The sequence below is a fragment of the Bidens hawaiensis genome, unplaced genomic scaffold, assembly GCF_021521415.1.
Source record: "Bidens hawaiensis isolate Kalapana, Puna unplaced genomic scaffold, B.hawaiensis_p1.1 tig00027096_1, whole genome shotgun sequence".
Taxonomy (NCBI): domain Eukaryota; kingdom Viridiplantae; phylum Streptophyta; class Magnoliopsida; order Asterales; family Asteraceae; genus Bidens; species Bidens hawaiensis.
In genome coordinates, this window is record NW_027494373.1 from 34 (window position 1) to 72,122 (window position 72,089).

The window sequence follows — 72,089 nt, forward strand, 5'->3', positions numbered from 1 at the left end:
TGATGGCGCACTTCACACGCTCGCATCGCCGTGAGCCGCATAAGGGCCGCTTTAGTATTTTTGGAAATGGAAGTAAGATCAAGAAATGACAAGTTATCAAAGATGAGGGACCAAAAGTTGAAAATCGGATTTCAGGACCCATCGCGCTACGCGATGAGCCCAGAAAGATCACCAACGCGCTACGCGATGGAGTTGCATGAGTCACCAGACACGTGTCGCAACGGGGGACACGTGGCAGACACAAGGGCTGAGTCAGCATGCCACACGTCAAAACCTGACATCGCGCTACACGATGCCCCAGTAGAAAGGACCATCGCGCTACACGATGGTTCCCAAAATCGGCTATAAAGGGGGAGGCTCACGACACTTCCATTCTCACACCAAAACACCACCACTCACACACACTTAGCATCGAGAAGCGTGCCGATCTCGTAGTGCGTTCCAAGCCCCGAAGTTCCGACGATTTGAGCCTCGATACGCGATAGAAGTAGAAGCGCTGCCCGTACAAACTTAGGCATATAAACTCCAAATACCGCATAAGGTATGGGTTCTGCCTAAATATTATTTTATTATTATATATATGGCTTAGACCATAGTCATGGGTATAGCCCAAAACCTTGATCATGATTATGTTTATAATAGCTTTATACATGCAAAGGTTATAGTTAAAATAATGTTTCTTCATGATTAAGAAACATAAGCTTTTACATACAAGCAGATATAGTTGTTTCTTCACAACTAAGAAATGTAAGATTTTACATACCAGGGTTATAGTCAATTCAATGTTTCTTCTTGACGAAGAAACCTATCAATTGATGTTTCTTCATGAAGAATAAACTCAACACATGATTTGTAAACAAATGAAAAGATTATGAGTCTAAATAATTTATTCAAACAAATGATTAGTCAAGGTTTAAAGCTATCAAAACCAGACTAAAGGTCTGTAGCTAGATCAAGAGACGATCCGAGTATTTATATAAACTTATGTTATTACATAGATCAATCATTCATTCACAAGGGTTTTCAAACGAGATCACCACATCATTCAGAAAAGACAATCACAATCACAGGTGAATACGTTAAACCTTTTACAGTCAGATAAACGGTTGTTTATCTTAAACAGTCAGTCAAATATGAGATTACGTGATCTCTACATTTTAAGGGATTACGTGATCCCTAAGTTACAAGGTAGATAATAAAAGCAACTCAGACCGAGTACACATGTGTCTGGATCCAAACATATCTGTTAACCTATCAATCAAGGCTACGTGGCCGCAGGCTAACAGACATAACGAAAGTTCTCCAATGAGCATCAGTTTATTGGAGAACCATAATTGTGGGTGTATGGCAGTTGGCGCAAGTTCCCAGAAATAAGAGACGTTTATGCTGAGTTTGTTCCAAAACTATCTTGTCAGTTAAATGTTTTCAGAGTCAACGATTCACCAGCATATGGCTGACGTATTTTTTTCCCTCATTACAGGAAAGCAAGTTCACTCTTGGAGATAGATGCTCGCAGATAGAGATGGCTCAGTTTTTAATAAATAAAATATTGTAAACAAGAATAAACAAAGGTTTGTAAATCAAATACTTGAATATTTATTATTCAAGAGATTTTCAAAATAAATTAATATTTTATTATAACCAAAGACTTCCGCTAATAACCTGCAACTCTGATATATTTTCAAAATAGGTACCAACTACAGGTGTCACGCCTAGGCCCTAAGTCGGGGTGTGACAAGAACTAAGCCTTCTTTATAAGGAGGTGGATACATTCCCCATCATAACGCATTTTGGGCGCTTAATGGTAGTGGATGAGAGGAGAACTCCACAGTGAAGCGTGCTTTGGTGGAAGTAGTATCAGGATGGTTGACCTCCTGGGAAGTCTTCACCTGCGCAACCAAAAGCAAATCCGTGAGGCGATGGTGGTACGTCCCGGCCAAAGCGGACAATATTATGGTGCGGCTTGTAGTTGGGCTGTTACAAGTCAACATGTCAAAACGGCTAGAGAGATTACATATGCTAACTTAAAACGGGTCTAAATGGGTTACGTCACGGGTTCGGTTTTGGGGTTGTACGGTCATGCAATGGCATGATGCCCAAAACTTTAAAGGGGCTCAAAAGGTTTTAATATTTTTGTTATAGATATGCAAGGAAAAAATTATGAAAACTATGCAAACGATAATTCAATCATCGATTATAGATCAGACAAGGGTCAAGGGGTTTAGCGATTAGAGATAATCACTAGGCCACCGAATCGATAGCATGATTTCTATTCATTTGTGTCAGTCGATGAGTTTGACCAAATTTTATGCTTGCAAAATCGAATATGGATTTTAGACATTGTTTTAGTCGAACTCGAAGGTATGATTTCAATGCTTGCAAAATCGTTTATGTTATACATTTGACACAAAAGTATGATTTACATCTAATTTCTTCTTTAACTTTAGAATAAAATGGGTTTTTGGGGATGAAAATTCTGACACTCGTTGAGTTGGATTTCTTCCAAATTTAAACTGACCAATTCTTTGTAGATTTTTATTATTACTTTTTTTGTTTATAAACTTTTTTTTTGAGGGAAAGTGAGTTGTGTTTGCCTAAGAGGAATTTGTCTATAGCAATATTAGCTTTTGTTTAACCTATCAAATTTTCTAATTTCATATAAAGTGCTTTTGACAATTCCAGTAACGGAGGCATCGACATAATGAAGCTTTCAAAATTGAAGTTGTCGAAGACTTATTTTAATCAAAAATGCTCCAAGAAAGACTTAACGAATTGGCAATGATATCTATTGAAAACAAAATATTAGAAGGTAAGGATTGTAAAGACTTGATCAATAGCTTTGCTTCCCAAAACGCTAGGAGAGCCTCAAAGTTCGGTTAAGTAAGTTCGATCATTTTGATACACTACTTTTGTTTTGGTTATTTTACAACAAAATTGCATTCGTACTATGGTTTTTTGATCAATAACTGATGAGTTTATATTGTGAGGAGGCCCAAAATTTGTCTCGCACGAGCCCTAATTTTTTTTATCATTCTCGGAGACAAGGTTAGCAAGTGTTTACAACATATATATCACGGATGAACAATCAAAATAAGATCATTTTTCACGTCTACACAACTTAAAAATTAAATACTTTTAGTGATTATTATTTTACACAAAGTAGTGAAAGTGTGTTATATTTGAACTATAGGACGATAACAACGTAGTTGAGCAATTATTGATAAAATGCTACAACATAAAGTGAAACTCATCAATGAAAGATCACCACATTGCTATTTTTTGAAATGTAAACACTTGTTCAAACCTCTTTAACTCCAACATCTTTAGCAACATTCACACCTCCAAAATCTTTCTCCACATCATCAATTTCAAAAGCAGACACCGGAAAAGATCTACCTATGCCAGAACTATGCTTAAAAGTGATTTTTCCAGTAGACGGATTGTCAACACTAACCCCGCTTATTGGAATCCACATCATTAGCTCCTTACCTTTAACACCCATTAGTTTCTTGATCTGGAACTTTTCTATGAAACAAGTTACTTCGGTTGCATTCAATGCAAGTTTTCCAATCTTCTCATTTAAGCTTTTGTTCGGTTTCTTTTGCCTAAGCCACACAAAACCAGTGTCTTTGACGTACCCAAATTCCACAATGTCTTTTAAAGTGAGGAGACCTATGGGCAGTCCCATTTCTCTTAGAAGAAGCTTGGATTTTTCTTGACAAATTGCATCACCATGGTAAATGTGTGTTGCACTTGCCCTAACTTCTTGTGTCACAAGAGACATTTTGACTTTGGTTTTAATAGCTAATAATGGCTTCTAATTATGGACAATTGGGTGCTTATATAATTTAGTAGATACGTAATTGGTTTTCTTTCTTGTGATAATTACCTAAATGCCATTTCCAACTTCTTGTAGCTTCCATTTATAGACGATTAAATAAAAAGCACATCATTTAAGACTTTGAAGACTTAAGACTATCTGTTGTGGTCAGCGAACAAGGGTGCTAGCGGCTAGTCCTTGTCACACTTATCTTGTACACCACAATGTCAAGTAAGGAGTTGGGGCACGAACGATGAAACTTGAGGGGGCTAGCGACCGCGACTGGAGGAGATGATAGTTGGACTCAAATTTATTTATTTTTTTTTAGAACAACAAGAATGGGTGTTTGGGATTAGATGTACACTGTCGTGCCTTCGGGCAAGTGTTTATGGGCGTTGGTCTTAGATGATGGTTTTTCTCGGATCAAAAGACGAGTGTATTATGATGTGATGAATTTAGTTAGTAGTCCATTTGGATAATTAGTTGGCCGTTCAAAAAAAATGCGGAGAAGAAGGGGTCCGGCTGTAACTTAACTTAATTTTTTGTGGGCTTTTTTGTTTGGAAGGGGGTGTGAAGAAGAAGAAGGCTTTTTAGCATGCTGGACTTTAGGTTTGGGCTTTATTAGTTTTTTCTTCTTTTTATTTTTTTTTCATATATAATGTTTATTATAATTTATATTATTTGGGTTGTTGTTTTATAAAACTAGTAAATAACTTTTTATCTTTTATTATAAAATTTATCTTTTAGTTATGTTATTATTTTACATTTTCAAAACCAAAAAAAGTAAAATAAAAAAAAACTCGTAGAAGCCTCCTCATCTGAACCACAACAGGCTTAAAAGGCTTTAGCATGGGCTTTATCCAGTAACTAGTTCTTGCACCATGTGACACAATATTAGAGGATGAATTCGAGGCTGAGCTTCAAACTACAACACATAGTATAAGAGTTTTACGGGATTCAGTTTATTGATGCTGTTATCGACTTACCAGCCAAAAGAAGTATATGCCAACCTAAATTCTTCATTAATTGGTTGCTTTGAGTTTCATGTAGTTAATATGAAATGTCAATTGCTAAATCAAAGCGTTTATGGTGTATTAGAATTAACTAAAATTTTTTTACAGAAGATGATCTCACATGTAAACACATCTTTTTGGGGGCTATGTTCAAGCTTCTCGATCGCCGTGATACCGTACCCCCTAATGCATGAGAACAGGATGGAATCCGTAAACCCTCGCCCCATACCGGGTTTGAACTTGGGTTCAAAGCCCTGATTCGTGCATTCACCCATATGCCCATAGAAATGGCTTGTTTGAGAATCGAACATGCGTCTCCACTGAGCAACTAACCATTGGACCAAATTCTCAGGACTGTATTAGAATTAATTAAGCAACTCAATTTATTTTTTGGTAATAACTTGTGCTCTTTAATTTTTTTTTAAAAAAAAAGAAGTATGATTACACAGTATTTCTTGTTTTCGTATACAGCTTTAAACCATTTCATAATTCTTCTGGTCTTGTATGCGGCTTTAAACCAATAGAGTTGTAGCGCTTTATCTTAATTTTTATTGTCGTTATAATTATATTTTAGTATATAATGTTTTTAATTATTAATAAAAATCCTATATTTCAGTTACATTTATTAGTATTATTTTTTATAAAGTATGAATTTTGTTAAGAAAAATATTGACGTAACAATTTTTACACCAGTAGAAAGTGAAACCACGGTTTACGTCCCCATATGTAGTTAGGTGTGAAAGCAATATGAAAATTATGTGATGCCTATGTAGTAGTTTTCACGTGTGAACCCCATCCCATGATCTTGGGGTGTCATCGTTCTTAAAATTGAGATGCATGATACACCTAATGTATATATTGATTGTGCTTACCGTCTTAGTGTATAAGTTTATAGGTGCGAAGTTAATTTGTTATAGCTAAAAATCATGGCATCTTTATTTTCGTAAATAAAACATTATGTATTTGTGATTAGGATTTTTTATGATTGTCGACGCCAACAATTATCTAACTTATCCTTATTGTAGGTAAGTCTATTCAGAGTTTCGACTGTTACAAATCATCTAACTACTATATTAAAGTAATATATGGTTTTCACATGACCTTTAATTAAGCTATCAACATAGGATTCCACCTTAACAATTTTTAAAATTATAATTTACACCCAATAAGCTATTTAATTTAATCTACTTATTTAAACTATTAAAACAAAATCATTCTTTCATGAGGTATGTTATTATGGATCCATAAGATAAAAATATGTTTTATTAAACATATTTTTAGATATATAAATATATTTTAATATGCTTTTAAGACGGCAAGGTATGCTATTACGTATATTATTAAATTTTAACTTTTTTGTTATATTTTTTTAACCACCCGTATATTACACGGGCTATATCCTAGTTGTGCTAATAACTTTTCCCATATCACTTGATGCCCTCTAGATGCCTAATTAAATGCATCTAACATGACCTCATTTACGATTTTGATGTTCACTCAACCGATTCAGGATATTAAGCAAATTTATAAACGATATTCTTATTAGTTAAAGAAATCGGTTTAATGGGCCGGCAATGACGGCCCATGATTCCCTTTCTTTGTATGTGGATACGCCCATGGGGGCCCGAATATTAAGGAAACAAAAGTCATGAAACATTAAACCAAACCCAATGCAATGCATTTAGCATGCACTTGTGACATCGATGGTGAGTTAGAGGAGAGAGACAAGAGAAAGAGTGTTGAAAAATCCTTGGCTAAGTGCATGCATTTGGGATGTTGTGAGAGATAATGAGAGAAAAAGTGATGAAAGAGAATGTGTGGAAGGAAAGAGAAATAGTATAGTAGATGAGGTGCCATGCATTTGCATATTCTGCATGGATGATGGTCTTAGATCTTTAATTATTGTCTTATTGATAATTAAGATACGATGGTACAACATCATAAAATGAAAGTGATGATTAAATAGTACTTCCTTGCCATATATTAATTATATAAAAACTTCATTACATGCTCAAACCTCCTTCACTTGGGCACCCTCCTCTACTTCTTTTGCATCCTTAGTCACACTCACACCTCCAACATCTTCTTCGCATCATCAAGTTGAAAAGCTGACACCGGAAAGGTCCTGTACAGGCCAGAAGTGGCCTTGAAATTGATCTTTCCGGTGCATGGATTGTCAACAGTGATCTCACTCAGTGTGATCCACATCAAAAGCTCCTTAGACTTCACACCCGTGAGTTTCTTGATCTTGAACTTCTCTATGACCGCGGTTACCTCCGTTGCATACGATGTAAGCTTCCCGATCTTCTCAAACTTATGCTTCCTTTCTTTCTTTTGTATAAGCCACACAAAACCGGTGTCTTGGACATAACCACATTCCACAATGTCTTCTAAAGGCAAAAGACCATTGGGTAGTCCCATTTCTGTTAATAAAGTCTTTGTTTTTTCTTGACAAATTGCATCACCATGGTAAATTTCTGATGCACTTTCCCTGATTGCTTGTGTCACAAGCGACATTTTTTTTTTTGGGTTTGATTTGAGTATGGATTTTGTATTGTTCTTGTGGATTGGATGAATGGTTGATGTTGAGGGAGTTAAGCCGTTAGGCTACTTATATAGTATGTTAGATATATATTTGGTCTTGACTCATGTGAAAATTACTAATATGCCATTTTCTGGTTTTCTATTTTTAGGATTATCTAAAATATATATGTTGGTGTAAAAAAATTTAATGTATATCTCATGAAAGACTTTAATGTCATCATTATATGGCACGTCCAGAAGAAACACACCAATAAATATTTTCTAACTGCAAATGTCCAGACACCCAAATTATCCTAGTAAATAAATCATCATTATTTATGAAAAATAGAACGCGATGACTCGGTCCACCTACCTAGAAAAAAACCAGAGTTGAATTAATTCGGGAACCCACAACCTCCTAAAACGGAAGTAATAGTTTTTCAAATAATGATACATTAAAAAATCTCATCCTCAAGAGTCAAGATTCATGTGAATATTGGCATAGGTAGATGTGCCGATACCTCTTTACTAGTGTAATGAAGGGTTATAAAATTGGAGGGATTCTTGACACGTGACGTCACACCAGCAGATAGACTATTTTCATTTTAGGGATGTAGTGGTGTTTCACATCAAAAATCGCCCCCCCCCCTCCCCCCAACGGTCTTATTATTATTAAATTATTTTTTAACTCAAACCCCACGATAAATCTATATGGCCACCCCCCCCACTCATCGCCCATGGGGCGGTGTTTTCCACATCAAAATCGCCAAAAAAACTATTATTTTGTCTCCCACTATACAGTCTTAAAATAAGACAAGAACTTTATTAGCAAAACAAATTATGTTCTAGATTAAAGCAAAGTAGTAACATTATTTAGTAACATTAAATTCAATAACTTATATCCCCATGAAACATCACAATATGATTAATACAAATAACACATCTTTACGGATTTACCCAACTCTACTGAGCTCTGACTATTGTTTAATGTGTGTGTAAAATTGGCTAAGAAAGGGTAAATGTGTAAACAAATCACAAAATATTGGTGGGGAAATGAAGTCATAAATTTAAGGAGTTAGGGCAAGTAGGTACAAAAGACAACTAACAACTGTCCCTATCATTCAATGTATCTTGGAATGCCAACATTTTTATGGTTTTTATCATTTTAGTTACTTTTTTTTAGTTTTAAAATGGTTTAAACATATATGTCCATCCAAAAAGTTTTATAATTTAAGAAAAAACAGAAAAAAAGAGTTATCCTAATACCTAATGAGGTGATATTTAAAGATTGTATATGTTTGAAAATACGTTTAATTGTTTAAATGTATCGTTTCTTTGTTAACCACGCATATCGGGAGTTAAACCCACTCCCCTAAGCTAGAGTTCATGTGGGACAAAACCAGTAACCCATTACCATAAACGAGAATGATTAATGTGGACCAATCTCTAACTTCCTAAGTAAAATGAAGTAATTTGCGGGAAAAGAGAGATTAACGACAATCTTGATTGTATTATGTTAAACAAGATAATGGTACTCCACTACTCATCAATTGGGTTATACCCAACCTTTCCAACGTTGATAGGGAAAAGACTATTTTCTTGAGAGTGGTATAAGAGTGGATTCGAGCCTTCGAGTAGTTTTGAAAGTTAAAATCACAATAGTGTTGGGGAAGACCAACTAAAAGGCTAATGACATTAAGTTTAACTTGTATGGGATCCGTGTTTCCAAGAGTGTCACATGACATGAATCCGCTCGAGTTTTAGTTATGATGAAAAATGGATTACACGAAAAAGGTAATGGACCAACCCAATTGTGGGATCGTGTTCGAATGTGGTTGTCAACAAGAGTTCCATGGTCGAAAAGAGTTTCACATGATGTATCTACTTAGAAAAAATGTGTTTTACCGTGTGGGTATTTAATCAATCACGTGCATCCTTTGGGAGCGCTTAGTTACTAATACCATAACCGTTTACATTTCTCGTATCTCATTGGTCAAGAGTTGAGATAAAAGTATAATAAGATAGGTGTCGTTACCTACAAGTTATTCTTTCTAAACAAGGGCGGATCTTTGTGTGGGCCTGACCGAGCCACAGTCCACCCAACCTTTTGCTTAGTAGTGTAATTTTCTAAAAAAATAAAAAAATATATTTATATGTATTAAGTCTAGCACATCCAAATTATTGTTTAAGCTCTTTCGGTCCACCCATATTATGTGTTCAAGATCCGTCAGCATTTTTTAAAGATATATCCTTTTAACCACGTGACTCTCAACATAAATAGATTTTTCATTAAATAAACAGATTTCTACCGTGCAACGAATGGTATACTGAGTTACTAACACAATTCTTTAAGGTGTATTAAAATAGAAAATAGTTATCATTCAGTCAGTAAACTAATATTTGTATAGAAGCATAAATAGTAGTTGTGTGCTTAAGTTAGGTCAACATCCAAAACAACTTAAGAGTCTAAATAAAAGGTTAACGAGAAACAAACCATCCATCTATCTTTCTTTCATTAAATAATAAATCTAATAAATAAAAACGGGTGGCATATCTCATTAATGATTTCAGATTTTCAATAACCTTGGTGAATAATATGATTAGCACATAAGTTCTTTAATTTTTTTTTTATAAAACATTTTTAAAAATATATGAAATGTTATTTAAAATAAATATTTTAAAAAAATATTTAAAAATTTTGCTATATAACATATGTAATAAACAGTTTTTAATCTAGTACCAAATATATAACTAAGTATACATTGTCACGTGCCATAATTCTAATAGCTCTATCTACCTTTTTGTTTATCTTATTTCACATTTCATGCATTCGTAATATACAAATTTACAACTTTCAAAATAAAAAAAAATCATTTATTTGATATTTTATATATTCAATTTGCGTAATACATAGTGTTTCTAGCATGATACTTATATATATTACATAATATTCACTTTCATTAAAAACAATAATGTTTATCATGAATGCTACTTTTAAAGGACTTGGTATATATCATTTTCATCACTATGGTATACGTCTCTTTCTTCAATTTTACTCGTTAAAAATGTCTCGGTGTATATCTTTTCCGTCACTTTGGCAAACATCGGTTTCGTCACTTTGGCATATTGGTATGTTTTTAGCATTACCCAACCAGCTAGGCTAATTGGATTAATAACCGTTACCATAAGCAGTTCGAATAACTATCGGTCATGAACTAGATTAGAATCCGGTTTTATGATTAGACCGGATCAGGATGGAATATGCTTTGCTTGAGCTTTAAATTTGTAGGAAAGTATACCATGAGTCTCATCTTATGCACAAACATAACAAACTAACATGGATACCTGATAACCAATGGGTATCGGGTCGGGTATGAGACTAGGATTACCAACACTTGATTCAAACTCATCCACCATCCTTAGCAACCACGCCGTCTCTTAAAAACAGTTGGTCTTGTAGGGAAGAATGGATGAGGCAGCCGGATGACAACAGTCAACAACTACTTATGGTTTACCAGTACATTAAAAGACAAATGCAGGTTAAGTTTTTATTTTCTTTTCTTTTTTTGTTTAATTTAATTTCAAGGATATGAACAAGTTCGATATGAGATCAGCAAACAATTTCTATTTGTCATGTCTCCCTTATGATCATGTGCCATGTTGCCTATGACCTAATAGTATGTTGAATATGGAGTGATATTTATTTACAACACTATATATTTTAATTTTCCTAATCTTAAAAAGGGAATAAAAATTTTTAGTAATGTATATTATCCTCTCTTTTGAAAATAAAGAAAAAATACGGTGAAATAGTTTTGCATGACCGTGTATGTATATTAACCTACACATGTATAGCTAAACGATGCAAAACCAAAAAAAAATTCATTTAATTGTTTTTATGCACATAATCTAAGCATGTATATTTTATAGGAACATTAGATTTATTAATCCCACTTTATTAAGATTGATCGATAATAATCTCACCTCAGAAAATTGTTGACACCGATCTCACCTTTTACACTATTTTTTTTCATTGGAATCGTTAAAAGAAAAGAAAAACTTAATGGGTTTAAGTTTAATGACTCAAATTTATTACGCGGTCTAATTTGGTACCAAGTGTGTATAGAATTATAGATTTATAGGTGTTTATTAAATGGGCCGATAGAATGGATTAAGAATAATAGGCCTAAAATGTGTAAAAATGGATCTATCTATAGAAACTGATCAATAGAAGGGGGCTTAAATGGCACTTATTAGAGGTGCACAAAAAAACCCAAACTCGGAACCGGACCTGAAAAAATACCCAGAACAGGTTCTTTTAATACTTGAACGCGTAGGGTACGGATAGGGTATGCATTTTAGTACCAAAACCCGTACCCGGAACCAGACCTGATTTATGCCCAGTAATACTCGAAACCCGGAACTGGTTCCATACCCGAAACCGGGTTTTTCAAATACTCAATCTATACCCGAAATTACCCGAAAAAAATACCTGACAAACACCCAAAAATAGCCCTAAAAATTGTAACCCCTTAAAAAAAATCCAAGCTATACCAAAAAAAATAGGATATTCAAATACCCGGTTTTAAAATACCCGGTTCTATACCCGACCCGAACCCGATGCATAGAGTATGATTTTTAGAGACAATACCCGGACCCGAACCTGACCCGGGTATTATCAATACCCGATTTTCCAATACCCGGTCATACCCGAACCCGGGTATTTTGAAAAACCCGATTTGTGTACCTCTAGCACTTATTATATAGTTATACGTAGAGGTAAAAAAACACCCGAACCCGGAACCGGACCCCGAAAAAAAGAACCGGGTTTTTTATACCCGGGTTTTTACTACCGAACCCGTACCCGACCTACCTACAGGGTATGGATAGGGTATGCGTTTCTCTACCAAAACCCGTACCCGGAACCGGACCCGATTTGTACCCGGTAATACCCCAAAAACGGAATTGGATTTTTCCAATACCAACATTCCAGTTTTATCAATACTCAAAATCGGGTTTTTCCAAATACCCGAACATGAAAAATACAAGAAAAATACCTCAAAAAAGTGTAGCACTCTCAAAAACTCAATCTATTCCAAAAAAATACCTGATTATAGGGTTTTTTCAATACTCAGAAATAGAGTATTTAAATACCTGGGTTTAGAATACCCGGTTCTATTCCGACTGCATAGGGTATGGTTTTTAAAGACAATACTCGGACCAGAACCCGACCCAGGTATGGCCAATACCAGGTCATATCCGAAATCGGGTATTAGGAAAACCCGATTTGTGCACCTCTAGCTATCTCTAGTTATTTGCTAGTAAGGACTTGCCTCGTTCAATTTACATCACTTTCAGACTTTTACAAAGCTAGATTTATCACTTTGTGTCATTTATCGTGTTTTAACTCATGCCTACACGCGGATAGACTACGTCTGTTGATTCACAGTGTATATTTAATCAATTAACATTATAAAACCAGACTTCAAAACCATAAGTCTTGTTGGGAATAATTTCTCCATCTTATAAAATATAGAGAATGATTGTTCTATTCTCATCCTCCTGAGACTCTACTTGGTTGTGAGATGCTACGAAATTAGTTGATATACATTCTCGTCTTACTCTATATTCGTCTACCGCCAAAACTAGTCATGTATTTGAACTCGTTCACTCTTATGTTTGGGCATATCCTATTGTTAGTCATGCTATGTTTTTGGATGATTTCTCATTTCTTGTTTGTACATGGAAAATCATGTGTTTAAAAGTTTTTGTACTTTTCGGGCGAATGTTAATGATCAATTTAAAACAAATATTCAAGTTTTTCAATGCGATAAAGAACATGAATTTTATATGGTTTCTTTCCTATCTACATCCATCTTCTTGTGTTTGATTGCTTATGTATGTAACTTGCAAGCCATTTGGACTCGCTTTGATTAAGCAGAGCCGTAAAAGTGACAAGATGGGCTGTTTGGGTAGTGGGTCAAAATAAGTTCGGTCCGTTACATTTACATTTTTTTTTTTATTTTTATAAATGATTATTTCCTTGGTTAAAGGAACCATATTAATATATTACTGTTTTAGTTATCTAATTGACTGAATCTATGAATAAAACAGTCTACAAGGTTGTATGAGTTAATAACTTAATACTAGACAGTAGACACTGAGGTCTTTCTTTTTCATGTTATTTGTTGCCAGAATGGGAACATAAATAAATAGCTGTTATATTATTTGTGTTATAAACCTTTTGTTTATCTATACGGTTAAAATAATCGTAACTGGGACTTGATTCAAGTATTACTATAATGAGCAACTAACTTCGTGCCAACAAAAACTACCGCTTTCCGATGATAACAAGAACACTCTGGCCTTGCCGACACTGATGAGTGGTTGGGAAAGCTTAGAAGAGTTTTTAAAAGTATAAAGAATTAGTGACCAGATTGTTGTGTTTTTCTTAAGTTAACAAGACTAAAAGAAACTTATATTGGACATAAGTTGAGAAGTTGTAGGCAGTTGTACGTTATACTTTGGAAGTTGTACTTTGGTTTAGAATTTGGGCATATTTAATTTGGAGGTCAAAAGCTCAATTTTGTGGCCTTCATTGCCATGTGTCTTGTAAGTTAAGTTTGAGGTTTCTTGTGAGAAACCAACTAGTGGTAGAGATTAAAAACCAAAGTGTGCAAGATGGGTTATCTATTTCCCAACTATCAAACATTTTGCCTTTTTTTAACTAGTGTAATTGTTAAAAATAAAAATAAAAATAAAAAACTCTTACTTGTAAAATTCAAACCTAATACACCCTAATAATTAAGAAAGGAAAATTGTGACACTCTTATACATGTATGGTTAAGAACTATCTATTTTATTTTTAATATTAAAAAATATATATATATATGATAACTGTTTTTAAAAAGAAGAAACGCATAAAGTAAAACTTAGGTGCTGTTTGTTTTTGAAGACAAAAGCTGTCTACAATCTGATTTCATCTGATTTCATGTCTGCAAATGAATATGTGGTCTGAAGGTCTGCAATCTGAAAATATAATACTGTTTGTTTTATAAACTGGATATCGTCTGCATAAGCTGAATATTAGCTACATATCACAGTAAGTCATTTAACGTCTGTAGATTAGTAAAATAGTTGGTGGTGGGCGGTGGACGGTGGTGGTGGACGATGGGTAGTGGTAATGATGGACAGTGATGGTGGTGGGTGGTGGACGATGTTGGTGGCGGATGGTAGGTGGTGGCGGGCGGTGGGTGGTGGTGGTGATGGACGGTGATGGTGGTGGGTGGTCGACGGTGTTGGTGGCGGATGGTAGGTGGTGGTGGTGGGTGGTGGTGGCGGACAATGGTTAGTGGTAATGGACAACGGTTGTGGGCGACAGGTGGGTGGTGGTGGTGGTGATGGACGGTGGTGGTGGGTGGCGGATGGTAGGTGGTGGTGGCGGACGGTGGGTGGTGGTAGTGGACGATGGTTGTAGCCAACGGGTGGGTGGTGGTGGTGGTGGTGGACAGTGAGTGGTGGTGGTGATGGACGGTGGTGGTGGCGGACGATTGGTGGTGGTGGTGGCGGCGGCGGATGATGGGTGGTGGTGTTAGATATTGGGTGTTGGTAGGATGTTAAAAAGTGTGAAGAAGTTAAACAACAGCTTCTTTTTTAAAACCATAAAAGCAGTTTGTAGATCTTATTTAAAAAAAAAAACAAACAGTCTTCAGAAGCTTATGTCTGCGCGCCCGCAGACATAAGCCTCCTGCAGATGTTATAAGCAAAAACAAACACCACTTTAAAGAATGATAATATTGAATTATTAAGGAAAGTGAATATAAGAAAAGTTAGATTTGTGAAGAAAGTAAATAGTAAATATGAAAAAGATGTAATTTTAATAATAAAAGGGCGGTCTAGATCCTCTGAAAATCTAGAATGATATGGCTTACAATAGTAGGAGGACGTTGGCTGTTAAAGTGGTGGGCGATGATTGACGAACTTAGTCCTATCTAAATGTTAGACCTAAAACTATGTGTAGTGGGGCGTCATACTCCCATATGAAGCCCTTACGACACCCCTCTACATCCCCCTCCCCCCCTTTGGGCTTTATGGAGCATTATGAGCACCAAGGTGTGATGTATATAACACCCCTTGTTTACTCTACCCAACTTGCTCCAATCAATCATTATCTTTTAATGTTTTTAAATTAATTAAAAAATATCTTGGTGCGATGTAGATAACACCCCTTGTTCACTCTACCCAACTTGCTCCAATCAATCATTATCTTTTAATGTTTTTAAATTAATTAAAAAATATCAAAAAACATTAATTAGACACATTGATGGAGGCTTTATCCGGTACAATTTTTTTTTTTGTTATGAAGTCTCTTGATGAAATGGTCGCTGCATGTTGCATAAAGCCCCTCAATAGGCTTCATGACTACATATGGTCTAACAAAATATAGATAAATTAAACTAATACATGATTATCCGAGTAGAAAATTCCTAAAATGGTCCTATTTTGAAAAGAGATTCTAATTTTGTCCCACAAACTAAATAATTTAAAAAATTGTTCCCTTCTAACTCATCTTTGACAATGCATTAGGAAACTTAACACGTCTTTAACGATGTGTTAGTATAACACGTCGTCAAAGACGTGTTAGATTTCCTAACGCATGGTCAAAGATGAGTTAAGCATCCAAACACATGGTCAACGACGTGTTAGCGTCAAACATAGTCAAAGACATGTTAGCCTTTTGTTTGTTTGTTTTTCTTTTAATATTATATTATTATAACTAATTTTATTTATATTTGATTTTTCTTTTATAACTTTTAATATAAAAAATTTTATATTATTTCGAATATGCCGAGAAGACATGCGTATTTTTATCTACACGCTGACAAAAATTTTATTTAAAACCGTGCGGGATCAAAATAATATAAAAAAATAAATTACATGTAACAAAACCAAATTACTATATTAATTACCGTAACAAAATTGTGTTAATCTCGAGGTGCACAAAATTAAATTACATGTAAGTAATATAAAAATAAAAATAAAAGTAAATATTCATTATATTAAATCTCTAATATTAAATTAAATCTCTAATAACATTACTTTAAAACAAAAAATTCTGTTTAATAATAAACGTTTGTTGAGTAGCTGAGTTTATTTGGTTCATTTGAGTATTTGACAGACTAATTTTCCTTTTAGTATTTCCAAGTAAAATAATAATTACATTCCTCTTTCCCATATTTATCTATCTACAATTAATTAACTCAAACACTTTAACTCTTTGAAATAGTTAAATCGTCTTCTATCTTAAAAGAAACTTTAAAATGGAAATGGACTTGATTACTTGAAGGTTGAAGTTGTCGATCTACATCGACTTAAAAACTTCAAAGTGGAAATCAACTGAAACCTTTTCCTTCTTCTTTCTCTAGATTTCACAAAGGTCGGTGTTAAAATTTCACAGGGGTCGGTCAAGATTTATCAAGTACATAACACTAAATATAATTTTTTCACAGGGGTCAGCCGACACCCGGAGGCAATGCTTAGGTCCGCCCCTGGTAATGTTGGTTTTTTTAAACATTAACGTTTCCACAAATAATCGATGTTACAGATCATTTTTGATCTTATTGATCTTGAACTTTTCTATGAAAACAGTTACTTATACTGCGTTTGATGTGAGCTTCCTGGCATGGCTGTATCTGAGAGCCTTTTAAAATTTTGGGGCCTAGGACGAGTAAAAAAGCAGGCCCTTAGAAACACATTCTCAACTATGCAATAGATAATTTGATAATTTTATTAATAAGGCTACATTTTAAAAGCCCAAAACAAACAAATAATAACTAAAATGATTCATATAAAACACAAATAAAAGTTTTTTTCTATAAAAAAAGAACACTAATTGTGGGAATTAAACCCATGACCTTTGTTACCATAATCTAGAACACCTTTAATTCAACCGAAGAGTCATTTTGTAGGCAACTGTGTGTGTATGTGTGTTTGTGTATATATATATTATAAATTTTATTTTTTAACAATTATGAGCCTCTCGAAAGAGTGGGCTGGGTCCGTCGCCCTCCTCGCCCTCCCCTTTGGTCGGATCTGCTTCCCGGTCTTTTCATTTTTGGTTTTGTTTGGTTTCTTTTGTACTAGCCACACAAAGTCGGTCTCTTTGACGTACCCAACTTCCTTCATGCCTTCTAAAGTGATGAGACAATTGGGTAGTCCCATTTTTGTGAGTAGAAGCTTTTATTGTTCTTGACAAATTACATCACCATAGTAAATGTATGTTGCACTTGCCTTAATTTTTTGTGTCACAAGAGACATTTTGGTTTGATTTAATATCTATTGGCTCTTTATTATGGGCATATATGAATTCATGATGGGTTTTTTTTTTTGAAAGGCAAACCAAAGCATATATTAAATAACAAACAAATACAACAAGTTGAGGTTTAGCAAGTAGCTAGTCCACAACCCAAACCACCAGCAGTGAACATCACAACTATTACAAAACAACTATTTACACTTGGAAATTACACCAATTCTCCCATGATAAAGTTCCCGCACCCGACCTATTTTTGACCCAAAGAAAACTAAATGCTTTTATATCTCCCACCACTCTTTCCACCGTGACTCCCACGCCATTAAACACCATTTCATTTCACATCTTCCATAGACACCACATCAAAACAAGGCAAACCGCATGAAAATACTTCGCCTTCCTCCTTAGAAGCTTATTCATGATGGGGTTATATGCTTTAGTAGATGTGTAGTAGGCTTTGTTTTTGTGATAATTACCTAGATGTCATTTTCAATTAGTGTAATGCCAAATTGGCAACCTAACTTTTGTCTTGGTTGCTTCTAGTTTCATATAGTTAGCTATGTATTAATGGCTAAATGAAGACTATGATGTTGGTCGACATTATAATCCATGGTTAATTTTCAAAACCATTTTGAGAGACATTGTTTTCGAACCACCCCCCCTCTCTCTGTGTTTTCGTCCAAGCTGTGTCATTGGCTAACCAAACAACCGATTTGAAACTACTTAGCTGAAACCGGAACCAATTTCAAACCTAATCGATCCTTTTTCATTGGGAAACCGGTTAAAAAACTTGTTTGTGCGACTCTACTATTAGGAATTTTAGGTGCAGTTTGTTTTCTCAGAACTAAAATTTCTACAGTCTGTGGATCACATTTGCATACATCTATAGAAGAAAAGGTGAACCAAACCTCTGCAGTCTGCAAGAAAAAGACTGCTTGTTTTTTTAACGTCTGTAGATTGCTAAAATAAACTGTTGGTGGTGTACGAACTATGGTAGTGAGTCGTAGGAGTGCTGGACGGTGATAGTGGTGGTGGTAGGTGGTAGACGGTGGTGATAGGTGGTGGTGGTGGACGGTGGGTTGTGGTGATGGACTGTGGTGCTAGACGATGGTGGTGGCGAATGGTGGGTTGTGGTGGTTGAAGACTGTGGCGACGGTCGTGGTGGATGGTTGGCGGTGGTGGTAGTGGGTGTTGGTAGGTGGTAGTGTTTAACCCTCTGCCGATCTTATAGTATCTTAGAAGTTGATGAGCCAAATCTACACCAAAAAGAGTCCATGCAGACTTTTTTAATGATATGTTTTCGAAAAAACAAACAGTCAGCAGATGACAATGTCCGCGCATGGTCTGCGCGCCGCAAACAAAAGAACCTACGCAGACATTTTTAAAAAAAACAAACAACACCTTAGTGAACATTTTAGGTTAGGTTGTTGGGAAGGTGGGTCACTAGGTTGGGCTTTTTATTAGTTAGGCAGGCTCTTAAGACTAAGGTTTATTAAGCTAAGTTTATTAAATGCCCTAGTACGTTTTTTTCTACGACAAAGCAGATTTTATTTAATGAATATTTGCTTAAGATAATCTTTAACTCAAAATCCACCAACAAGTTGATTTTTGACTCGAGCTAGTTTCAAGCTGAGTTGGAGGTGTTCTAAAGCTGATCTTAACTGACAAACCATATACAAGCCTTGTTAAAGTTTTAAGATATGAAAATACGAAAACAAGTAACAATATGAGCCTTTCTTTATTTTGGCAAATGTATATTGTATACGAGTTTGTTTGAGTCATCTCCGTTAGTTAAGGAGTCAATTTGGGACTACACAAAGTAGTCATGTGACATCCCACATCGGTTGGGGAGGAGAACTAAGCCTTCTTTATAAAGAGGTGGATACCTTCCCCATTATAACACGTTTTGGGTGCTTAATGGTAGTGGATGAGAGGAAAACTCTATAGTTATGTGTGCTCTGGTGGAAGTAGTATCAGGATGGGTGACCTCCTGAGAAGTCTTCGCCTGCACAACCAAAAGCAAATCCGTGAGGCGATGGTGGTACGTCTCGGCCAAAGCAGAAAATATTATGGTGTCGCGGTAGCTGGACTGTTACAGATGGTATCAGAACCAGGGCCGGACTGGTGGTGCCAGGTCCCGCGAGGACGCTGGACTCCTAATGGGGGTGGATTGTGACATCCCACAACGGTTGGGGAGGAGAACTAAGCCTTCTTTATAAGGAGGTGGATACCTTCCCCATCATAACGCATTTTGGGCTCTTAATGGTAGTGGATGAGAGGAGAACTCCACAGTTAAGCGTGCTCTGGTGGAAGTAGTATCAGGATGGGTTACCTCCTGGGAAGTCTTCACCTGCGCAACCAAAAGCAAATCCGTGAGGCGATGGTGGTACGTCCCGGCCAAAGCGGACAATATTATGGTGCGGCGGTAGCTGGACTGTTACAGATGGTATCAGAGTCAGGGCCGGACCGGTGGTGCCAGGTCCCGCGAGGATGCTAGACTCCTAAGGGGGGGTGGATTGTGACATCCCATATCAGTTGGGGAGGAGAACTGTAACATCCTAGAAAAATCCATATTTATTTGGGACTAAAAATGTCAACTTTGAAAGTTGGAGGATTAAAATAATCTCAAAATCAAGTAATGGGAAAAATGAGATAAGGAAAAAATTAAGCATCTTATGTTTAAGAAAGTAGGAAAATCCATCCCACATGGATAGATGAAAGAAAAAAGGGAAGAATTCCATGGGAATAAATAAGGAATGGAATTTTCATCACACATGGAAACAAACAAAGAAATGGAAGCTCTTTATAAGGAAGCAAGTTTCCATAGGAATGTTTTAATGTGGCTAACCACTCTCCATAGTCCTAGCGGAGGGTGTGACATTTGTCAATTTCAGGTTATTTTATATTTGTATTCTTAATGTAAACCCGACCCGTTTTGTATCCCGAACCTTTCGATATTATCAAAATGATGAATTGTATGTTAAATATTTGTTTTATAGTTGTTGGATAAAAAAACACCCTTTTCGGTTCTTAAAATTTCTCGAAAACGCTCAAAACGAACTTCAGGGACTAAAACTACCAAAATGGAGACTTGAAGGACACATTTGTAGTTTGTGCTTCTTGGGTCTATAACCAACCCATTTTCATGAAACACCCTTTATGAAAGACCCATTCAACTTACTCTATATATACACACTCATCTTCTTCATTTGTGCTTGCTCATTTCTTCATTTCTCTCTCAAATTCTTGAATTCTAAGGTTGTTCTTCATAAGCTAATATTTCATTTTAACTAACTCTCAATACTTAAAGCTTGATGTTACAACATATATATAATATACACTCCTTGTTTACCTTCGGTCTTTCATTTCTCCGGTCTCGGCCGGTTGAAATGTCGGGCTAGTAAGGCAAGGTTACATGGAGGACTTTGTAGTCCTTGTTTATATATTTAACAAATCTAACCATATAACTTGTTATACTTGCTTAACATCTACATATTTTAGTTTATTGTTCATATTTGTCAAGTTCTATGGTATTGGGTATGTGGTGACTAGCCTCGGTTTCATCCCGAGTTGAGAACCGAACCAAAAACCGAACTTTTGTTTAAAAGCATTATTGTTAACTTTTTGAATGTAAAACTTGAGTATTATTATTTATAAGTTATTTTACAAGTTCCATGGTAATTGGGTATGTGATAACCATCCTCGGTCTTATTCCGAGTCAAGGACCGAACCAAAAACCAAACTTTTGTTTAAAAGCTTTATTGTTAACTTTTTGAACGTAAAACTTGAGTATTATTATTTATAAGTTATTTTACAAGTTCCATGGTAATTGGGTATTTGGTAACCATCCTCGGTCTTATTCCGAGTCAAGGACCGAACCAAAAACCGAACTAAACCGAGTTCACTCGCTTAAGACACACAAGTGTGTTTTTAGCCACCAAAACTCATATTTTTCTTCAAGATTATATTTTAAATCAATTTTAGTTAGTTTCTAAACATACTTGGCATGTCGGTAACCAACTTGATCTTATAACAAGTTTGAACCGATAAGGTCGTATACTCGCTTAACGAACGTTAAGGTTCTTCACAATAGAACTACATACTTGGTTAAGTCTATTTTGATTTTATTGAGTTATCTCATAACATTTATTATTTTGGGAAGTTAACTGTGAGCTTGGTCAATTATCAAGTCTCGAACCGACAAACCCGAACACTCGTTTAAACCTCGTTTTGGGTATTCTTATAACCAAGGGTTTTGCAATATCGCATTTTAACCCACATTATTACTTAACATAGGTTGAGTAAAAAAAGAAAAAAACTAATGAATAGAATACCGAGACCCGGTTTCGAGTAAACTTATTTTACAAAACTCGTTTCTTTAATTTCTCAAATATTTACATTTTCAATCCTAAACTTTATTTATTTACTTTATTTGTCATGTATTTTATTTTAAACCCTTCCAAGACTACCTACTAACACAAGACCCGTTTAATATAGGTCTTGCTCGTTAAACCGATATCTCCGATTATTCACGACACTATCTTTCAAGTTACTTGTTAATGTGAGTACTTTTTCATCCCCCGTTTTCCATCTTTCGTTTTGGGGGTGGCATTGCATACTTATTCAAATTCAAATGATTTATAATTGAGTCTTAAACCACAACACGTATTGTATATGTTTACTTAAATAAATGCTCGATTTGGTGTTATATGCCTTACATGGTTATGTGCAAATTCTTGAATGCTAAGGCGAGTAGCCTCTTGAATGCTAAGGCGGGTAGCCTCATCAAAGTATGATCATACGTAATTCCGAGTATATATGGTATCCCCATATAGAAAGGTGTCGTCAATGTATTCTTATTGACGGTTTTATTATCTAAATTGTTGTTATTATTTATTGTTTTCATATACTAGTTGTGGATTTCATACTATATAATTATTGTCCAAAACTATGAAAATTGCTCACCAACCTTCGTGTTGACAAACTCTATTTTATGCAATGTTACAGGTTTGATGTTAGCTTGATTGGATTACTTGAAGAAACTTATTATCTTGGCTTTAGGATATTAGAAAATAAAAGAACAGGTTATTTGTTTATCTATCTATTTGGCATTTTGTATGAACAATTGTTGTGTTATTTATGATGATATGGATTTAAATGAGTTGTTTAAATATTGTAACTTTATAGTATCATTGTGCAATGAGCAGTCATGTCGCGCCTCGACGTTTCCGCCTTCATTGGTCGGGGTGTGACAGAGGGTGCGAAGCACCCGAAGCGCACGGACTCGGACTCGGGCGATAGGCGTAATGTGGCGTTTTGATGGCGCACTTCACACGCTCGCATCGCCGTGAGCCGCATAAGGGCCGCTTTAGTATTTTTGGAAATGGAAGTAAGATCAAGAAATGACAAGTTATCAAAGATGAGGGACCAAAAGTTGAAAATCGGATTTCAGGACCCATCGCGCTACGCGATGAGCCCAGAAAGATCACCAACGCGCTACGCGATGGAGTTGCATGAGTCACCAGACACGTGTCGCAACGGGGGACACGTGGCAGACACAAGGGCTGAGTCAGCATGCCACACGTCAAAACCTGACATCGCGCTACACGATGCCCCAGTAGAAAGGACCATCGCGCTACACGATGGTTCCCAAAATCGGCTATAAAGGGGGAGGCTCACGACACTTCCATTCTCACACCAAAACACCACCACTCACACACACTTAGCATCGAGAAGCGTGCCGATCTCGTAGTGCGTTCCAAGCCCCGAAGTTCCGACGATTTGAGCCTCGATACGCGATAGAAGTAGAAGCGCTGCCCGTACAAACTTAGGCATATAAACTCCAAATACCGCATAAGGTATGGGTTCTGCCTAAATATTATTTTATTATTATATTATATGGCTTAGACCATAGTCAGGGGTATAGCCCAAAACCTTGATCATGATTATGTTTATAATAGCTTTATACATGCAAAGGTTATAGTTAAAATAATGTTTCTTCATGATTAAGAAACATAAGCTTTTACATACAAGCAGATATAGTTGTTTCTTCACAACTAAGAAATGTAAGATTTTACATACCAGGGTTATAGTCAATTCAATGTTTCTTCTTGACGAAGAAACCTATCAATTGATGTTTCTTCATGAAGAATAAACTCAACACATGATTTGTAAACAAATGAAAAGATTATGAGTCTAAATAATTTATTCAAACAAATGATTAGTCAAGGTTTAAAGCTATCAAAACCAGACTAAAGGTCTGTAGCTAGATCAAGAGACGATCCGAGTATTTATATAAACTTATGTTATTACATAGATCAATCATTCATTCACAAGGGTTTTCAAACGAGATCACCACATCATTCAGAAAAGACAATCACAATCACAGGTGAATACGTTAAACCTTTTACAGTCAGATAAACGGGTTGTTTATCTTAAACAGTCAGTCAAATATGAGATTACGTGATCTCTACATTTTAAGGGATTACGTGATCCCTAAGTTACAAGGTAGATAATAAAAGCAACTCAGACCGAGTACACATGTGTCTGGATCCAAACATATCTGTTAACCTATCAATCAAGGCTACGTGGCCGCAGGCTAACAGACATAACGAAAGTTCTCCAATGAGCATCAGTTATTGGAGAACCATAATTGTGGGTGTATGGCAGTGGCGCAAGTTCCCAGAAATAAGAGACGTTTATGCTGAGTTTGTTCCAAAACTATCTTGTCAGTTAAATGTTTTCAGAGTCAACGATTCACCAGCATATGGCTGACGTATTTTTTCCCTCATTACAGGAAAGCAAGTTCACTCTTGGAGATAGATGCTCGCAGATAGAGATGGCTCAGTTTTTAATAAATAAAATATTGTAAACAAGAATAAACAAAGGTTTGTAAATCAAATACTTGAATATTTATTATTCAAGAGATTTTCAAAATAAATTAATATTTTATTATAACCAAAGACTTCCGCTAATAACCTGCAACTCTGATATATTTTCAAAATAGGTACCAACTACAGGTGTCACGCCTAGGCCCTAAGTCGGGGTGTGACAAGAACTAAGCCTTCTTTATAAGGAGGTGGATACATTCCCCATCATAACGCATTTTGGGCGCTTAATGGTAGTGGATGAGAGGAGAACTCCACAGTGAAGCGTGCTTTGGTGGAAGTAGTATCAGGATGGTTGACCTCCTGGGAAGTCTTCACCTGCGCAACCAAAAGCAAATCCGTGAGGCGATGGTGGTACGTCCCGGCCAAAGCGGACAATATTATGGTGCGGCTGTAGTTGGGCTGTTACAAGTCAACATGTCAAAACGGCTAGAGAGATTAACATATGCTAACTTAAAACGGGTCTAAATGGGTTACGTCACGGGTTCGGTTTTGGGGTTGTACGGTCATGCAATGGCATGATGCCCAAAACTTTAAAGGGGCTCAAAAGGTTTTAATATTTTTGTTATAGATATGCAAGGAAAAAATTATGAAAACTATGCAAACGATAATTCAATCATCGATTATAGATCAGACAAGGGTCAAGGGGTTTAGCGATTAGAGATAATCACTAGGCCACCGAATCGATAGCATGATTTCTATTCATTTGTGTCAGTCGATGAGTTTGACCAAATTTTATGCTTGCAAAATCGAATATGGATTTTAGACATTGTTTTAGTCGAACTCGAAGGTATGATTTCAATGCTTGCAAAATCGTTTATGTTATACATTTGACACAAAAGTATGATTTACATCTAATTTCTTCTTTAACTTTAGAAATAAAATGGGTTTTTGGGATGAAAATTCTGACACTCGTTGAGTTGGATTTCTTCCAAATTTAAACTGACCAATTCTTTGTAGATTTTTATTATTACTTTTTTTGTTTATAAACTTTTTTTTTGAGGGAAAGTGAGTTGTGTTTGCCTAAGAGGAATTTGTCTATAGCAATATTAGCTTTTGTTTAACCTATCAAATTTTCTAATTTCATATAAAGTGCTTTTGACAATTCCAGTAACGGAGGCATCGACATAATGAAGCTTTCAAAATTGAAGTTGTCGAAGACTTATTTTAATCAAAAATGCTCCAAGAAAGACTTAACGAATTGGCAATGATATCTATTGAAAACAAAATATTAGAAGGTAAGGATTGTAAAGACTTGATCAATAGCTTTGCTTCCCAAAACGCTAGGAGAGCCTCAAAGTTCGGTTAAGTAAGTTCGATCATTTTGATACACTACTTTTGTTTTGGTTATTTTACAACAAAATTGCATTCGTACTATGGTTTTTTGATCAATAACTGATGAGTTTATATTGTGAGGAGGCCCAAAATTTGTCTCGCACGAGCCCTAATTTTTTTTATCATTCTCGGAGACAAGGTTAGCAAGTGTTTACAACATATATATCACGGATGAACAATCAAAATAAGATCATTTTTCACGTCTACACAACTTAAAAATTAAATACTTTTAGTGATTATTATTTTATACAAAGTAGTGAAAGTGTGTTATATTTGAACTATAGGACGATAACAACGTAGTTGAGCAATTATTGATAAAATGCTACAACATAAAGTGAAACTCATCAATGAAAGATCACCACATTGCTATTTTTTGAAATGTAAACACTTGTTCAAACCTCTTTAACTCCAACATCTTTAGCAACATTCACACCTCCAAAATCTTTCTCCACATCATCAATTTCAAAAGCAGACACCGGAAAAGATCTACCTATGCCAGAACTATGCTTAAAAGTGATTTTTCCAGTAGACGGATTGTCAACACTAACCCCGCTTATTGGAATCCACATCATTAGCTCCTTACCTTTAACACCCATTAGTTTCTTGATCTGGAACTTTTCTATGAAACAAGTTACTTCGGTTGCATTCAATGCAAGTTTTCCAATCTTCTCATTTAAGCTTTTGTTCGGTTTCTTTTGCCTAAGCCACACAAAACCAGTGTCTTTGACGTACCCAAATTCCACAATGTCTTTTAAAGTGAGGAGACCTATGGGCAGTCCCATTTCTCTTAGAAGAAGCTTGGATTTTTCTTGACAAATTGCATCACCATGGTAAATGTGTGTTGCACTTGCCCTAACTTCTTGTGTCACAAGAGACATTTTGACTTTGGTTTTAATAGCTAATAATGGCTTCTAATTATGGACAATTGGGTGCTTATATAATTTAGTAGATACGTAATTGGTTTTCTTTCTTGTGATAATTACCTAAATGCCATTTCCAACTTCTTGTAGCTTCCATTTATAGACGATTAAATAAAAAGCACATCATTTAAGACTTTTAAGACTTAAGACTATCTGTTGTGGTCAGCGAACAAGGGTGCTAGCGGCTAGTCCTTGTCACACTTATCTTGTACACCACAATGTCAAGTAAGGAGTTGGGGCACGAACGATGAAACTTGAGGGGGCTAGCGACCGCGACTGGAGGAGATGATAGTTGGACTCAAATTTATTTGTTTTTTTTTTAGAACAACAAGAATGGGTGTTTGGGATTAGATGTACACTGTCGTGCCTTCGGGCAAGTGTTTATGGGCGTTGGTCTTAGATGATGGTTTTTCTCGGATCAAAAGACGAGTGTATTATGATGTGATGAATTTAGTTAGTAGTCCATTTGGATAATTAGTTGGCCGTTCAAAAAAAATGCGGAGAAGAAGGGGTCCGGCTGTAACTTAACTTAATTTTTTGTGGGCTTTTTTGTTTGGAAGGGGGTGTGAAGAAGAAGAAGGCTTTTTAGCATGCTGGACTTTAGGTTTGGGCTTTATTAGTTTTTTCTTCTTTTTATTTTTTTTTTCATATATTATGTTTATTATAATTTATATTATTTGGGTTGTTGTTTTATAAAACTAGTAAATAACTTTTTATCTTTTATTATAAAATTTATCTTTTAGTTATGTTATTATTTTACATTTTCAAAACCAAAAAAAGTAAAATAAAAAAAAAACTCGTAGAAGCCTCCGGTCATCTGAACCACAACAGGCTTAAAAGGCTTTAGCATGGGCTTTATCCAGTAACTAGTTCTTGTCAAGCCAGCACCATGTGACACAATATTAGAGGATGAATTCGAGGCTGAGCTTCAAACTACAACACATAGTATAAGAGTTTTACGGGATTCAGTTATTGATGCTGTTATCGACTTACCAGCCAAAAGAAGTATATGCCAACCTAAATTCTTCATTAATTGGTTGCTTTGAGTTTCATGTAGTTAATATGAAATGTCAATTGCTAAATCAAAGCGTTTATGGTGTATTAGAATTAACTAAAAATTTTTAACGGAAGATGATCTCACATGTAAACACATCTTTTTGGGGGCTATGTTCAAGCTTCTCGATCGCCGTGATACCGTACCCCCTAATGCATGAGAACAGGATGGAATCCGTAAACCCTCGCCCCATACCGGGTTTGAACTTGGGTTCAAAGCCCTGATTCGTGCATTCACCCATATGCCCATAGAAATGGCTTGTTTGAGAATCGAACATGCGTCTCCACTGAGCAACTAACCATTGGACCAAATTCTCAGGACTGTATTAGAATTAATTAAGCAACTCAATTTATTTTTTGGTAATAACTTGTGCTCTTTAATTTTTTTTTAAAAAAAAAGAAGTATGATTACACAGTATTTCTTGTTTTCGTATACAGCTTTAAACCATTTCATAATTCTTCTGGTCTTGTATGCGGCTTTAAACCAATAGAGTTGTAGCGCTTTATCTTAATTTTTATTGTCGTTATAATTATATTTTAGTATATAATGTTTTTAATTATTAATAAAAATCCTATATTTCAGTTACATTTATTAGTATTATTTTTTATAAAGTATGAATTTTGTTAAGAAAAATATTGACGTAACAATTTTTACACCAGTAGAAAGTGAAACCACGGTTTACGTCCCCATATGTAGTTAGGTGTGAAAGCAATATGAAAATTATGTGACGCCTATGTAGTAGTTTTCACGTGTGAACCCCATCCCATGATCTTGGGGTGTCATCGTTCTTAAAATTGAGATGCATGATACACCTAATGTATATATTGATTGTGCTTACCGTCTTAGTGTATAAGTTTATAGGTGCGAAGTTAATTTGTTATAGCTAAAAATCATGGCATCTTTATTTTCGTAAATAAAACATTATGTATTTGTGATTAGGATTTTTTATGATTGTCGACGCCAACAATTATCTAACTTATCCTTATTGTAGGTAAGTCTATTCAGAGTTTCGACAGTTACAAATCATCTAACTACTATATTAAAGTAATATATGGTTTTCACATGACCTTTAATTAAGCTATCCACATAGGATTCCACCTCAACAATTTTTAAAATTATAATTTACACCCAATAAGCTATTTAATTTAATCTACTTATTTAAACTATTAAAACAAAATCATTCTTTCATGAGGTATGTTATTATGGATCCATAAGATAAAAATATGTTTTATTAAACATATTTTTAGATATATAAATATATTTTAATATGCTTTTGAGACGGCAAGGTATGCTATTACGTATATTATTAAATTTTAACTTTTTTGTTATATTTTTTTAACCACCCGTATATTACACGGGCATATCCTAGTTGTGCTAATAACTTTTCCCATATCACTTGATGCCCTCTAGATGCCTAATTAAATGCATCTAACATGACCTCATTTACGATTTTGATGTTCACTCAACCGATTCAGGATATTAAGCAAATTTATAAACGATATTCTTATTAGTTAAAGAAATCGGTTTAATGGGCCGGCAATGACGGCCCATGATTCCCTTTCTTTGTATGTGGATACGCCCATGGGGGCCCGAATATTAAGGAAACAAAAGTCATGAAACATTAAACCAAACCCAATGCAATGCATTTAGCATGCACTTGTGACATCGATGGTGAGTTAGAGGAGAGAGACAAGAGAAAGAGTGTTGAAAAATCCTTGGCTAAGTGCATGCATTTAGGATGTTGTGAGAGATAATGAGAGAAAAAGTGATGAAAGAGAATGTGTGGAAGGAAAGAGAAATAGTATAGTAGATGAGGTGCCATGCATTTGCATATTCTGCATGGATGATGGTCTTAGATCTTTAATTATTGTCTTATTGATAATTAAGATACGATGGTACAACATCATAAAATGAAAGTGATGATTAAATAGTACTTCCTTGCCATATATTAATTATATAAAAACTTCATTACATGCTCAAACCTCCTTCACTTGGGCACCCTCCTCTACTTCTTTTGCATCCTTAGTCACACTCACACCTCCAACATCTTCTTCGCATCATCAAGTTGAAAAGCTGACACCGGAAAGGTCCTGTACAGGCCAGAAGTGGCCTTGAAATTGATCTTTCCGGTGCATGGATTGTCAACAGTGATCTCACTCAGTGTGATCCACATCAAAAGCTCCTTAGACTTCACACCCGTGAGTTTCTTGATCTTGAACTTCTCTATGACCGCGGTTACCTCCGTTGCATACGATGTAAGCTTCCCGATCTTCTCAAACTTATGCTTCCTTTCTTTCTTTTGTATAAGCCACACAAAACCGGTGTCTTGGACATAACCACATTCCACAATGTCTTCTAAAGGCAAAAGACCATTGGGTAGTCCCATTTCTGTTAATAAAGTCTTTGTTTTTTCTTGACAAATTGCATCACCATGGTAAATTTCTGATGCACTTTCCCTGATTGCTTGTGTCACAAGCGACATTTTTTTTTTTGGGTTTGATTTGAGTATGGATTTTGTATTGTTCTTGTGGATTGGATGAATGGTTGATGTTGAGGGAGTTAAGCCGTTAGGCTACTTATATAGTATGTTAGATATATATTTGGTCTTGACTCATGTGAAAATTACTAATATGCCATTTTCTGGTTTTCTATTTTTAGGATTATCTAAAATATATATGTTGGTGTAAAAAAATTTAATGTATATCTCATGAAAGACTTTAATGTCATCATTATATGGCACGTCCAGAAGAAACACACCAATAAATATTTTCTAACTGCAAATGTCCAGACACCCAAATTATCCTAGTAAATAAATCATCATTATTTATGAAAAATAGAACGCGATGACTCGGTCCACCTACCTAGAAAAAAACCAGAGTTGAATTAATTCGGGAACCCACAACCTCCTAAAACGGAAGTAATAGTTTTTCAAATAATGATACATTAAAAAATCTCATCCTCAAGAGTCAAGATTCATGTGAATATTGGCATAGGTAGATGTGCCGATACCTCTTTACTAGTGTAATGAAGGGTTATAAAATTGGAGGGATTCTTGACACGTGACGTCACACCAGCAGATAGACTATTTTCATTTTAGGGATGTAGTGGTGTTTCACATCAAAAATCGCCCCCCCCCCCTCCCCCCAACGGTCTTATTATTATTAAATTATTTTTTAACTCAAACCCCACGATAAATCTATATGGCCACCCCCCCCACTCATCGCCCATGGGGCGGTGTTTTCCACATCAAAATCGCCAAAAAAACTATTATTTTGTCTCCCACTATACAGTCTTAAAATAAGACAAGAACTTTATTAGCAAAACAAATTATGTTCTAGATTAAAGCAAAGTAGTAACATTATTTAGTAACATTAAATTCAATAACTTATATCCCCATGAAACATCACAATATGATTAATACAAATAACACATCTTTACGGATTTACCCAACTCTACTGAGCTCTGACTATTGTTTAATGTGTGTGTAAAATTGGCTAAGAAAGGGTAAATGTGTAAACAAATCACAAAATATTGGTGGGGAAATGAAGTCATAAATTTAAGGAGTTAGGGCAAGTAGGTACAAAAGACAACTAACAACTGTCCCTATCATTCAATGTATCTTGGAATGCCAACATTTTTATGGTTTTTATCATTTTAGTTACTTTTTTTTAGTTTTAAAATGGTTTAAACATATATGTCCATCCAAAAAGTTTTATAATTTAAGAAAAAACAGAAAAAAAGAGTTATCCTAATACCTAATGAGGTGATATTTAAAGATTGTATATGTTTGAAAATACGTTTAATTGTTTAAATGTATCGTTTCTTTGTTAACCACGCATATCGGGAGTTAAACCCACTCCCCTAAGCTAGAGTTCATGTGGGACAAAACCAGTAACCCATTACCATAAACGAGAATGATTAATGTGGACCAATCTCTAACTTCCTAAGTAAAATGAAGTAATTTGCGGGAAAAGAGAGATTAACGACAATCTTGATTGTATTATGTTAAACAAGATAATGGTACTCCACTACTCATCAATTGGGTTATACCCAACCTTTCCAACGTTGATAGGGAAAAGACTATTTTCTTGAGAGTGGTATAAGAGTGGATTCGAGCCTTCGAGTAGTTTTGAAAGTTAAAATCACAATAGTGTTGGGGAAGACCAACTAAAAGGCTAATGACATTAAGTTTAACTTGTATGGGATCCGTGTTTCCAAGAGTGTCACATGACATGAATCCGCTCGAGTTTTAGTTATGATGAAAAATGGATTACACGAAAAAGGTAATGGACCAACCCAATTGTGGGATCGTGTTCGAATGTGGTTGTCAACAAGAGTTCCATGGTCGAAAAGAGTTTCACATGATGTATCTACTTAGAAAAAATGTGTTTTACCGTGTGGGTATTTAATCAATCACGTGCATCCTTTGGGAGCGCTTAGTTACTAATACCATAACCGTTTACATTTCTCGTATCTCATTGGTCAAGAGTTGAGATAAAAGTATAATAAGATAGGTGTCGTTACCTACAAGTTATTCTTTCTAAACAAGGGCGGATCTTTGTGTGGGCCTGACCGAGCCACAGTCCACCCAACCTTTTGCTTAGTAGTGTAATTTTCTAAAAAAATAAAAAAAAATATTTATATGTATTAAGTCTAGCACATCCAAATTATTGTTTAAGCTCTTTCGGTCCACCCATATTATGTGTTCAAGATCCGTCAGCATTTTTTAAAGATATATCTTTTTAACCACGTGACTCTCAACATAAATAGATTTTTCATTAAATAAACAGATTTCTACCGTGCAACGAATGGTATACTGAGTTACTAACACAATTCTTTAAGGTGTATTAAAATAGAAAATAGTTATCATTCAGTCAGTAAACTAATATTTGTATAGAAGCATAAATAGTAGTTGTGTGCTTAAGTTAGGTCAACATCCAAAACAACTTAAGAGTCTAAATAAAAGGTTAACGAGAAACAAACCATCCATCTATCTTTCTTTCATTAAATAATAAATCTAATAAATAAAAACGGGTGGCATATCTCATTAATGATTTCAGATTTTCAATAACCTTGGTGAATAATATGATTAGCACATAAGTTCTTTAATTTTTTTTTATAAAACATTTTTAAAAATATATGAAATGTTATTTAAAATAAATATTTTAAAAAAATATTTAAAAATTTTGCTATATAACATATGTAATAAACAGTTTTTAATCTAGTACCAAATATATAACTAAGTATACATTGTCACGTACCATAATTCTAATAGCTCTATCTACCTTTTTGTTTATCTTATTTCACATTTCATGCATTCGTAATATACAAATTTACAACTTTCAAAATAAAAAAAAAATCATTTATTTGATATTTTATATATTCAATTTGCGTAATACATAGTGTTTCTAGCATGATACTTATATATATTACATAATATTCACTTTCATTAATAACAATAATGTTTATCATGAATGCTACTTTTAAAGGACTTGGTATATATCATTTTCATCACTATGGTATACGTCTCTTTCTTCAATTTTACTCGTTAAAAATGTCTCGGTGTATATCTTTTCCGTCACTTTGGCAAACATCGGTTTCGTCACTTTGGCATATTGGTATGTTTTTAGCATTACCCAACCAGCTAGGCTAATTGGATTAATAACCGTTACCATAAGCAGTTCGAATAACTATCGGTCATGAACTAGATTAGAATCCGGTTTTATGATTAGACCGGATCAGGATGGAATATGCTTTGCTTGAGCTTTAAATTTGTAGGAAAGTATACCATGAGTCTCATCTTATGCACAAACATAACAAACTAACATGGATACCTGATAACCAATGGGTATCGGGTCGGGTATGAGACTAGGATTACCAACACTTGATTCAAACTCATCCACCATCCTTAGCAACCACGCCGTCTCTTAAAAACAGTTGGTCTTGTAGGGAAGAATGGATGAGGCAGCCGGATGACAACAGTCAACAACTACTTATGGTTTACCAGTACATTAAAAGACAAATGCAGGTTAAGTTTTTATTTTCTTTTCTTTTTTTGTTTAATTTAATTTCAAGGATATGAACAAGTTCGATATGAGATCAGCAAACAATTTCTATTTGTCATGTCTCCCTTATGATCATGTGCCATGTTGCCTATGACCTAATAGTATGTTGAATATGGAGTGATATTTATTTACAACACTATATATTTTAATTTTCCTAATCTTAAAAAGGGAATAAAAATTTTTAGTAATGTATATTATCCTCTCTTTTGAAAATAAAGAAAAAATACGGTGAAATAATTTTGCATGACCGTGTATGTATATTAACCTACACATGTATAGCTAAACGATGCAAAACCAAAAAAAAATTCATTTAATTGTTTTTATGCACATAATCTAAGCATGTATATTTTATAGGAACATTAGATTTATTAATCCCACTTTATTAAGATTGATCGATAATAATCTCACCTCAGAAAATTGTTGACACCGATCTCACCTTTTACACTATTTTTTTTCATTGGAATCGTTAAAAGAAAAGAAAAACTTAATGGGTTTAAGTTTAATGACTCAAATTTATTACGCGGTCTAATTTGGTACCAAGTGTGTATAGAATTATAGATTTATAGGTGTTTATTAAATGGGCCGATAGAATGGATTAAGAATAATGGGCCTAAAATGTGTAAAAATGGATCTATCTATAGAAACTGATCAATAGAAGGGGGCTTAAATGGCACTTATTAGAGGTGCACAAAAAAACCCAAACTCGGAACCGGACCTGAAAAAATACCCAGAACAGGTTCTTTTAATACTTGAACGCGTAGGGTACGGATAGGGTATGCATTTTAGTACCAAAACCCGTACCCGGAACCAGACCTGATTTATGCCCAGTAATACTCGAAACCCGGAACTGGTTCCATACCCGAAACCGGGTTTTTCAAATACTCAATCTATACCCGAAATTACCCGAAAAAAATACCTGACAAACACCCAAAAATAGCCCTAAAAATTGTAACCCCTTAAAAAAAATCCAAGCTATACCAAAAAAAATAGGATATTCAAATACCCGGTTTTAAAATACCCGGTTCTATACCCGACCCGAACCCGATGCATAGAGTATGATTTTTAGAGACAATACCCGGACCCGAACCTGACCCGGGTATTATCAATACCCGATTTTCCAATACCCGGTCATACCCGAACCCGGGTATTTTGAAAAACCCGATTTGTGTACCTCTAGCACTTATTATATAGTTATACGTAGAGGTAAAAAAACACCCGAACCCGGAACCGGACCCCGAAAAAAAGAACGGGTTTTTTATACCCGGGTTTTTACTACCGAACCCGTACCCGACCTACCTACAGGGTATGGATAGGGTATGCGTTTCTCTACAAAAACCCGTACCCGGAACCGGACCCGATTTGTACCCGGTAATACCCCAAAAACGGAATTGGATTTTTCCAATACCAACATTCCAGTTTTATCAATACTCAAAATCGGGTTTTTCCAAATACCCGAACATGAAAAATACAAGAAAAATACCTCAAAAAAGTGTAGCACTCTCAAAAACTCAATCTATTCCAAAAAAATACCTGATTATAGGGTTTTTTCAATACTCAGAAATAGAGTATTTAAATACCTGGGTTTAGAATACCGGTTCTATTCCGACTGCATAGGGTATGGTTTTTAAAGACAATACTCGGACCAGAACCCGACCCAGGTATGGCCAATACCAGGTCATATCCGAAATCGGGTATTAGGAAAACCCGATTTGTGCACCTCTAGCTATCTCTAGTTATTTGCTAGTAAGGACTTGCCTCGTTCAATTTACATCACTTTCAGACTTTTACAAAGCTAGATTTATCACTTTGTGTCATTTATCTTGTTTTAACTCATGCCTACACGCGGATAGACTACGTCTGTTGATTCACAGTGTATATTTAATCAATTAACATTATAAAACCAGACTTCAAAACCATAAGTCTTGTAATAATTTCTCCATCTTATAAAATATAGAGAATGATTGTTCTATTCTCATCCTCCTGAGACTCTACTTGGTTGTGAGATGCTACGAAATTAGTTGATATACATTCTTGTCTTACTCTATATTCGTCTACCGCCAAAACTAGTCATGTATTTGAACTCGTTCACTCTTATGTTTGGGCATATCCTATTGTTAGTCATGCTATGTTTTTGGATGATTTCTCATTTCTTGTTTGTACATGGAAAATCATGTGTTTAAAAGTTTTTGTACTTTTCGGGCGAATGTTAATGATCAATTTAAAACAAATATTCAAGTTTTTCAATGCGATAAAGAACATGAATTTTATATGGTTTCTTTCCTATCTACATCCATCTTCTTGTGTTTGATTGCTTATGTATGTAACTTGCAAGCCATTTGGACTCGCTTTGATTAAGCAGAGCCGTAAAAGTGACAAGATGGGCTGTTTGGGTAGTGGGTCAAAATAAGTTCTGTCCGTTACATTTACATTTTTTTTTTATTTTTATAAATGATTATTTCCTTGGTTAAAGGAACCATATTAATATATTACTGTTTTAGTTATCTAATTGACTGAATCTATGAATAAAACAGTCTACAAGGTTGTATGAGTTAATAACTTAATACTAGACAGTAGACACTGAGGTCTTTCTTTTTCACGTTATTTGTTGCCAGAATGGGAACATAAATAAATAGCTGTTATATTATTTGTGTTATAAACCTTTTGTTTATCTATACGGTTAAAATAATCGTAACTGGGACTTGATTCAAGTATTACTATAATGAGCAACTAACTTCGTGCCAACAAAAACTACCGCTTTCCGATGATAACAAGAACACTCTGGCCTTGCCGACACTGATAAGTGGTTGGGAAAGCTTAGAAGAGTTTTTAAAAGTATAAAGAATTAGTGACCAGATTGTTGTGTTTTTCTTAAGTTAACAAGACTAAAAGAAACTTATATTGGACATAAGTTGAGAAGTTGTAGGCAGTTGTACGTTATACTTTGGAAGTTGTACTTTGGTTTAGAATTTGGGCATATTTAATTTGGAGGTCAAAAGCTCAATTTTGTGGCCTTCATTGCCATGTTGTAAGTTAAGTTTGAGGTTTCTTGTGAGAAACCAACTAGTGGTAGAGATTAAAAACCAAAGTGTGCAAGATGGGTTATCTATTTCCCAACTATCAAACATTTTGCCTTTTTTTAACTAGTGTAATTGTTAAAAATAAAAATAAAAAACTCTTACTTGTAAAATTCAAACCTAATACACCCTAATAATTAAGAAAGGAAAATTGTGACACTCTTATACATGTATGGTTAAGAACTATCTATTTTATTTTTAATATTAAAATATATATATATATATGATAACTGTTTTTAAAAAGAAGAAACACATAAAGTAAAACTTAAAGAATGATAATATTGAATTATTAAGGAAAGTGAATATAAGAAAAGTTAGATTTGTGAAGAAAGTAAATAGTAAATATGAAAAAGATGTAATTTTAATAATAAAAGGGCGGTCTAGATCCTCTGAAAATCTAGAATGATATGGCTTACAATAGTAGGAGGACGTTGGCTGTTAAAGTGGTGGGCGATGATTGACGAACTTAGTCCTATCTAAATGTTAGACCTAAAACTATGTGTAGTGGGACGTCATACTCCCATATGAAGCCCTTACGACACCCCTCTACATCCCCCCCTTTGGGCTTTATGGAGCATTATGAGCACCAAGGTGTGATGTAGATAACACCCCTTGTTCACTCTACCCTACTTGCTCCAATCAATCATTATCTTTTAATGTTTTTAAATTAATTAAAAAATATCAAAAAACATTAATTAGACACATTGATGGAGGCTTTATCCGGTACAATTTTTTTTTGTTATGAAGTCTCTTGATGAAATGGTCGCTGCATGTTGCATAAAGCCACTCAATAGGCTTCATGACTACATATGGTCTAACAAAATATAGATAAATTAAACTAATACATGATTATCCGAGTAGAAAATTCCTAAAATGGTCCTATTTTGAAAAGAGATTCCAATTTTGTCCCACAAACTAAATAATTTAAAAAATTGTTCCCTTCTAACTCATCTTTGACAATGCATTAGGAAACTTAACACGTCTTTAACGATGTGTTAGTATAACACGTCGTCAAAGACGTGTTAGATTTCCTAACGCATGGTCAAAGATGAGTTAAGCATCCAAACACATGGTCAACGACGTGTTAGCATCAAACATAGTCAAAGACATGTTAGCCTTTTGTTTGTTTGTTTTTCTTTTAATATTATATTATTATAACTAATTTTATTTATATTTGATTTTTCTTTTATAACTTTTAATATAAAAATTTTTATATTATTTCGAATATGCCGAGAAGACATGCGTATTTTTATCTACACGCTGATAAAAATTTTATTTAAAACCGTGCGGGATCAAATTTTATTGAACATTTTGATATTGATTTGACATGGCTTGAGTTGGAGTAAGTTTATGCCGGTCCATTAATAAAAATTAGCATATCTCGTCGGTATATTCGAAATAATATAAAATTTTTATATTAGAAGTTATAAAAAAACCCAAATATAAGTAAAATTAGTTATAATAATATAATATTAAAAAAACAAACAAAAGGCTAACATGTCTTTGACTATATGTTTGATGCTAACACGTTGTTGACCATGCGTTTAAAGGCCTGACTCATCTTTGACCATGTGTTAGGAAATCTAACACGTCTTTGACGACGTGTTATACTAACACGTCGTTAAAGACGTGTTAGATTTCCTAATGCATGGTCTAAGATGAGTTAGAATGGGACATTTTTGAAATTATTAAGTTTGTGGGACAAAATTGGAATCTCTTTCCAAAATATGGTCATTTTAGGAAATTTCCCTTATCCGAGCCCATTAGATAAACATAAACATATAAGACCATGCGTAGCGAATATAGTCCCTATAGTGACATTTTGTGTAATGTGATGTCATGTTATCATTAGGGCTTTTTGCCAAAAAGGGGGCTTAGTGGATGGATCATCTATTCATCTCTAATCGTTACAATTATTATAATTTAAATTAAATATAAATACGATGAATGTGTGATTGGTTGGAATTTGTGAAAATAAATTTGATTAGTTAAAGGATTTAAAAGAAATGCTCTATGTACGAAGAGCCTCGGCCTAAAAATCCCCTACAAAGCCCCCCACCCAAGGGATGGGGTTGGTTGGGGCGCTTTGGGGCACCCAAAACGCCCCACTACACATTGTGTAAATAAACGCAAAAAAACTCAATCAATTTAACTAATAACTAACAAGTAATAACTTTCTACCAAGCTATCATTGAACTATTAGACTTAGGTTATGTATTACGAAATTGGTATCAGTGGTACCCGATTCGATACCGATATTCGGTATAGTATTGGTTCGGTACCAATAGTAGTACCCGGTACCATTTTCGCATTCCTAGCGGCTATGGTGCGTGAAAGGGGGTGATGCGAGAGGGTAAGCATAGGGTTGGCATATATTTTTTTCATTTAGTTAGTTTTTAATTAAATATATAACTCAATCATTTGTCTCCATCGCAACCCACCATCATATTTAACATCTCCCATAATAATACATGCAAGTGACTACCCCCAATCGCCTACGTGGCTCATATGCGACCGTTTTACATTTCACATCTCTCATATGTGGCTCATAGCACAGAGTCTTATGTCAAGATTAGTGTACGTAGCACACATCTGGTTTAAAAGTTAAATCCTAGTATATATAAAAGCTTAAAATGAAAGCTTTTAACAAATGGAGCAGAAAACACTAGATTTAAATATTCGCTCGATTTAGTAAAAGAGTTAGAAAAAGAAGTAAATGTACTGATAATTGAAGTCCTAATTCTTTGTCAAGAAAAAGACTAGACTTCACGTTAATTAAAGGAACTTTATCCACGTAAGTGTTTCTCAAAATTATTTTCTTTTCTTTAACGCTTAAGCTTATTATCTTTTTATCATTTGAAGCATTTTGTTTCCTTTACACATAAACTATAAAATATCTAAGAAATCAATTTTTTCAAAAGCTACTAGCACAACTTGTTGCCAGTTTATCTTTTCTATCGATGTAAATAATACTTTTTAATAAGAGTAGTGTCATTTTCGTCCTTATGATTTGGCAAATAATGCGAATTTAGTTCAAAATGTTTATTTTTTGCATATGGACCCTCCACATTTCCCAATTCTTGCCAATTACATCCAAATCACTAACCTCGTTAAATTTAATCGTTAAGTTAGGGGTAGACACGTCTTTTCACTATTTCTTTATTATATGAGTAAATTGCCAAAATCGTTCATGAGGTTTGGTCATATTTGCGAATTTCGTCCAAAAATATTTTTTTTCACAAGTAGATCCTCGATTTTTCCCAACCGTTGCCAATTTCGTCCAAATTGTTAACTCGGTCTAAATTTAACGTTAACTCAGGGGTGTTACTGTCCTTTTACATATTTGTTTACATTGTTATTATTTGTATGACTAAAAATAAAGAAGAATAAACAAACGGAAAATATATTGGATTCAAACATAGGAATCGTGAAATGCTATATATGTTAGGGATGAGCAAAATCGATACCAATACCGAACCGGTACCAAGGTTTCGAGTTTTCGTGACCAGTACAGTACGGTACCGGTATTTCCCGAATTTTACCTCAAATACCGGTACCGTACCGGTACCGAACTGAACATTTTGATACCGGTACCAAACATTTGTGATTTTCGGGATCGGGATTTTTGGTACCGGTACGTTACCGAACTCATCCCTAATATATGTCATCAAACAAACACATAATAACAATAATGTAAACAAACATGTAAAAGGACAGTAACACCCATAAGTTAACATTGAATTTAGACCGAGTTAACAATTTGGACGAAATTGGCAATGGGTGGGAAAAATCGAGGGTCTACTTGCGAAAAAAAAAATATTTTTGGACGAAATTCGCAAATATGACCAAACCTCAAGGACGATTTTGGCACTTTAATCATATAATAAAGAAATATTGAAAAGATATGTCTACCCCTGACTTAACGATAAAATTTAACAACGTTAGTTATTTGGAGGTAATTGGCAAGAATTGAGAAACGTGGAGGGTCCCTATGTAAAATATAAACTTTTTTGACTAAATTGGCATTATTTGCCAAACCACAAGGACGAAAATGACACTTTACTCTTTTAATAATTACATTATAATTAATTGATTTAAAATTTAATGCAATATTGAAAGGTCTGAAGGAGTAGAACTTCAAACAGGATCCATCCAAATATTAACTTTAGTTAAAAGTTTGAAAGTTGAAGCTATAACATATTAACATGTAAAACAACTTTCATAAAATTATGAATTGTAAAAGAAAAACCAACTTCCAACGGTATTATGATTTTATTTTTAAAGCAAGAATCAAATATAAATTTTATAATATAAATCCAGCCATGCTTACAGATTTGAAGCTGACTTTCAACTCCTAAAGGAGGTGCCAATTTTGAAAATTTATTGATGACTTAATTTTACATCATATATCTCCACGTAATAAAAAGAAAGAGAAATTTGCACTAATGATCCATGTAGTTAGACCAAATTGTATGTTTATAGTCTCGAATTTATAATTTTCCAAACTTAGTCCCAACATTTCTGATAGAGTTGCACGTTTAGTCCCACTGTTAATCTCGGCTAGTTTTAATTGAAAGTTAATGTCACATGTCATTAAGGTGAGAGCAATTGAGTCTTTTAAAATTTATAACTAGTGCATTCTACTTTCCTTATGCTCGAAGGTGATGTTCCTAGAAGATCAATGCAAAATCAAATGTTCACTAGTTCAGTGTATAACCGTAAGTGATAAAGTCAACTTTAGGAACTTTAAGAGTTCTCGAGTTTGAAAAATCTCTCGGTATTTTAAATTTGTAATAAAATAATTACTCTAACATGAATGACAAATGACATTACTTTTTCGTCAAAAAACTAAATACGATTAGCAGTGGGAAGTAGACATACACAAACAGGTTAATCCGGTTGGGTACTAATCAGTTTTCAAGCACAAAAACCCTAACCAGTATAACTAGTTTCAGATATAGCTTAACCGGTTAACAAGTAAATATCCAAAAAAAACCGGTTTAAAAAAAATATATAAAAAAACTAAAATCAGTTTCGGTTAACCGGTTTCATAACCGATTATTAACCGAGTTCTTGGCCAAAATGTTTAACCGGTTACTAACCGCTGATTTTTTCAAGGTAGAAACCGTTTAGAGAGGAACCGGTTACTAACCAATTAGAGAATTGGTTAGAATCCGATCACAAAGTGATTAATCGGTTTGGATGTGCATCTCTAGTAAGAACTAGGAACTGAAAACTAAACACACTCTCACAAATGTGGGGACCAAACAAGTAACACAGTCCAATCACATGGGCCATTTTTTTAATTTTCAATAAACAAATATTCTAATAGCATATGTTTGATTTTTCAACATTATTTATTTATATTATATTCTGCCTTGCAATATTGTTGTTAGGTTTTATAGGTTGCCTTCATCAATGTTGTTTGCTGTCAGCAGTTGTCTCCAACATCCTTAAATACCCCAATCTTCTCACCACACTCCCAATCAAAACATTCATCCAATTCCAATTCAATTTCAATTCCAATTTGCAATTACTTATCACAGATTCAATCAAACATGAATTCAAGCAATGGGTCTGTTCGCAATCGCAAATTGAAACAGATCTCACCCATTGGCGACCAAATTTCGGATCAAAAAACCCATTTTTGTTGTAAAAATGAGTACCCGTTATTGAGTTTTCAAGAGTTGCCGGAGTACATGATGGATAATGAGTTTATATTGAATCATTACAGAGCTAATTGGCCCTTAAAGCAAGCATTTTTTAGCTTGTTTCATTGGCATAATGAAACCCTTAATGTTTGGACGTAAGCTTTATATCCTTTTGCTGTTATTATTTTCCAAAACTTTTGTTTTATTGGCTCGGTTTGTAAACGAGCCGAGAAATGCTCGGAAAATGTTCTGTTCGATTTTTTAAAATCTTTTTTTAAGGCAAAAAGATTTTATAGTGTTTACATCGATACATAAGTTAAGCTTATAGTGTTTACATCGATACATAAGTTAAGTGGGCAACAACGCTAGCCTTTTTGGATAAGAAAATTAAGTCGTTTAGAAATAACATATTCCAAAACTTTTGTTTTATTGGCTCGGTTTGTAAACGAGCCGGGAAATGATCGGAAAATGCCCTGTTCAATTTTTTTAAATCTTTTTTTTAGGCAAAAACAATTTATTCATTAAAAGATAGTGTTTACATCAATGATACAAAAGGCAAGCGGGCAACAGGATGCGCCGCTAGCCTTTTTGGATTACAAAACTAAGTCTTTAAAATAATATTTGATTTTGGCTTGTAAATTAACCGATCGGCAAGCATGAGCTCGGTTCGGTTGAACATAGCTAGCTAAATTATACTTATTTGATCAAACCTTTATTATCATGATTAGTAGCCTATGGTTTTTTGATTCCTATTTTTTGGGAGTTGAAACATAAAGGGGTTTCTTGAATTAATGCTAATGTTCAAGTTTTTTTTTTTTTTTTGATATGAAGTTATTAAGATTTTTTTTGTTGGATTTATTGTTAAATATTCCATTAAGGGATCATATCTTAAGAGGCAATTTAGTGGTTTAAAGTTTAAACTCATAATGCTAGATTGTTAGTCACTTAACTTTATAGTAGAGTTTAGATAGCCCTCTTTCATTAAATATTTAGTTAGGGGTGAGTATGCATCAGTTCGGTTCGGTTATTCCATCCAACCGAAGCCTAAAACAGAAATTCAGTTTTTGCAAAATATCCACCGAAACTGAAAATAGGTTTTTGTAAAGTTATCCACTTAAACTGAAAACCGAAATTCGGTTTTTGCAAAACAGAACCAAAATCGGTTTGGTTAATACGGTTAGTTTGTAGGTTTTCGGTTCGGCTGATAACCAATACCAAACTTGGGCTAAAAATTTTTGCTTATAAATTATGAAACGGAGGTATAAATATATTAAATGGAGGCATAAAACATGAAATGATGGCATAGCAGCTAGAAATATAAGAAAATATGACTGGTTTGGTTAATCTCGGTTAAACGAGGGTACACCCAAAACAAAAAAAAAAACTAACCGATTTTTGGTTAATTCGGTTTCTGGTTATTTTTTGGATTGATTTCGGTTAATGGTTCGGTTATTGCTCACCCCTATATTTAATACCCTTGATCTTTCATTTACTTCATAAAGAAAATGTAGAGGTTGAATAACTTGCAAGTGTAAAACCAAATTTAGCTTTATCATAAATAAAAACTTATGATAATAAATAATGACTTATTTTGATATGCTGTTTTTCGTGTGCAGACACTTGATTGGATTCATTATTTTTGTTGGTTTAACAATTTCAAACATGATGCAAGTCCCTGAAGTTTCAGATTTCTTCAATGTATTAACATGGTATTTAAAGATTCCATCTTTTCTCTTTACTTCTTTAGATTCATGATACAGGGATATTTTTGTCATTTCAACTGTTTCTGCTTGAAAACCAATATATGACTGGAACTGATGGTTACATTTTCCTTGTATTTATGAGAAATAAATGAAAATGTGACTGTGGGTCTAATAACTTATAACCTATGTTCTTGACAAATTCTAGTTGTTTATTACTTTATTAATTATTAATTATTAGTATGTGTCATGATCCGAGCTTAAGTTTTTATATAATCTTGCAGGTCCGCTCCGATAAATCCTGGCGCAAATGCTTCAAATAATTCAATAATGGTAAGGACTTTTGGTGAGTTTTTCATAAGTATTGTACCAGTTACTATGTTTTGACTTTTTTTAGTCAATCTAACTATTCGAATGTTACGGATTTTGCTAAGATTTGTGGAAAAAAAGTCCATAAAATTATGACACTATATTTCTCATATTTTAATAACAATTACAAGATTTAAATCTTCAAACCTATAACAAATTTTTCAAAATTTCGTTTAAAAAGATTGACCCGTTTGACCAAAAAAGTCAACTGCTCTGGTTTACTAATGTAAATAGATTACTAAACACATTAAGTTATTGCAGGATGCACCAACACTCCTAGACTTGAAGCACAGACCACCACAAGAGATGGACCTACCACCACTACTGCTGGCGGAGACACGGTGGCCATTTTTCGTATTCTTAGCCGGAGCAATGTTCTGCCTCTTATCCAGCAGCACCTGCCACCTCTTCGGCTGCCATTCACGCCACCTAAACCTTCAACTCCTCCAACTCGACTATGTCGGCATCACAGTCATGATCATCACCTCGTTCTTCCCGCCAATCTACTACATTTTCCAATGCAGTCCCATTTGGCAATTCACCTACCTCGGCGGGGTCACCGCCATGGGTATTTTTACCATTATAACCCTATTATCACCCGCACTCTCTAGTGGAAAGTTTCGTTCTTTTCGTGCCTTTTTGTTTATGGCAATGGGCCTTTTTGGGTTAATACCTTCGGTCCATGCAGTCATCTTGAACTGGGATGAACCACGACGAAACACCATGTTGGCGTATGAGTCGGTTATGGCGGCTTCTTACTTGATCGGTACTATGTTTTACGTTACACGGATCCCAGAAAGGTGGAGGCCCGGTTGGTTTGATTTGGCGGGCCACAGCCATCAAATCTTTCATTGTTTTGTGATTATGGGCGCGTTGGCTCATTATGGTGCTGCGCTGGTGTTTCTCGAGTCGTGGGGTCGAGCCAGCTGTTAGTATTGACCGTTACAAGATAAAATATTATTGACAATCGTTTGACTGATGTTTTCGAACACGTGTGTGTTTTAGAACATCAGTTGGAGGTTGTAAATATGGTTAATATGCTTTGTTCTATTCAATATTGTTTATTTGTTATCATATTGTTGTACCATCAAATGGCATGGCATGTACACAAATTGTAGCTAATTTGATACAGATTATTTCATTTGTTTCTATATATTTTTTGGTTGGAAGTTGATGGTTTATCTAACAATAACTATCTGCTGGAAAATACTATGGGGGTTCGTTCGACGAGTAACGAAAATGAACGATTTTACATGATATACTACCGTTGATCCGCAAAGCGCAACTACAGTATGTTTTTAACTATAAGAACCTAACAATTTAATTTAATTTTTATTATAATAATTTTAATTGTAATAAGTAAGGTGGTGATTACATCGAAACAGAAGGCAAGCGGACAACAATTCCCAAAACTTTCAATTCTTTCTCAGTATCATTTTACTGCTTTCACTTTCAAAAGGTTTTAAGTAGTTATCAGTCAACCTGCGAACACCACCCATTTTATGGAAAAATTTATAGAACTCTAAATTTATTAATAAGAAACCGCAACACCCCTATTGTTTAATTTGAGTTTTACATAAATTTCCACAAAATGGAGGGTGTTCACAGGTTGACGGGTAGAACCCAACCCGAACAGGACACGGACCGTGACATCATGTCATACAACCTTCAGAGTCGTGCCAAATTTAATTTCCAACTGTTTTTGCTATCACTAAAGATTTACAAACTAAAAAAGGGCATTTCACATAGGATAAAATATAAGTGTTGTACTTACTTTAATTCAAGGTTGTATATCTACGTACCAAACCATTACTAAAGTCCGACATCATTATGCCTCTAAAAGACTACGTAACACTACTACGACTACTAAAAAAAAAATCTCTATAGAAGTTGTTTAAATTTTAATTTAAAGCGCTTACACACTAAACCACTTCAAATAGTACGTGCATCACGCCAATCTGATTTAACCGGTGTAAATAAACCTCATCTACAACAGTTAAATATGGACCGGTACAAATAGTTCTCTATTAAAACGGTTAGAAAAAACCACTGTCATTGATCTTTTTAGCATAAAAAAACGTTAGTATACGACACTCGATTCACGTATAATATATAAAATGAAACATCACTAAAAAGTACATTCGCAACAATACATTTCACAATCATATAACTATAACTATAGTCAACAATATTTGATATGACTATGGATGTGTAACATTTGATAAAATAATACCTTTTCTTTACTTAATTAAAATATATAATCAATAGGTTCGAAGAATAACAATAATAAATTATAATATGTCAATCCCACAACGTACTGCACCTTCTGTGCCCTGAACTGTGCAAATTGGATCTGCAGCTTATTGAGACCCGATATTATTGAAGTCAACAAAAAATATTATAATTTTTTTTTCTAATTAGAACATAGTGTATTTAATCATTTATCATAAGTATTATCTAAAATTACAACATGGGTTTAGAACTTTGACTATTAAAGTTTGTAAATATGATTTGTGTGTGCATGTATGCATACCGATTATTGTAAAAAGAAAATATTAAAATGCTTATAGAGAAAGTTGCGCAAAATATCGTAATGAGGTAGACGCACGCTATAATTAATAGTATAACAAAATACATTATTGAACTAGATCAAAGTGGAAAGTTGGGCGCATTATTGTAGTGCAATAATTACACCGTTCTAAAAATACACCATTATAACAGATTTAGACACACCGTTGTAAGCAACAAACCGCAGATAGTGTTTCTTTGAATATAGAATAAAATTATTGACTCTACGGTGATTTTCTAAAACAAAATATATTAAAAATTAAACCGGTGGAAATAGTTTTCGCTTTAAATTTAGGTTTTGCATAAAAAACAATAACCACGCTTCAGAAATACTTTAGTAAAACCATTTATTCTTTGTTCTACATATAATAACCACTAAAACTTTCTTTATTATTCAATTATTTTGAAAATTTTCTCTAAATGCTAATATATTTTTTTAAATTAAGTGATTTAAATACAAACTTGTTTATTAGTGACTGTTTTGTTTTTATTCTAAACAGACTTAAACGAGACTACATATTATGAAACTTCTTTGTTACTTATTGAAAAATTTTCTTTCACCATATACCTCAATCTTTAAAAAAGTATTTTGAAAAAAAATCCCTTATAAATATTACTGTAACAAAATGAAACTTAGACTTTTATAGTTAAGGAAAAATAATAAAATTAATAACTTGATTAACTTTAGGTAAAATATCCCCTTAAATTTGAATGGAAATAAAACTTTGCATATGAATTTTCCTATTTTTGTCATTTGCATACACATTTAACCTCTTATTACTCAAAATATTTGCACCATGTAATACTAGTAATTGAAAAGAACTACTTTTATTTGATAATTCTTATATACACACACATATCCATATCAAAATGCATATATATCATATATGGGGTGCTAGAGATATGAAGATAATGGCAGCTTCTACCAAATTTATCATCACATTAATCCTACTTTCACTTCTTTTTCTTGAAATTTATGCATCTCCAACTGATCAAACCCAAAATCTTCCTTCTATCTCCAATTTACCGTTAACAGCAACCGCACTCAAGATCAAAGTAAGTTTATTTCCGTTTCTTTGTAGCACTATATGCTTCTTTATCATTTTCCTATTTGAATGTTACTTATATGATTTTGTAAATCATTTTTCATGTGTATTTCTTCTCTAGATAAACAACAATCAAGTGGCAAGATTAGAGGCACAGTTAGCTAAAGCGCGAGATGAAATTCATAAAGCGATTGTTCAAAAATGTTTTGGATCGTGTAAAAAGAATGGAGGTTTCGCCTTGGAGGGAACTATTTACAGGAACCCGTACGCCTTTTTTCAGTAAGTGCTTAAATTACGCAAAGGAAATCTCACACACCATCTAACTCTACTCATGAATTACACTTTTTATCTACAATCACGGGACTTTAACCTTCGCCATTTAAGCATTTGAAATTAAAACATAATATTATACAACACGTTGTTACAGTTAGGCCAAAGCCCCTTCGATATTCTTGTAAATATATTAGCATTGCATGTTAATAACTTTTGGACACGATTGATAATTCAGGAGTCATATTGAAATGAAGAAGACGTTCAAGGTATGGACTTATAAGGAAGGAGATATCCCACTAATGCACGATGGTCCGATGAAAAGTATATACAGTTCCGAGGGTCAGTTCATCGAGGAGATGGAGAGAAAAGGAAACCCTATAGTCGCTAACCATCCTGATGAGGCGCACGCCTTCTTTATTCCGATAAGCGTTGCCAATATCGTTCATTACCTCTTTAATATTTCAGATCAACCATACAACTTTCTAGAGAAAATACAACAAATACTCGAAGACTATATTGGTGTCATTGCAGAAAAGTACCCTTATTGGAACCGTAGCAATGGTGCTGATCATTTCTATGTTTCTTGTCATGATTGGGTACGTATGTACATTCCTGGAACCTTTGCAGTAAACTTTATGTATAAACATAGAAAGTAAAGAAAATACAAATGCATTATGCGGTTTTCACGGTTCTTAACATTTTTTTATGTTTTTGTCTACGTATGCATAATAACAGGGGCCATTTGCTTCCAAGGGAAACCCTAAACTCTTTAAGAATCTCATAAGAGTGCTTTGTAACGCCAACTCCTCAGAAGGCTTCGTTCCTATGCGCGATGTGTCAATGACAGAGATTAACGGACCATATACCGGTATCCCGAGTGTAAGCAGTGGCCAGTCGCCTTACAATCGCTCAATCTTGGCATTCTTTGCCGGTGGAAACCACGGTTATGTACGAAATAAGTTGTTCAAATATTGGGGAAACCAAGCAGATAGTGATATTCAAGTCCACACTTACCTTCAAAAAGATCAAAACTACACTGAGTTACTAAGCCAAAGTAAGTATTGCGTATGTCCTAGTGGCTATGAAGTTGCAACTGCTAGGGCAACCGAAGCGATCTATGTCGGATGCATTCCCGTAATCATCAAGGATCATTATGTTCTACCGTATAGTGACGTGTTAGATTGGAGCCAGTTCTCCGTACAAGTTCCCCTAGATAAGATTCCGCATTTGAAAAGAATTTTGCAAGATATATCTTTCACAAAGTATTTAGAAATGCAAAAACGGGTAATGGAAGTGCAAAGACACTTCATGGTTAACTTGCCAGCTAAAGAGACAGATGTTTTTCACATGATTCTTCATTCGGTGTGGCTAAGACGACTTAATGTTCGGTTTCCAAGTTCATAACTATTCAATATATTTCATATTTTCATTTTGGTTTCTTTGTTTCCTTTATGTTTATATATTGAGAGGACTGTTGCTATCCCCTTTTTTTTCTTTTATAATTTTGATTTACAACTATTTGTATATATATCAATTAAATCCACATCAGTTGTATTCTTACTTAAATGCTAAATCCAAGTAAGTGAAATACAAGTAAAATGCTTTGCATTGACTATGGTCTAAGACGTGTATAGAAATTTATGAAGGAATGAAGAATGAAATGGACAGTTATTTATGTACTACATAAAATATTCATATTATATATGATTATTATCTTTTGTCCAAATACTTTATTAGTGTTTGTTTTTATTTCATTAGACTTAAACGAGACTATTATTAAACTTGTTTATTATATAATGAAAAATTTGAAAAATAATCCTTTACAAATATTAACTAAGATTCATATATATTTCATTTATAATTAATTGTAAACATTTCTGATAATAAAGTTTTATAACAGTGGACAAAAATGAAACTCTATATACTTTTATACTCAGGAAACATTGAAGTGATTTTAACGTCACACTAAAATACTTGGTTAACTTTAGGTGAAATATTCCCTTCAATTTAAATGGAAAGTCAAACTTCCCATTTAAAATAGTCAAGAAGATAACTTAGCTACATTTCCTGCTGTTTAATATAACTACTTGTATTTGATAATAATATTATGTATACACACATATCCTGATATCCATATGCATATATATGGGGAGCTAGAGTGACAAATATAGTGGCAGTAAAAATGGAAGCTGCAACAAAATTTACAGTCACATTTATCCTACGTCTTACACTTCTTTTTCTTGAAATTTATGCATCTCCATCTGATCAAACCCAAAATCTTCCTTCTGTCTCCAATTTACCGTTAGCAACAACCGCGAGACAACAGCAGAATGAGTTAGCACCACTCAAGATCAAAGTAAGTTTACTTCCGTTTCCTCTTCTTCATCGTTTTCCTATTTTAAGTTACTTTTTTAAGCGAATGCTACTTTTCCTATACTGTAAATCATCGATCTTGCATGTGTATTTCTTTACTAGAAAAACAACAAACAAGTGGCAAGAATAGAGGCACAATTAGCTAAAGCGCGAGGTGAAATTCATAAAGCGATTGTTCAAAGAAGTTGTGCATCGTGTAAAAGGAATGGATGTTTAGCCTCCGAGGGAACTATTTACAGGAATCCATTTGCGTTTTATCAGTTAAGTGCTTAAATTATACAAAGAAGCTATGTTAACAACCAATTTGTATATAGTTATTTTTGGTTATTCATGTAAATACATACTTACATACATACATACATCCATTACATATATTTTTTAAACGATATCGCACACACTATCTAACTGTACTTATGAATAACATTTTTTTATGGACAACCACGGGACTATATATCCCTCACCATTTTGCCATTTGAGAACACAAAATCTTATGCACACGTTGATACAACTACGCCAAAAATCAATCTTCTAAAGTGGTTATCATTTTTCGAGGCGTTTTCGATTCAAATTTATTTTTTAAGGTGGTTTCAAAGAAACTACCCCACAAAGGTTTTTTTACCTCAAGAAATGGTTTATGTACTACATTACTAATGATACTAGCATTGTATGTTACTAACTTTTAAACCCAACAGGAGTCACAATGAAATGACTAAGACGTTCAAGGTATGGACTTATAAGGAAGGAGACATCCCATTAATGCACGATGGTCCGATGAAAAGTATATACAGTTCCGAGGGTCAGTTCATCGAGGAGATGGAGCGAGAAGGAAACCCTATAGCCGCTAACCATCCTGATGAAGCGCACGCCTTCTTTATTCCAATAAGCGTAGCCAATGTTATTCATTACCTGTACAATCGTTCGGCTCCACCATACAATTTTCTAGAGAAAATACAAGAAATATTCGAAAAGTATATTGGTGGCGTTGCGGAAAAGTACCCTTATTGGAACCGTAGCAATGGAGCTGATCATTTCTTTGTTTCTTGTCATGATTGGGTATGTACATTCATTTGAAGTTTATGTAATAAATGTTAAATTTAGCTGATAATGTATAACAACAGGGGCCATGGGCTTCGAAGGGAAACATTAAACTCTTTAAGAATGTCATAAGAGTGCTTTGTAATGCTAACTCCTCAGAAGGTTTCGTTCCTATGCGTGATGTCTCAATGACCGAGATTAACGGACCATATACCGGTATCCCAAGTGTAAGCAGTGGTCAGTCGCCTTACAATCGCTCAATCTTGGCGTTCTTTGCCGGTGGAAACCACGGTTTTGTACGAAACAAGTTGTTCAAATATTGGGGAAACAAAGAAGACAGTGATATTCAAGTCCACACTTACCTTCAAAAAGATCAAAACTACACTGAATTATTAAGCCAAAGTAAGTATTGCTTATGTCCTAGTGGCTATGAAGTTGCAAGTGCTAGGGCGACCGAAGCGATCTATGTCAGCTGCATTCCGGTAATCATCAAGGATCATTATATTCTACCGTATAGTGATGTGTTAGATTGGAGCCAGTTCTCCGTACAAGTTCCCCTAGATAAGATTCCGGATTTGAAAAGAATTTTGCAAGATATATCTTTCACAAAGTATTTAGAAATGCAAAGAAGGGTAATGGACGTGCAAAGGCACTTCATGGTTAACTTGCCAGCTAAAGAGACCGATGTTTTTCACATGATTCTTCATTCGGTGTGGCTAAGACGACTTAATGTTCGGGTTCCATGTTCATGAATATTGTATTGAATTAGCCAAAGAGACTGAACCAGTGTAGTACACATGCCCCTAACGTAGCTTTTTTATTTTATTTTATGTGTTTGATATATTTTCTTTGTTTCCTTTTTCTAATATATTGCCGTTTTTTTCTTTTTTGTATTGAATCGCAACTATCGGTATATTGATTTCTTCTAACAACACATAAATCCACAGTATCTGTATATTCTTTATGGGTTTGGTTATGAACAATTTAGTTAAAATATATACTTCCTTTAATGGCTAATAATCAATGTATTTCACCTTCTTTTATAGTGCATGATGGCAAAATATTAGTTATGTATATACACGTGAATATCATATTAGAAACAATGTAAATATATCACACATATGATTTAGAGCACCGTAACAAGTTTATTAAAATAAAAAGGGGCCGGCTCTGAGAAAGCAAAAAAACTTTTGAGCCGAAGACGAAAATTTTTTTGGCCCTTAAGTAAAATAAGTATTTTGTTGGGTTTAAACAATTTAATTTTTATATAGACTTACTTAGTTATAATTTGGGTTGTGTAAAAAAATTTTGTATAAAAAAAGAATTAAACATGTCTCAAGTGAGGCTAGAACCCATAACCTCTAAGTTATGAGTAATACTCAATGTTTTAAAAACCGGTTTTTTAGTCGTACCGGATTAGGCTAAAAAACGGTACAACCGGTTGAACCGGGTTATACCGGAAGGTTCAACCGGTTGAATAGTTTACCTTATAATTTTCTATAAATACAACTTTAACTCCAAAGTAAATGTTTCATAACAAAAAATAATCAAAAAGTTAATCTATATTGAAAAAACAATACAAAAGCACTCAATTTTAAAAAAACAGTCCTAAAGTTTACACGTTTGAATATAAATTGTTGAGTTAAAAGTAATTTTGATAAAATACGAGTCGCAATTATCAAAAAAAATTTGGACATAAAACCGGTTTTCTGGTAAAAGCTGGTATTTTAGAAAAAACCGCCGGTACGATGTTCTAGCAAACCGGCCAAAAATACCGGCCTTCTATACGAAATCTGGTTTAACCGGTCGGTTTGAACTGATTTTTAAAACACTGGTAATACCCATTTGCCACTAGACCAAACTAGTGGTTATATAATTGTGTTTAAACACTAAATATACATATTGTGTTTAATAAAAATACATATAATTTTTTTAAAAAAATTCGGGCCTAGCGGGATGTCGAGCCTGTGGCCATCGACCACCCTGCCACCCCCAAGGGCCGGCCCTGTCAATACATACCTTTTAAGAAGAAGAAAAATTCAACATGTAAGTATGTTATAATTCACGTCTAAACAAATTATGGTGATTAACATATATAATACTAGTTTTTATCCCTCGTACTACGAGGGTTGTCTTACATTATTTGTTTCTAATATTTATATATGTTTTTGGATTTTAATTTTATTTATCGTAAGGAAGTTAATAATATACTTAATTAGCGTTTGATAATGAAAAAAGTTACACAAATAAATAAGATGTTATAATAACCCGGTTTAAAAGCTATCTGAGGTTTGTGAGACTCGTGACCCGCTTATTTTTTTCAATATAAAATTGTTTCTTAACTTTAAATAATATCTTTTTTTAATCGAATATTAATTTTTAGTATATCCTATTTTATAAGATTTTCATATCAGATATTTGGTAAGATTAATTTTTAATATAATGAGATGTTATAACCCGTTTAAAGGCTATCTGGGTTTGATGACACCCATACTTGTGAATTCGGGTCAAAATGCATGAGAAGCCTATATTTACAAATAAAACAATCTGGTAGCTTGAGAGAATGTAAAGAGCAACCAGAAAGCTTTTAAAGATTTCGTTTATATATATATATATATATATATATATATATATATATATATATATATATAAGATTAAGATTCACATACAATATTCTCACCGTTAGGAAGATAAGTCTAAGTTATATGAAACAAAATTATTTTAATTGAAGGGAAAATCTATCGATATATGATTGTAAGGAGAAATCACAAAAATAAAGAAAAATTAATCGCATCACGTATTTACATAAGCTTTCTACAAAATCTTAAAAGAGATAAAAATAATTTTAAAAGTCTTGAAAATCCCATAAAAACCAACAGGGAAAGACTTTATGTTTCGTATAACTCAGGTTTAACTCCAGTCTTCAAACACTCTTCAGAAAATATATATAGAAATCATATAAAATTATAATTGACTTTAAAGTTTATATAAATGTATTGTTTAGATTACATCGAAACAGAAGACAAGCGGGCAACAAGCTGCGCCGTTACATCAAAATAGAAATTAAACTCAGTAATTATTCCACAACGTGCTGCCGCTTCTTTGCCCCAATATATGCACATTGAATCTACAACCATCAAACCCATGCTTGTAATTAAATTAGCCATTTTCATGTGAAATTGGAGTGAACGTTAAGGTAATGTCAAATTTTGAAACTCACACTTCCCAAAATGTACTCCATACTCTTTGGTCTTTTGCATCACTCAAATCAGTCTGCATTTCTTTGCTATGTGTGAAGACGTTGACCACACTTTTTTTGGTCAATTCAGTTCAGTTTTGAGCTAAAGCCAAACCAAACATAGAAATTTTGTTTTTTGAGTTTTTAAAACCGCTCGATTTGGATTTTAGTGGGTTCGGTTTGGTTTCGGTAAAATGTACTCCATTCTCTTTGGTAATTTGCATCACTCAGCTCCAATCAGTCTACGTTTCTTTGCTATGCGGGAAGACGTTAACAATGATTGAGTCAGTTCGGATAGGTTTTGAGCTAAAGCCGAACCAAAATAGAAATTTTTGTTTTTAAATAAACTGTTCAGTTTTGATGATTTTAGGGGATTTGTTCGGTTTCGGTTTAATCGGTTTTATCATTTGGACTTAAAAATTTTGGAAAAAAAAATTGGCCAATTTTAGCTGAAAGTCTTTTTTTTGCTAATTAATAACTATAACTTATTTGATTGTTATACATTTAGGCTATAACTTTTGGGTTAAACTATATATTAAATTTTATAAATTACTTAAAATTCAAAATAAATAAAATGGAAATCAATAAGCTCTGTTCGGTTTCTTCAGCTTTAATTACACACAAAGCCAAAACCAAACCGAAAGTTCGGGTTTTACAAAAAAAAAAAAAGAAACTCAAAACCAAACCTTCGGTTTTTTTCTGTTCGGTTATATCAGTTTGGTTTTTTCCGGTTTATGTTTCATGCACACCCCTCTTGTTTGAGTGTCCTAGATGAATTAGAATAGTATTGTAAACGGCATGTGCTATCCAAACTTTAGAAATCACGAAGACCAAAAATCACTATAACCAAGATCAATAAACTTAGTTAACCTGTAATTAAATAAACATGATACTAATAATAATATTATGATTCACTGGTTATAGACTTATAATAGTCAGCCTTATAAAGTTAAGACATACAATTAGGCATATATATACAGAAGATGATCAAGGGAAAACAAAAATGGCCCCTACTACCAAATTAAACATCACATTTGCCCTTCTTTCACTTCTTTTTCTTGTTATTTTTCTCTCACCAACAAATCATATCCATAATTTGACATTACCATCAACCTCCAGGCTTCTGCAAGATGAAACCGTACCCGAAATCAAAGTAATCATGCATGCAACATATAATTCCCCTTCATCTTCTTCCTTCGTTTGATGTTAATATATTGTTTTTTTTTTATGCGCGCGTAAGTTTTCTAATCTGTTTTAACTTTTGCCGGTGTTTATTGTTAGAAAAGAGATTTATCACTAGCAAGAATTGAAGAACAGTTAGCTAAAGCACGAGATGAAATTCGCAAAGCGATTGTTGAGAAGAGCTTTGCATCAAGTAACACGAATTAAAGTTTCATCCTAGAAGGAACCATTTACAAGAATCCATTTGCCTTTTTACAGTTAAGTGTGTAATTATTAACTTTCTTAATTTTTGGTTACATGCATAGATTTTGTTTACTCGTATGGAAACCAAGTTTAATATATTAGATAATCTTAAAAATCTAACCAGTGATAAGTAGAGATTGGTTTAATAAAATTGTTAGAAGTGTAGTTGAATATTTCATAGTGAAGTTGTTTTTGAGGTGCGTTTAAGATCGAATTTTGGATGAATCACATAATTAGACACAACATGTATAACCGATCGATACTCACTGGTATACCCATAGAAGGATTATCGAAGCCGTCCCACGCCCAACCCACTAAAATCCATAATATAAACCATACAAATTAATGATAATTCTAAAAATGTTTGATCAATAATTTTTTTTTGAACATAATTTTTTATTTTCTTCTATATATAACTAATGCGTGTATTTTCCATAAATTTGAATATATCATTACAATGTGTTTATTTTTACCTATGTTTTTGATATATAATTTTCAAAATATGAAATTGGTATATAAAAAAAAGACAATTTGGTGTAAACAATAAATGAAAACCAATGCTATGATTCTTTTTAGAATGCATATCTGACATAGCAATACTAATCCTTGAAATATTATTAAAGATTTCTATTTTTAGCCTTTCATTTTCTAACAAATAGAATTCTACTAATCATTCAGAAGCCATTACGAGATGACGAAGACATTCAAAATATGGACTTATAAGGAAGGAGAAATCCCCTTGATGCATTATGGTCCGATGAAATTCGTGTACAGTATCGAGGGTGACTTCATCGAAGAGATGGAGAGAAAAGGAAATCCTATGGTGGCTACGGATCCGAATGAAGCACATGCCTTCTTTATCCCCATAAGTGTAACAAACATAGTTTACTACCTTTACAAGCCTAATGAAGTCATTGGTTTTGTAGAAAGAATGCAAGCAATACTTGAAGACTACATCAGTGTCATCTCAGAGAGATATCCTTATTGGAACCGTAGCAATGGAGCCGATCACTTCTTCGTATCGTGTCATGATTGGGTGAGTAAAATCTAGCTACTAGAGAATTTTCTTGATTTGTAGGTGGTTTAAGATTTAACGAAGTACTTTTAGATGTTCTATGAAAGTTCTTGTACTCTTGTACTTCTTGGCAGTTCGCTACTCTTACAAAAGATCTCATGTAGGTTTTGACATTTTTTTTTTGGAGTATAACGGCATGCACGGCTCAAGGGGAGGGCGAGGAGGGCAAGGGGCCCAGACTCATTCTCTCGAGAGGCCCATAATTGTTAAAAACATAAAATTTATATTTTATATATAATTTTTTTTAACACAAAAGTTTACAAAATGTCTCTTTAGTTGACTGGAAAGTGTTTTAGTCTATGAAAGCAAATGTCATGGTTTCATTTTCCACAATTAGTTTTCCTTTTCTTTATAGAAAAACATTTTCATTTATGTTTTATATGAGTTATTTTAGTAAAATATTTGTTATTATTGTTATTATTTGTTTGTTTTGGGCTTTTGAAAAGCAATCTTATTGGTAAAATTGTTAAATTATCAATTACATAATTGAGAACGTGATTTTAGAAACCAGTTTTTTAACTTGTCCCAGACCCCAATATTTTAAGTGATTCTCGGAGATAGCCCTGTATAATGGCATGGCTAGTGACTTGACAAGTTCTCTTGGGTGACAAACGAACTCCATATATTGTTTTTACCAAACTCGAGTTCTCGTGACACCTAATTAACAACTAATCTTAAAAATTTGCCAACTAGATTGTAACTTCTTTGCTGTCACTACCATATAAACTTGTTAACTGATAGAACTCTACGCATATTTTCTACAGGGGCCATTTATTTCAAAAGGAAACCCCAAACTATTTAAAAATTTCATAAGAGTGCTTTGCAATGCCAATAGCTCTGAAGGTTTTATTCCAATCCGGGATGTGTCCATGTCCGAGATCAAAGCACCATTCGACAATATCCCAATTGTATGCAGTGGTCAACCACCTTACAATCGATCAATCCTCGCGTTTTTCGCAGGTGGAATACATGGTTTTGTACGCGCAAGATTATTCCAATATTGGGGAAACAAAGAAGATAGTGACATACAAGTCCACCATTACCTTCCCAAAGGTGAAAACCACACCGAGCGATTGACCCAAAGTAAATATTGTCTATGTCCTAGCGGTTATGAGGTAGCAACCAGTAGGTTAACAGAAGCAATCCATGCGGGATGTGTTCCCGTAGTGATCCAAGGATCATTATGTTCTACCATATAGTGATGTCTTGGATTGGAGTCAGTTTTCCGTACAAATATCAGTAGATAAGATTCCGGAAATCAAAAGAATTTTGCAAGAGATACCATTTTCAAAATATTTGGAGTTACATAAAAAGGTTATTGAAGTGCAAAGACACTTTATGGTTAACCTTCCAGCCAAACACTTTGATGTCATCCACATGATTCTTCATTCCGTGTGGCTAAGAAGACTTAATGTTCAATTACCTTTATTACCGTATATTTGGTGTAGCATTCATTAGCATTTGTTGTGTTGTATCTTATATTCATGCTTTTTACTTTCAATATTATTGAAAGATACATTAAAGCAATTTTTTTACTACTAATACCATAGGCCATGGACACATACACTTAATTAGCAATCTATACTCGAAACCGAACCCAATCTCTCACGATTTTTTTTTTCATGTATATTTAATTGTTTTCTGTTTAACTTATTAATTTAATATAATTGAAGCTAACTTTTAACTTTAGACATTTTTAGCTAATAACGTGGCTTGGTAAGTTATACTGTGTTTAAGTTAAGGCATACATAGTCTATATTAACTCAATAAGATACCATGTAACAAACAGACGTCATGTAGAGCAAGCATCACACACTAGTTACATATAATATGGTATGTTAATTATTTAACGAATACACCGCTATCACAACTATTGCTGTTTTAAGCTTATTGATATTATTATATGAACAAATATTATGTTAATTTTTCTAAATGAGTACCACCTACTAACACAAAAACAATGAGTTGTACCAGCCAGCAGGTGTAATTGAGCGGTGTGACTGACGATTTCTAAACGGTGTGGAAGATTAGTAGCACTTTAGGTCAAGAAATTTCTAACATGTTTAAGACATAATTAAACATGTTTAATAAAAAGTTTTATATATATATATATATATATATATATATTTTAAATAATTAAGAATTAGTAGGCTAAATTTCATCATTTTTTTTTCTTGATACATGAAACATACAGACATTCAACTGTGTTATAGACATAAATTACAAAGTAGTTAAATAACTGTATTCATGTTTGATACTTGTGTTAATCTTGGCATGTTTAGCACGATAAGACATGTTTTACTAGCTTTATATTTTATATATTTCATGTATTGTAATTAGTTTGAACTTTTAATTTTATTTAACTTTAATAAAGTTAATGATTCAAGACGTAACAAAAATACTGATTATTTTAGTTTTTTCTTTCTTTATGCATTTCCTTTTATTTCTCTTTTGCTTTTTCATATATTACTAAATGTAATATAATACGTAGGAAATTTATCAATTGAATAGTTTCATGTTTTACTCCGTGTAACACACGAGTTTCAAACATAGTATAATTAATATTAATAATATAAATATGAATTACTATTTACTAATCAATGAGACATGATAGACAACATAAATTTTCATTGAGTGAAATGGTCACGAGTTTCTCTCTAAACCAAATTAAACTTTAGCCCAAGTAGAAGAAAAAACAGCAGGCCCACTATGTTCTTATTGGCGGCCCACATATATGCAAGGTCGGTAAATGGTAACCCAATTCTCTTTACGTGCCAAAAACTTTACCGGAGAGCTACGGACGGAACAAAGTCCAAGGATGCTATATAAATCGTGACTGTTAGTGGCAAAGACGTCCGTTTGTAGAGATGAGCATTTGATACCAAGTACTGATCCCCATATTGTATCAATGGTTTCAGTACCCACTATTTCAGAAATTTAGTTTCGGTATTTTTGATACCGGTGCCGGTACGTTACCAATACCATGTAGAGATTAACATTTTGGAAACAATATTCGATAACCACCTCTCTTGAAACACAATACCTGTATTTTCAATACAGGTACCAGTTTCATCCTTGGGCGTCCGTGTTAGTGGATGTAGACCAACGGCTGAATGTAGATCTAACTTTCTTCCCTTTTCATTCTCTCTTTTTTTTATTTACTTTTTAAATCCTCACATTTGCAAAATTTGTAGTTTTGATATATACCACAAATTTGGTTTAACAATCTAAACTATAGCTTTTGATTTAGGTGCTAAGAGGGGAAGGAACACTCATGGTTATTACTCATGCACCGATCAACTCTGCACTGTCATCTCATTTCTACCCTCATGTACACACAAATCACAATATCACCGGTGGCACATACCCACGAGTACTCTAAAACATTTTGTGTTTTTTGTTTTTTATAATTTAAAATAAATAAAACAATTAAATGTAATTAAAATTAAAATTTCATTAAAATTAAAATATAACATAACTTAAAACCGGAAAAATAAAATACGACAATCCAATCCAAAAAAATTAAAATACGAAAATTTAAACTAAATGATCCTTCGGCAAATTATATTGCTCGATGATGATGTTGCCGTGTCTTCATCTTCGGTTTGCTCGATGAAATCTTTGAAAAATTGTATGCTATTATCGTTTGAAAAAATGTCGTTATCAGAATCGTTAGCAGTATGAAATTCCGATCTCATTGTTCAGCGGAAAAATGTTGTTATCGTTGAGTTAATAAAAATGGTGGAAGATTTGAGTAAATAAAATGGTGAATAGTTAGTGGTATAAATTTACATGCAATGGCATAGAAATCGAGCATAGCATAAAAATTTCTAACCTCCACCATTTTTATTAACTCAATGATAACAGCATTTTTTTCGCTTCAGTTTTCCATTTCATTCACAATCATTAATGTGAACGAAATGGAGTAAAAAAATAGCATTGAAAAATTGACGGATAGACGGACAAACGGATTTGTGAATCCAAAACCAGACTACAAAATTGTGTGGGTGTTTGTGCTTGCCCAACCCGTGAAGGAAGTAGAATAGTTATGTTCTTTGTACTTATGTTCAGCCCGTGAATTAATCTTTTACATTCTATAATTATATATTACTATTTTTATAATATGAAATCTTTTACATTGATTGGTGTTTGATACTTGATAGTGTTTTGACTTCTTGTTAATACTTATTTATTGTTACACTATTATAGTTGTAATTTATAATTAATTACTTGGTATAAAAAAATAATTTTGTTGGTCACGTAAAGTTATTACTTATTGGTATATGAAAACAAGCTTCACACGGCCCCAAAAAATCCCACAATTCAATATTCACATGTTAATTGTTATAATGAGAAGTTGATTTTACAATTTTAGCTCATCACCGGTGCACTATATATAACATGTGTCAATTGATACTGTCTTATTGATTTAGTTATTTTAAAAAAAGTACCATTTTCTTCGTAAAAGCAACAATGCGCGCATCCTTATTCATTTTCTTGCTTTTATTTTGTTTGGTTGTAGTATAAATCATCATGCTCATATGTAAAGATGGCACAAATGCTCTCTAAGATTCATTGTTGTGAAGTTGGTTGACACGGCCAAGGCTGTATGTTTTTTATCGAATGGCATGTTTTAGTGTTGCTAACTCTTTGGGATTATTCGGTACTTGAATCCAACGTGTAACTTTACAATGTAGCGAGGAAGGTAACCATGCATGTACTTCTAGTTTGAGCTAGATCTTTGTTGAATAAGGATCTAACCCCACAACTCCCACAAGTACCCCAGGTTGGTTAAATACTAGATCGTTTCTATTCTTCGACAAACACCAAAGGGCAGACAAAATAACCATATGAACCACTCTAGCTTTTTTTTTTCTTTGACCCTGAAAAGAAGTTACTTAGCTCCAAAAGATCTCGAACACCAAACGCATATATCCGTGGAATTTTTACACCTATTATTTGCCCACGAAACAAACAAATGGTCCGCATATTCGAGATTTTGCCTTCTTAAATTACCCCACTAAACTATTTTCACATACTGATTTCAAGGACTATATATGTTAATGTAACAATATTCATTCCCATGCTAGAATATATTGCTTTTATTCTGATCTAGGAATATAAAAACCCACCAATTCACATGCTAACAACTTGGTCCAATTTTTTTTTTGTGCAAAGTTTCATATGCTAATTTAACATGTGAAAGCTACACGGCGTGGGGTGTACGTGCATATGATATCGCTGGCTGCTATGTTTAAGCGAAACCTCATTTCTCTTCTAATTTTAGTTCATAATATTTTTTAACGTTACCATCAAATCTTAAATCTTAAATACATATAAATGAAAATTTTAAAAGCTTTCTAGTTGCCCCTTACATTCTCTCAAACCATCAGATTGTTTTATTTGCAAATGGAGGTTTCTTATGCATTTGACCCAATCACGGGTATGGGTCTCACCAAACCCAGATAGCCCTAAAACGAGTTATAGCGTCTTATTACATTAAAAATTAATCTCACCAATTGATATGAAAATACTATAAAATATGGATATACTAAAATTAATGTACTGTTAAAAAAAATAAACGAGTAATGGGTCTCACCAAACCCATATAGCTTTTAAACCGGGTTATAACATCTCATTTATTTTCATAATCAAATCTAAATCTAAGTACGTATATTATTAACTTTCTTACAATAAATAAAATTAAAATCCAAAATAATATATAAGTATTATAAACGAATAATGCAAAGCAACCCTGTAATATATATGGGGGATAAAAGCTAGTATATTATAATTACTTGTTAAACATTTTTATGGCTTATCGTTTTGTATCACTTGCACATATATTGCTTAACGAATTTTGTGGTATTATTTATATTTATTTATACAGTTTTACTACACATTTATGAGTTTTTACAATCATACCATTTAGTATATGTGCATTTTAAAGTAATCCATGTCAAATCTAAATCAAATCAGATTAATTTGAGGTATTTTTATCCATTTATATAGTTTGTGGATATGGTTTTATTAATTCCTTCATGTGGGTCTTGAATCTGTATAACAATGTGTTACGGTTTATTTGAGACAACCGTCAATCTCCCAAGAACACAAGAGAAGAAGAGAAAATAGACCCAAAATAATAATTCTTTTTTATTATTTTTCTTAAACGAGATTACAATATATAGGAAAATAAAGACATAAAAATAGAAAAAGATAAACAATAAAGAAACATAATTTGACTATAATAAGGAAACTAAATAAAAGATAAACTTAATAATAATAATAATAATAATAATAGGATCGTATCAATTCCCGACCCCTTGAAAACGTCCTTGTCCTCAAGGACGGAATGTTGTTGCCATAGCGGTCACCACTCGAGTCGAACAACGACAAGTGGGGCGGTCTCAACGTAGCACCATAGTGGCCATCATTCAAATCTTCCAGTTTTATTCTGGCCAATGTCAATGGACCACCACAAGGGGTGCAACACGGGTTGCCTTATTGCACCTTTTAACGGTGTCATTGCCAACAAGCATGAGCTAATTGTATTGTTGTAAATTTGATTGGCATCTTTATTAACCATCAAATTACCGTTTTGTTGCTTATACTTACCAATTGCATGCCCGCCTAAGGTCACATCCCCCAATCCTTGAGTAACTTCCTCATTAACAATGGTTTCATGATCATACTTGGCAACTTCATTGATGAAACTAGCGTGGAATTGAGTAAGCATTGTCGTAGTGAAATCATCCCAGGTGAGGAAGTCTGAACTCCGAAGCCAACCATTAAACCACCAGAATGGTTCATCATCGAAGGATTCAATGACATAGGGAAATCGCTCGTCGCCATTGATAGCGTAAAAGAGAAAATATCATTCGGCTTGAAAGATCCATAGGGCAGGATTAGATCCGATGAAACGAGGTAATTGTGTATGCTCCCACAAGAGTTCTTCCAAAGCCATCTCAATGAAAGCACCAATTGTTACGGTTTATTTGAGACAACCGTCAATCTCCTAAGAACACAAGAGAAGAAGAGAAAAAAGACCAAAAATAATAATTCTTTCTTATTATTTTTCTTAAACGAGATTACAATATTTAGGAAAACAAAGACATAAAAATAGAAAAAGATAAACAATAAGAAAACATAATTTGACTATAATAAGGAAACTAAATAAAAGATAAACTTAAATAATAATAATAATAATAATAATAATAATAATAGGATCGTATCACAATGGGGGAGTAGGTGCTATATAGACTGATACTGATGGGTGACATGGGTCGGCAAGGGAAGAGGTGACGGTGACAACGGCAGTCGACAATGATATACGGAAATTACGTTTAACTGTAGAATTTCCCTCTATTCAAACATTACGCGGAAAGCACGTACGTTGGTGACATTTAAGTCGGAGATTTATTATGGTTATGTATCTATGGACAAAACACAACATTCTGACATGTTTTGCGAACATTGCTTCTCAAAAATAATGAGATGGTGTATCCTAAACTAAGTCTTAACTTTTTTACTTTCGTAACTTAATAAATGACACTATGACAGTTAACGTATTTAATTAATAACAAGCTCGATCTATAATTGATTTACTGTTGTAAAAGTTTTAGTGAATCCAATAAATAAAAACATATTAAATCTTAATTAAGATGCATGAATGTTATGCCAACTTGCATAAGTTGGCAGGACCCAATCGCCCATTTCACATTCACGTGAACCTCCTGCTCATACGGTACACGTTGTATCTTATGTTGATCGATTCTCGTGAGACTAAATATAAACGGAAAACATGATAAGATTTACGTACCCGTTAATCCAGTGATGTTGTTGATCGATGATGATGATACCATCTTAACTGAGATCGGTTCCCGTTTAGGATACACCGTAAGGATGGCTTAGACGTTAGAGAGAGGCGACGGCAATTAGTTGAAGGGTTAATGCAAATTAGTTGGTGATTAGGTCTTAGCTCTCTAACTATTTATATGTATCCAAGGGGAAACCTATTTAGGGTTAATAAGGGTAATTATGTCCATCAAATAAATACCAATTAACCATAGGGATAATAAGGTCAATGATCAATTATAATAAGATAAATGATTAAGTAGGTCATATAACTAATGTGAGTCTTACATTCTCCCACTTGACCAAATGATCATTTATTATGAGTATTACGTAAGCCTGCAGGGTTTAATACTCATTTTGTTCTAAACCGGAATTGCAACAGAGAAATACAGTCGTAGAATCATTATGTGACTCAGGACCCCCATTAGTCATACTACAGTTCCAAAATTTAAAACCTAAGTGAACATTAGGATCAATTGACAAATAAGCCCTTAACGTTGATTTGTATCATTATTGTCTATATGTCGTTAGGCTAGCGTAAACATATATTAGAGACAAACAAATCACATAAGTGAGGAAATTTTATTAAACATTAAACATTAGTAAGTACAATATGCCCCTAAACAAGGTCTTTATTAAGTCCCATCTTCGAAACATGTTCTTCGAATACTTTAGGTGGGAGACCTTTAGTCATCGGATCCGCAAGCATATTCTTCGTACTTATATACTCAATACAAAGCTTATTTTCCTCAACTCGTTCACGCACAAACAAGTACTTTGTATCAAGATATAATCCAGCACCAGTCGAACTGTTACTGTTCGAGAAACTAACGGCAGCTGAGTTATCACAGTAAAGCTTCAATGGTCTAGAAATGGAATTGACAACTTTGAGTCCAGCAATAAGATTCTTTAGCAACATTCCATGACAGGTAGCATTATATACAGCAATGTATTCTGCCATCATAGTGGATGTTGAGGTTAACTGCTGCTTATGACTCTTCCAAGAAATAGGTCCGTCTGCTAACATAAAAATATACCCCGAAGTGGATTTCTTGTCATCTTTGCATTTAGCAAAATCAGAATCAGAATAACCAACCACTTCTAACTTATCGCTTCTTCTATAGGTTAACATGTAGTCTTTCGTCCCCTGCAGATATCTAAGAACTTTCTTTGCTGCTTTCCAGTGATCTAGGCCAGGATTAGTCTGATAACGGCCTAGCATTCCAGCAATATAAGCAATATCCGGACGAGTACAGACTTGAGCATACATGAGGCTCCCGACTACTGATGCATAAGGTATCATTTTCATCTGCGCCTTTTCAGCCTCTGTTTTCGGACATTGGAAAGAACCGAAAACATCTCCTTTTACTACTGGAGCTACAGAAGGAGAGCAATGATGCATGTTATAACGTGTAAGAACACGTTCAATGTAGGCCTTTTGAGATAAACCTAAGATCCCATTTGCCCTGTCTCGGTGTATTTCGATGCCAATAACGTAAGAAGCTTCTCCGAGATCCTTCATGTCGAAATTATGCGAGAGTAAGCGCTTCGACTCATGCAACATATCTAAGCTATTACTTGCCAATAGAATATCATCTACGTAAAGGACAAGAATAGTAAAATTGCTCCCACTCATCTTGAGGTAGGTGCATTGATCCACTTGATTCTTCACGAAATCGTGTTTCTTCATGGTTTCATCAAACTTAAGATACCATTGACGTGATGCTTGCTTCAACCCGTATATGGATTTCTTCAACTTGCAGACTAAATGTTCTTCACCTTCAGATTGAAAACCTTCAGGTTGTTTCATAAATACATCTTCGTCCAAGTCGCCGTTAAGGAAAGCGGTTTTGACGTCCATCTGATGTAACTCTAAATCATAATGTGCTACGAGCGCCATAACGATCCTCAGAGAATCCTTTCTAGAAACAGGAGAAAAGGTTTCTTGATAATCTATTCCTTCTTTCTGAGTGAAACCCTTTGCAACCAATCTCGCTTTGAAACGTTCAATGTTGCCATTCGGATCTAGTTTAGTTTTGAATACCCATTTACATCCTACGGGTTTGACACCGTTAGGTAATTCAACTAAATCCCAAACATCATTTTTCTTCATGGAGTCAAGCTCATCAGTCATAGCTTTATTCCATTCAGAAGACTGATCACTACTAATGGCCTCATGGTAAGAAGTGGGATCGTTAAACTTTCCAGCATCCATATCTGAGTCAATCAGGTAGGTTTCATAACCATCAAAGTTGGTGGGCGTTCTCGTTCTTGATGACCTCCTGAGTGGAATTTCGGGTTCTGAATGATTAGGACCTTGAGCATTCGAGGTGTTTTCAGTATCAGGATCATACGGAGCTTCATTATGGTCTGGTTGTGGAAGAATAGGAGCAGTAATGTGTGTGGCAGCATTCTGTACAAGAGGAGTAATCGGAGCTAAAATGAGCGACGAATCTCTCTCCCCCGCGTCGTGTACATCTTGCAAATCAGAATAAGGATTTGCACTGCTCCCACTGACCTTAAAATCCTCAAGGAATTCGGCAACCTTGGTTTCTGCAATGCGAGTGACATGGGAAGGGCAATAGAATCTATAACCCTTTGAGTTCTCGGGATACCCGATAAAGAAACAACTAACTGATTTCATATCAAGTTTCTTTAGAAAAGGATTATAGAATTTAGCTTCAGCAAGACAGCCCCATACTTTCATATATCTAAGACTCGGTTTCCTTCCAGTCCAAAGTTCATAAGGAGTTTTAGGGACAGATTTCGAAGGAACCCTATTGAGTATATGAACAGCTGCCTTTAAGGCCTCGGTCCAGAGGAATAAGGGTAAATTAGTATTGGCTAACATACTGCGCACCATATTCATAAGTGTCCGGTTTCTTCTCTCAGCAACACCATTCTGCTGAGGTGTACCAGGCATAGTGTATTGGTTTACGATCCCCTGGCTTTTACAAAACTCATAAAATGGACCAGGAGCCTGACCAACATCAGTATGTCTACCATAATATTCACCTCCTCTATCTGATCTCACAACTTTTATCTGACGATTTAATTGTTTTTCAACTTCTACTTTATAATCTTTAAAAGTTGTTAGTGATTCAGATTTTTCTTTAATTAGATACAAGTACATATAACGAGAATAATCATCAATATAAGTGATAAATGAAGTATGTCCAGATATTCCAGCAACTTGGTAAGGTCCACTAATATCAGTGTGAATAAGTTCTAGTAAACCAGAACTTCTAGTGGCACCTTTCTTATTTGCTGTTGTCATTTTGCCCTTAAGGCATTTGACACAAGTTCCAAAATCATCGAAATCGAGAGGGGGTAATACTTCATCCTTAATAAGTCTCGTTAAACGTTCTCGAGAGATGTGGCCTAAACGTTGATGCCACAACATGGATGAAGTTTCTAAGTCTCGTTTTCTCTTACGATTTTTCTTTGTTAAGTTCTCATCTAAGTTATATGATAACAAAGAATTGGTAAAGTTATCATCTAGTTCTAGCTTATAGAGACCCTCCAGAAAAGCTGTACCAATCACTTTAGAATTCAAACATATAGTAAGTTTGCCATGACCATGAGAAATTTCAAAACCGTCATTGTCTAATTTAATTCCAGATACAAGATTCCGAGTAACCTCAGGAATATATAAGGTATCATAGAGTTTAATACAAAAACCAGTCTTAAAACATAATTCATAAGTTCCCACAGCCTTGACTACCATCAGTTTTCCATTAGGCATCCTAAGCGTTCTTTGGTTTCCTTCCAGCTTCTGGATTGTAAGGAATCCCTGCATAGAATTGGTTACATGAACCGTAGAACCAGAGTCATACCACCATGTGTTAGTTGGAACTTCTAAATTAAAGGACTCAAGTATCATATTGAAATGATTACCTTTCTTATTCAGCCACTCCTTGAAGTCAGGGCAGTCTTTCTGCATATGTCCCATCTTGCGACAGAACTTGCAGTGGACTTTGCCAGTGGAGTTCTTAGAGCTGGATGCACTTGAATCTTGCTTATGGACCTTCGAAACTTCTTTCTTCTTCTGGTAAGTGCCCTTCCTCTTCTTGGAGTCAGCGGTCATCAGGTAAGCCACATCTGGTTTTTCCAACTTCAAACGCTCTTCCTCTTGTACGCACATGGCTATCAACTCACTCACATTCCATTTTTCTTTCTGAGTGTTATAGTTGACTTTGAAAACCTCATAAGATGCAGGAAGAGAGGTAATTATGAAGTGGACTAAGAAACCATCGCTAATTTCCATGTCTAATCCCTTTAGCTTATGGGCCATGTCTTGCATCATCATGATGTGTTCACGAATACCGCTGCGTCCATCATACTTAGTTGTCATCATCTTTAGCATAAGAGTGCTTGCATACGCCTTGGAAGTCCCCTTGAACTGAGCTTCCACAGATTCCAGATAAGTCTTAGCATTAGGAGAATCTGGAATAGCTCCCCTGATAGATATACTAATGGAGTTCTTGATTAACATCAGGCACATTCGGTTGCATTTCTCCCACCGATCATGAGCAACTTTCTCATTAGCAGTGCTCTTGTCAGTTAGAGCAGGAGGCGCTTCCTCTCTTAGTGCGGAATCAAAATCCAGAATGCCAAGAGTCAGCATGAGAGAATCCTTCCATGAAGCAAAGTTCGCACCAGTAAGCGTCTCGATTCCCATATTAGGTGCTGAGGTGGATCAAAGAAATAAATAAGGATACAAAATTATCCTATAGAAGAATTTAGAGCGAACTAATGGGGTAACTAAAACTAAGGCAGACAGAAAGTAAGGACCATTTTTTCTAATGAAGCTGTGATAACAGTCTATTATAATCACCAAATATAAATAGACTACATAAGGTTCTACTTGAATTGTGACTTTCACTTTGGTTATTCGCCACTATTCAAATATTAGGAACAAAACATTATTATTATTAAGCAAAACAAATATGACAAATCACCTTTGGGCAGAATTGAAATATTTTATTTGCAACGTTAGTTTTGCAAAAACACGTGTGTAATACATCACCTTTGGGCAGAAGTAATACATTTGTGTATCTAAGGCAAAATTGCTTAGGTTAGACTTGAATAGCTTTACAGGTGTAACACATCACCTTTGGGCAGAAGTGAAACCATTAGGTTGTATTCAAGTTAAGCAAGTTTAGTTTTCTACAATAAGACCATTATACTTAAGTGGTGTGACAAAACTAAAAAATCTAAGTCAAAATTCATGTAAGTGCAAATTGAAACCCATAGAATCTTCTTTGGGTGCGGGAAAAGCAAAAAATTTTTAGCCCCAAAATTATAGAAGTTTCTGAGTTAGTAGGTTTAATTTTGCAGAAAAATTTTGATTAGCTAAGTTGCAAGCAATAAGCTAAGTTGCGAGCAAGTACTGATGTTGCGAACAACCACTGATGTTGCGAGCAACCGCTAATGTTGCGAGCAACTGAATATTCACCAGTTTGCAATATACTAAGTTGCGAGCTGATTTAGGTTTGGTTTCATGACACTCGCAACTTCCTAATGTTGCGAGTCTGAAACCCTAAAGTTACCCAGAAACAAGAACAGCCGTATGCATGAGGGCTGTTCTTAATCTAAATCTGGACTCGAAACCAGGAAGCTTATCGTGATGGTTTCGAAAACATGATCTCATAAACATGAGGAGATCACCGCAGTTCAAAAGAATACCGCGAAAACAGTGAGGCCGTAAACATGAGACGGCGATTTCATTAGAGTTTTCCGATTCGATTCCAGATCTTAGGGAATAACGAGAATCGATTAATCAACATCCGCTCTGATACCACATGTTGATCGATTCTCGTGAGACTAAATATAAACGGAAAACATGATAAGATTTACGTACCCGTTAATCCAGTGATGTTGTTGATCGATGATGATGATACCATCTTAACTGAGATCGGTTCCCGTTTAGGATACACCGTAAGGATGGCTTAGACGTTAGAGAGAGGCGACGGCAATTAGTTGAAGGGTTAATGCAAATTAGTTGGTGATTAGGTCTTAGCTCTCTAACTATTTATATGTATCCAAGGGGAAACCTATTTAGGGTTAATAAGGGTAATTATGTCCATCAAATAAATACCAATTAACCATAGGGATAATAAGGTCAATGATCAATTATAATAAGATAAATGATTAAGTAGGTCATATAACTAATGTGAGTCTTACATCTTATGCATGTGATTCACTTATTTGGTCGCATATAGACGATAAGGAAAAAGATTGCTCTGAATCATAGAAAAGATTTTATTATATATAAGGGACTTTTTGATAGCTTCTTAATTATTAAGAGGCTAATCTGAATCAGTCAAAAGCAGAGAGTTTGATTACACCTTTTAATTGTTCATTGATCAGCCTCTTAAAGAGACATGCATGTTGAATGATTCAGTCAATCAGGTGTTACCTCGATCTTAATCAGCTAGTCAGATATCTTATTAATTCAACACTAGGTTACCAAACAA

The 72,089-nt window shown here is 34.2% G+C and overlaps 7 protein-coding genes and 1 pseudogene across 8 annotated transcripts; 4 read left to right on the forward strand and 4 right to left on the reverse strand.

Annotated features, from left to right (window-relative positions):
* Nucleotides 1-3,298: 3,298 nt before the first annotated feature.
* Nucleotides 3,299-3,784, reverse strand: LOC143574736 (uncharacterized). Its single transcript, XM_077059280.1, has one exon. The coding sequence runs from the start codon at nucleotides 3,782-3,784 to the stop codon at nucleotides 3,299-3,301; it is 486 nt and encodes a 161-aa protein (XP_076915395.1).
* A 2,969-nt stretch (nucleotides 3,785-6,753) lies between these two features.
* Nucleotides 6,754-7,436, reverse strand: LOC143574753 (uncharacterized). The gene has a single exon (XM_077059294.1). The coding sequence runs from the start codon at nucleotides 7,348-7,350 to the stop codon at nucleotides 6,901-6,903; it is 450 nt and encodes a 149-aa protein (XP_076915409.1). The 5' UTR covers nucleotides 7,351-7,436; the 3' UTR covers nucleotides 6,754-6,900.
* An 18,846-nt stretch (nucleotides 7,437-26,282) lies between these two features.
* LOC143574744 (uncharacterized) lies at nucleotides 26,283-26,768 on the reverse strand. The gene has a single exon (XM_077059287.1). It carries the CDS (start codon nucleotides 26,766-26,768, stop codon nucleotides 26,283-26,285), a length of 486 nt encoding a protein of 161 aa, XP_076915402.1.
* Nucleotides 26,769-29,748: 2,980 nt separating this feature from the next.
* On the reverse strand, nucleotides 29,749-30,432 carry LOC143574754 (uncharacterized). Its single transcript, XM_077059295.1, has one exon. It carries the CDS (start codon nucleotides 30,344-30,346, stop codon nucleotides 29,897-29,899), a length of 450 nt encoding a protein of 149 aa, XP_076915410.1. The 5' UTR covers nucleotides 30,347-30,432; the 3' UTR covers nucleotides 29,749-29,896.
* A 12,112-nt stretch (nucleotides 30,433-42,544) lies between these two features.
* LOC143574755 (heptahelical transmembrane protein 1-like) lies at nucleotides 42,545-45,656 on the forward strand. The gene is made up of 4 exons (XM_077059296.1): nucleotides 42,545-42,809; nucleotides 44,271-44,363; nucleotides 44,639-44,687; nucleotides 44,985-45,656. The coding sequence occupies exons 1-4, from the start codon at nucleotides 42,562-42,564 to the stop codon at nucleotides 45,654-45,656; spliced, it is 1,062 nt and encodes a 353-aa protein (XP_076915411.1). The 5' UTR covers nucleotides 42,545-42,561.
* A 2,862-nt stretch (nucleotides 45,657-48,518) lies between these two features.
* Nucleotides 48,519-50,057, forward strand: LOC143574756 (putative glycosyltransferase At5g20260). Its single transcript, XM_077059299.1, has 3 exons — nucleotides 48,519-48,616; nucleotides 48,846-49,206; nucleotides 49,346-50,057. The coding sequence occupies exons 2-3, from the start codon at nucleotides 48,859-48,861 to the stop codon at nucleotides 50,012-50,014; spliced, it is 1,017 nt and encodes a 338-aa protein (XP_076915414.1). The 5' UTR covers nucleotides 48,519-48,616; nucleotides 48,846-48,858; the 3' UTR covers nucleotides 50,015-50,057.
* Nucleotides 50,058-50,792: 735 nt separating this feature from the next.
* On the forward strand, nucleotides 50,793-52,794 carry LOC143574757 (putative glycosyltransferase At5g20260). The gene is made up of 4 exons (XM_077059300.1): nucleotides 50,793-50,966; nucleotides 51,086-51,243; nucleotides 51,676-52,036; nucleotides 52,102-52,794. The coding sequence occupies exons 1-4, from the start codon at nucleotides 50,793-50,795 to the stop codon at nucleotides 52,768-52,770; spliced, it is 1,362 nt and encodes a 453-aa protein (XP_076915415.1). The 3' UTR covers nucleotides 52,771-52,794.
* Nucleotides 52,795-56,121: 3,327 nt separating this feature from the next.
* LOC143574745 (putative glycosyltransferase At5g11130) lies at nucleotides 56,122-59,214 on the forward strand (annotated as a pseudogene). The gene is made up of 4 exons (XR_013142651.1): nucleotides 56,122-56,409; nucleotides 56,538-56,695; nucleotides 57,360-57,717; nucleotides 58,521-59,214. The product of XR_013142651.1 is annotated as a putative glycosyltransferase At5g11130 (transcript).
* The last annotated feature ends 12,875 nt before the right edge of the window (nucleotides 59,215-72,089 follow it).

Excerpts from the sequence above, each read along its gene's own strand:
- LOC143574736 (XM_077059280.1), bottom strand. The coding sequence starts at position 3,784 with ATGTCTCTTGTGACACAAGAAGTTAGGGCAAGTGCAACACACATTTAC.
- LOC143574753 (XM_077059294.1), bottom strand. The coding sequence starts at position 7,350 with ATGTCGCTTGTGACACAAGCAATCAGGGAAAGTGCATCAGAAATTTAC.
- LOC143574744 (XM_077059287.1), bottom strand. The coding sequence starts at position 26,768 with ATGTCTCTTGTGACACAAGAAGTTAGGGCAAGTGCAACACACATTTAC.
- LOC143574754 (XM_077059295.1), bottom strand. The coding sequence starts at position 30,346 with ATGTCGCTTGTGACACAAGCAATCAGGGAAAGTGCATCAGAAATTTAC.
- LOC143574755 (XM_077059296.1), top strand. The coding sequence starts at position 42,562 with ATGAATTCAAGCAATGGGTCTGTTCGCAATCGCAAATTGAAACAGATC. Across the intron at positions 44,364-44,638 it reads TTCTTCAATGTATTAACATG|GTCCGCTCCGATAAATCCTG; the intron begins GTATTTAAAGAT and ends ATAATCTTGCAG. Across the intron at positions 44,688-44,984 it reads CTTCAAATAATTCAATAATG|GATGCACCAACACTCCTAGA; the intron begins GTAAGGACTTTT and ends AAGTTATTGCAG.
- LOC143574756 (XM_077059299.1), top strand. The coding sequence starts at position 48,859 with ATGAAGAAGACGTTCAAGGTATGGACTTATAAGGAAGGAGATATCCCA. Across the intron at positions 49,207-49,345 it reads ATGTTTCTTGTCATGATTGG|GGGCCATTTGCTTCCAAGGG; the intron begins GTACGTATGTAC and ends GCATAATAACAG.
- LOC143574757 (XM_077059300.1), top strand. The coding sequence starts at position 50,793 with ATGGAAGCTGCAACAAAATTTACAGTCACATTTATCCTACGTCTTACA. Across the intron at positions 50,967-51,085 it reads TAGCACCACTCAAGATCAAA|AAAAACAACAAACAAGTGGC; the intron begins GTAAGTTTACTT and ends TTTCTTTACTAG. Across the intron at positions 52,037-52,101 it reads TTGTTTCTTGTCATGATTGG|GGGCCATGGGCTTCGAAGGG; the intron begins GTATGTACATTC and ends GTATAACAACAG.